This window comes from Papaver somniferum, chromosome 2 (genome assembly GCF_003573695.1).
Source record: "Papaver somniferum cultivar HN1 chromosome 2, ASM357369v1, whole genome shotgun sequence".
NCBI lineage: Eukaryota > Viridiplantae > Streptophyta > Magnoliopsida > Ranunculales > Papaveraceae > Papaver > Papaver somniferum.
The window spans coordinates 146,790,314-146,862,402 of record NC_039359.1 but is presented as its reverse complement, the minus strand read 5'-3'; the positions used below and the strand labels follow the sequence as shown (position 1 = coordinate 146,862,402).

General features: G+C 36.1%; 1 protein-coding gene, 1 long non-coding RNA gene and 1 pseudogene across 2 annotated transcripts; all 3 read right to left on the bottom strand.

The window, feature by feature from the left end:
• Positions 1-26,770: 26,770 nt before the first annotated feature.
• LOC113352164 lies at positions 26,771-30,097 on the bottom strand (annotated as a pseudogene).
• Positions 30,098-40,202: 10,105 nt separating this feature from the next.
• Positions 40,203-41,084, bottom strand: LOC113352163. The gene has a single exon (XM_026596020.1). It carries the CDS (start codon positions 41,082-41,084, stop codon positions 40,203-40,205), a length of 882 nt encoding a protein of 293 aa, XP_026451805.1.
• A 20,947-nt stretch (positions 41,085-62,031) lies between these two features.
• On the bottom strand, positions 62,032-62,774 carry LOC113354085. The gene is made up of 3 exons (XR_003361669.1): positions 62,686-62,774; positions 62,307-62,392; positions 62,032-62,147 (listed from the first exon to the last, which is right to left on the bottom strand). It is a non-coding gene; the product is annotated as an uncharacterized LOC113354085 (long non-coding RNA).
• Between the last annotated feature and the right edge of the window lie 9,315 nt (positions 62,775-72,089).

Here is a 72,089-nt window from a genome sequence, read left to right as displayed (position 1 = left end):
TGGGCTTGTTTAAATTCTTTCATTGGACTTGTATTTTGGACTCTGGGTTTAGACCCAGCTGAGCTTATAACTGATTGTGGACTTGTAAGTGGACCTCGAAACCAAAGTTTTAAAACAAACGTCGGGCCTTAACCAACTGGGCCAAATTAAACTTTCAAAATTAAAACTTGGATTTTCGTAGGCCGCAGCCTTCATTCCATTTCATTAGAGGCTTGCACAGTGGGCTTGCTCCCGTTTCAAAAACCAAATTTTATTTTCTTAATTTTATTTTCTTAAAAAAAAAAAAAAAAAAAAAAAAAAAAAAAAAATCTGCTTTGCTCCCAATTTTAAAACCAAATTTTTACTTGCTCCCATTTTAAACCAAATTTTTTATTTTTACTCCCATTTTAAACCAAATTTCTTTTATATCCCACCAAAACCAAATTTTTCCCCAAAATCCAAACCCTTTAAAAACCAAATTTTGGGCTTTGTAACATAGTTGCTTAGCTTTTGAGCCAATCATGTCTGGATTTTGGTCTGCTCCTGGAGATGGAAATAAAACTCTTAGAGAACTTGCTTATGGGAATGTGCCACGTTATGAACCATCCACGGACCATGATGTCAATAGTCATAGGAATTATTATGGACATTTTCAAAGTCCCGAGCCGCAATACATGAACCCTAATGACTATTCATACATGCATCATTCGCCACAACGTGAAAATGAACATTTTTCTAGTGCCTCACTCACCCAATCATCACTTATGGATCAAATAGAAGCTCGAATCACAGCTTTAGAAATGCAATCACATGAGGAATCTGTCACATCTAATTTTCTTAGGCAACCTGAAATCTATGCATGTCCCGCATGTGGTAGTTTAGACCACCCTGTTGAGCATTGTCATATTTTGCATAATTTTAGGCCATCTAGAGAAAATCCAATGTATGAAATGCCCATAAATTATGAGAATGATAGTCATTGGGACCATAATCAATCCTTTGAGGGTTGCGATCAATATTTTGTAGACCCTAATGACCATGCACACATGTACCATTCACCACAATTTGAACATGAAGAATTTTGTACTCCCATGAATTTAGACTCCACCACAGAAGCTTTAAGACTCTGTAAGCAAGACTATGATAGATCTACAGCACGAATTCATGCACATTTAGATCAGATTTTGCTTCACCGACAAAAGGAGGAAATTCATGAGGAAATGTATGTTGTCCCTAATGAAGTGTCTAGTCCCATTCATGTAAATAATGTTGAATATGAACCTAATTTAGAGGAACATGAATCGACTAATGACACCACCACTGTTAATGCGGACCAATATGCATGCTACCATGATGATGATTATGATGATTATGATGATATGTTAGAAGAACATGAAAATATTGTGGAACCTGTTGGTTCAATAACATATGGCTTCTCGCCCTCGACCTTCATGAATGTTGTTCTTTCTAATACTCATTGTAATTCATATGATTTTGATATTGACATGGGATTCGTACAATTATTCTGTGAAGATGAGCATGACATAGGAATAGTTGAATCTTCTGTAGACACCAATATGCATGAAAATATATTTGATGTGTCTGGTTCTCTACCTAGGTCACATTGTGATATTTCTCCTGATTTGCCGATGCATGAGAATAAATCAGTTGATGATGTTGATGATTCTGAATGTGAACTTGCTAAATTGATTGATGATTGTGAGCATGATGTGACATGTGTAGATGATTTAGGAGATTTTGATTTGATTAATAATGATATGCCTATTCTCCTACATGAGTCACAGTCTGTTGGCCTTCCACCCAACCTAGATTTGGTTTGTACCAACATTGTAAAACCAATTTTTCTGAAAATGCCTAACCTAGGTTTGGAACTGTGTGCTTCCCAAGTCCTTTTGGACTATTTTGCTTCCAAATATAATACATTTGAAGAACCACAGTTGGAATTAGCATGTTTGCCCGTCCCTAACACAGTTCATTTCGAGCTAGACCTTTTGCATGATGAACCCCCGAAACTGCGCAATTTTGTTTTCAAAACTATATCTTCTGTAAAATCCAGGTTTGGGGGTAGCTCATTTTGTTTCACAGTTTCACTTGCGTTTCTTTCCTGTTATTATTGTGTGAAGCTGTTGAAATGTCTACACTTCGTCTTTTGGGTTGATCCTCAACTCTTTAGATTGTTAGTGTATGGTGAATTTTCTGTATATAATCCAGTAGATAAAATCTTAAAAAACCCTTTTGTTCCTTTTGTATATATTTTTCTAATCCAATATGATCTCGGCTGAAATATGTTGGATTTTTGCCTTGAATAACGGAGTTTTAATTCTGCTTTCGCCGAAATCGGGTATTCTCTCTCCTTTTACTCTACTCAGCATGTCCCTTTCCATATGTTGCATTTTATAATTCTTTCCATATTTTGAAACATTGAGGACAATGTTTAGTTTAGGTTTGGGGGTATAGAGTAGATGCCACGATAATATGCTATAATTAAAAACGAACTCCTTCTTCTTTTTGAAAAAATTGAAAAATTCCAAAAAAAAAAATAAAAAATTTTTGAAAAGTCAAAATTCCAAAAAAAAATTAAAAAATCAAAAATCAAAAAAAATGGAGCTCATTTACCTTGAAATGTTGACTCTTGTGCAAATATGTATTTTTATTAGGAGTCTTAGTCTAGATATTTAGGCACTCTGATTCTAGCACAATTCACATAGTGATAAGAAATTTGCACGCGCACGATCTACCAATACATGTATGGCCTCGATCTTCAAGGTGTTGGATAGGAAGTCACGATTGCCAATCACTTTAGAATACTGAACGAAACTGGACTAGCTTGTTCTTTGGTTGGTTGGGATAGAAGATGGAGGTTACATTAAGAAAAACAACCATCGAATTTAACTGGGTGCATCAAAAAGGGCTACCTCTTGCAAAGTGTCATGTAATCTTTTGTTTCTTTATTGTTATGTATCAAAAGTGTTTCTTTGTTCAAAAAAAAAAAATAAAAAAAAAATCAAGTATTTATCAATTCCATCATCTCTTGTTCCAAAAATAAAAAGAGATTTGTCAGTGTAAATAAGAGTCATGTAAAGAGTTATTTTTGTTTTGTTGTAATAAGCAAGGAGGGTGTATGCCATTGATGTACAACGCGAGTAATTGTGAAATACCTCCAACTCATTCACAATTCTCGTAAAGTCCGGACAGCTAGCTAGATTTCGACCTCAGTTCTTAGCCTGAGAAACTATCTCTTGGTGATTAGTAGTCATGACTTCAGATCTTTCTTTACACATGTGTAGATACACTTTACACTCTTATCACATGTCCTTATTTGTTATCAGTGCTAGGATTGTGCCTTCGATAGCTAGATTGACATCTCCATTTTGCTGTGAGCTTAACTGTTTTGCACATGTCACGTTTGATGGAATCTGAGCTTATATTTTGTCCTTAGGTTTTGTAGGCACACCTCTGGTAAACCTTCACGAGACTTCAACTCGTCCACTAGGGACACTTAGTGGTTTAAAAGGCTTAGTGCATACGCTAAATGCATTCGAGAGACCAGCGACAGTGGTATAGTTAGGATTTCCTAAGTTTTGTTTTACTTGAGGACAAGTAAAATTCAGGTTTGGGGGTATTTGATGAGTGCCAAATATTGTATATATTTATCCCTTTTTGTTGGCAATTTAACTCATCTTTTATGCATTAATTCTACATTTTATCCCATATTCTGTATTTTCATTGTTTTCAAGAATAAATATTTTTATTAATTAATTTTGCATTTTTAGGTAGTAAATAAAGTTCGGATGAGTCGCGGAGCGAAAAGAGCAGAAAAGTAGTGAAAAGCCGGGAGAAATTACGCAAGGAAGCCGCGAAGAATGGTGCGCACAACCTCATTTTCTACACACAAAAGCGCCTCCGTTCTCAGCCATCAGATCATTTCTCAGAAGCATCCGACGGTCGCTCCTTGCTGATCATCAAAATCTGATGTCTCTGCCAAGCACCACAGCTCTGAAATTCCAAGCCTTCAGATTAGATGGTAGTTGAATCCAACGGTCGCTCCCTTGCTGTGCATCAAAGTTTGATATCTCCGTCTAACACTACAACACCTAACTCCATCTGGCATCGTTGATTTTGTTGTATCATATAATCCAACGGTCGCTCATCGCTTGCCCCCGCATCACCGTCCGATCTACCAACCATCTTCGCATCTCGCAGCTCAGAGTCACAGAACATCGAAACTAGATACACCTGCCTTACACCCTAGTGACCGAGCACCACCCACCTAACCAGACACACCCCCCTTCTCTCCCAAACCATCGAGCCATACCCTCTCCACCATCTTCTCCACAGCAGAACCACCGTACACCACCACCAGAACACCACCTCTGCCACTGCCGCTTCACCACCACACCTCCACCATCATCACACCTATCCTCCACCATCATTACCCCCTTTGTTCTAGCCTCCTATTGTATAGATTTCTCCCCTAATTTCTCTCTAAAAACCTAGGGAAGAAATCAATAAAATAGGACGAGTTAGAAATACGTAATTGAAGCATGGGATTGGAGCAGGAGACTGAGGAGAAGAATGGGTCGAAGCTATTGAGTGCTATCAGTGATTAGGTACACCCAATTTCAATTTTTACCAAACCCTAGTTCACTGTTTTGGGGAAAAAGATATTGTGTATAAATTAGGTTGATGGTTTTGTTAGAAAGTTATGTTTGGACTAGCCTACATCCAGGACTCTCATGTCCTGTTAAATGTTAAATTTAAGTTGCAATTCAGTTTCGTTCACTTTTCATTCAATTTGCTGCTAATTTTCATATCCATGTTTCAGTTAAATTCAGTCATGTTCATTGTTAATTGTTCATTGTTAGTTTCAGTATTGTCATTGTTAGTTTCAGTTTGCTCCTGTTAGTTATAATTAATGTTCATGTTCTGTTAATATTTGTCAATGTGTTCTGTGTATTAATGTGCATGTTCTGTCCTGTCTTGTAAGTGTTCTCATGTTGTTCATGTCATTCTTAGATGTGTGAAATGTTCTAGGATAGAATTGAATCAAGGTAAACCACATTTTACTCTCACAGTGCATATCATGTATGCTTTTAGTTAGGACAAAACTATGTGATATTACCACAACTCATAACCTATTTGATATTGTCAAATTCTCTGACTAATTGTTGCTTTAGTCAGACATTAGTGCTTGGATTGACACTTTAGTTGTGATTCAACTATCCATTGTGAACACCCTAGGTAAAAGGCAGGCTTGAACCTTACCTTACCTGCTTTAGGGAAAAATTGGCATGATCAGTTGAGTCATCCTCTTGTCTTCACTGTTCTGTTTTTATTTTGTTCTTTTTAATGTTTAGACTCATTCCATTGTGTTTATTGTTTTCTTTCTTTCATTTGCTATTTTCACACCACAACCCTACCTGCCCTTGGCCTTAGGCTTGGTTCAATCTTGCCTGTATTGCTTGTGTTTTGCTGTTTTTCTTGCCATTCCTTGTGCATTCTGCCTCTGCTTGTTGCTTTTCTCTGCTTTTCTCTTGCCCCCTGCTTGTGCAGCTGCTGCTGCGCTGCCTTCTGCAGTTCCTGCTGCATCACTATCTGCCCTGCTGCCACTTCCACTGCTGCCAAGATGCTGCTGCTCTTGTTGCTGCCAAGGTTGCTGTCAGGCTGCTGCTTTCCTTCTCCTGCAGCTGCTGCTCTGCCTCCCCTCTTGCTTCTGTTGCTGCTAGGCCTGCTACCTGGTGCTGCTTCCTTTCTCCTTCAGCTGCCCTTCTGTTGTGCAGTCCTGTTAGCTCCTGCTGCCTGCCAAAGCCAGCTGAGCCCAATCTGGTTCACTGTCAAAGCCCAAAGCTCAACTCAAACTGAAGCCCTATTCAGCCAACCTGTGGGCTTAACCAAAGCCCATTTGTTTAAAACCAAAAGCCCAATGTCTAGTTCACTGAGGCCCATTTCACTAAGGCTCAAAGCCCAGTTTAGGTTAGAGCTAAAGCCCAATTCAATTAATTGTGGGCTTAACCCAAAAACCTGAACTCACTTTAAGGCCTAAGCCCATTTGCACTTCAAAGAACAAACTGAGCCCAAGCTCAGTTCCTTTTATTGAGAACAAACCCAATAGTACATTAAGCCCAACAATTCCAAAGGGCTTCTAAGCCCAAAGCAAATTTAGGAACCCAATTAGCTAAGACACATTTCCGAAACACACCCGATCTCTGTGGATCGACCCGTACTTGCACGAGCTACAACCGACGACCGTGCACTTGCGGTATTACTGTAGGCCCGTCATCATCGCATCAATTTACACACCTTTCCGGACCTGCCATCACTCTCTCTCTCCTAGATTTCTAGTTTTGACTACGAATGAATCGTTTAAGATATACAAAACCCTAATTTTAAAACAACTCGCCAAAATCTCTAACTGCTACAATTTTATTGCAATTTCAATCTTTCTCAAACTCTTAGATGAGGATGAATCCCTGATCTAAGTCCCTGTTTCTGGACGCCAAAATATGACTACTGGAAACCCGGTAGCACACCCAAGTAAGAGAAGAAACAGATCTAAGACATGATAAAGGTTTTGGATAAGAAATTCCTTATTTATTAACCATTGAAAGTAGTGAAAATACAAGTTTTTGAGTACAAGGAAACCCTAGTCTCTCACTCTAATCAAAGCTTTCTCTCACCAAAGAATCCCCCCTATACATTTCCCAAAGGCCCCTATTTATAAACCAATCAACCATAATGGTGTACAACTCATTTTTCTTCGCCTGGGTATCGTGGAGATGCTTCATACTTCGCCCAGATCATTTTTCATGAAGTTTTCCCCTTTCTTTCGCTGACAACTTTGGGTGTTTGTCGGGACAGCTGTCTCTTTTCTTGCTCCATAATTTACTTACTTCGCAAGTTATCTTTCTAACCAAGTAACCTTACTTCGTCAATCTTTATTTCGTGGCCGGTGTCTTGCCGGGTACTCCAACTGATTCTTCGCAGTCTAGATTCCTTATATGAGGTACTTCGTTTTAGGATGCTTCGTGTTTTATCTTATTAGTTAGTGGCGAGGTAATTCTTACATTTGATTTGACAATTCACTGACTGAGATCTTTAAGTGAGATTCTTCAGTCCTATTTCGTGCCTTCCTGTGCGGCCACGTGGCGAGCCTATTTTGTGTACCTACAGTTGTTTTAATGGGTTCTTTGAATTTTTTAAATACCTCTTTTGTAATACAAAATCTCACTCAGAGCATTTATTCATAAAGGGTAGGAGGACAAGATTAGGGGCATGCCTTACCTCCAGGAAGACATGGAAGAAAACATAATTATAAAAGAAATTGTAAGTAGACATAATCCCAACCCTAGCCATTGAAGCTCTGATGATGTATGGCATTGATCCCACCATTGAACTCCATTGCCCCCCATTTTCAAGCAAGAATGTCTATTATTGAGTTTTCTTCTCTTCACACATGCCAACAAGGGAAAGCCAAGCAGTTCTTCCGATGACTAGTAACCTTCATAGAACCAATTTTTCCTTCTCCAAAACTTGAACTGTAAGCATCGAGTCATATTCACTACGAAATTCATGAACGACCCCTAAAACTCTAAGATCACCAGTGTGACATTGTTTGTAGAAGCCCTAAAGTGCGCCAAAACGCAACACCAACCCGTTATTGTTTCTAGCCATAACCCCAGAACCAGCTCATCCAAAGAGCAGCATGAGCCATAACTGATGTAGTCTTCTGAATATTCTTCGGAAAGAGCTTGATTAACTTGAAAGGAAATTTATGATGTTATTGGCAAGAACTTTTAATGTAGCACCATAAACTACTTGCTCGTAGTATATATATGCATTTGGTGATACTGGGTACCCATCCAACTTCATAATGAGTGACACTATTTGTAGGCCCAGTCTTCAAATTTCTTATGCGAAATTTGGACTTTCTTGATTTCCTCGCGTGTTATCATTCTCGAATTTCTGTCAACTAATACATCACTGCATCAGCACACCTAGAATATCTTCTCTTATTTGGCAAAGAGAAATATGCGTTGTGGAGGAAGATCATAGTTGAAAAATTTGGCGAAATATTTACCAGTTGGGAAGCTCTCCAACCCAAAGGCTCGAAAGGTGGTAGCTTGTGGTTTAATATGTATAAAGAACTTGAAGATTTCAACAAAAACATTAGATTAAATATTAGAGAGGGTAAGAAAACTAGATTTTTGGAAGATTCATGGCTTGGTGAAGGAAGATTATGTATATGTTTCCTTTGGCTTATGAAGCTTCAAGGACCAAGGAGTTTTTGGTGGCTAGTATGTATGAAGTTAGGGAAGTTGGTCTTAGGTGGGCGTTTATGTCTAGGCAAAGATACTCTCAAACCATTACAAGTGAAGTATTATCCATATCAAATCTTCTTTCTTCCATCTCTATTCGAGAAGGGTTTATGGATACCCGAATTTGGGTTAGTAGTGATCATGGTCAATATACGTTTAAGGATGGAATTAAAGTCAACGATGATCAAGGTGAGCCTGAGTATCCAATCAATGTTGTTTGGAGTAATGAGTACCCTCACAATATCAATTTTTTTCTTTTGCTTCTCTCTCATGACCGAGTAATGATGGCGGATAAATTTTTAAAAAGAGGTATGGATGTCTCTAGTGTATGTCGTTTTTGTGAGGAAGACGATGAATCGAGTTCGCACTTGTTTTATGGTTGTTGGAGAATCTGGAGAATATGTGACTACTTTGTTGAAGGGTGCCACTTTGGATGGTCATATGATCCTAATGTCATTACATCTATGAAGGCTTGGAAGTTTAACTGAGGAGATGAAAGACTTAGTCGGATATGGAACAACATTCCGGTTGCTATATGGTGGTGTATGAAAAAGCGTGGGTCTAACAACACCACCCAATATTTCGCTTAGGAATCTGTATGGACAAACTCGAATATACTTTTAAGAGAATCAAAAAGACTCAATCAATTAAAAGTATATCAACGAGTGAATATCTCTCTCTTGTTTTGATTTACTCAAGCTAATAGAAATCAGCGATTCCTAATCAAACACAAGGAATAACTTGGACGGTACCAAAGACCAATGTCCAAGGATCAATCAATATCAATCAACAACCAAAGGTCGGATTTCCAACTGATTGATTCAAACGCACAACCTGTATTATTTCAATTATATAAACAAATATAATGCGGAAATATAAATAACACAGACACCAGAATTTTGTTAACGAGGAAACCGCATATGCAAAAAAAACCCGGGACCTAGTCCAGATTGAATACACATTGTATTAAGCCGCTATAAACACTAGCCTACTCCAAGCTAACTTCGGACTAGACTATAGTTGAACCCCAATCAGTCTCCCACTGATCTAAGGTACAGTTGTACTCCCTACGCCTCTGATCCCAGCAGGATACTGCGCACTTGATTCCCTTAGCTGATCTCACCCAAAAATAAGAGTTGCTACGACCCAAAATCGCAGGATTTAACAATACACAAATCTATCTCACACAGACAAGTCTATCAAAGGATCAATCTATCTCCCACAGAAAAATCCTAAAAGTTTTTGTTCCGTCTTTTGATAATAATCAAGGTGAACAGGAACCAATTGATAATCCGGTATTATATACCTGAAGAACATCCTAGATTAATCAATCACCTCACAACAATCTTAATCGTATGGTAGCGAAACAAAATGTCGTGGAATCACAAACGATGAGACGAAGGTGTTTGTGATTATTTTTTTATATCTTGCCTATCGGAGAATTCTCACGATCTCAATCCAATCAATATGATTATACTGTTACGACATAAGATGCAAGATCAGATCACACAACTACGATAAAAGTAGTATCAGTCTGGCTTCACAATCCCAATGAAGTCTTTAAATCGTTAACCTGGTTTTAGAAGAAGAAAACCAAAGGTTAAAAGAAAAACGACTCTAGCATGCAAACTAGTATCACAAGTAAGGTGTGGGTATTAGTTTTGCACAATACTAGATGTCTCCTTTATATAGCCTTCAAATCAGGGTTTTTCCTTAGTCATAAAGCGATCAATATTCACCGTTAGATGAAAACATGATTTAGATTCAAGCTAATATTTCTCAACCGTTAGATCGAAAACTTAGCTTGTCATACACAAATAGCTGTACGCTTCTAGGTTTGTTAACCGCACCCAAACATGTACATTGTTGGTTCAACAATAGTCTACCCAAAGAGGTTAACCATATAAGCGTTTCATACCAACCATGTTCTTATTCACCATAACTAGTTCAATTGACTCAAATGAACTAGTTAAGAGAGTTGTTCAATTGGAAGGAAATATTATGTAACTACACAAGACACAATTGAAGCAAGGATGATTTGATTCACTCGAATTGGTTCATGAACTTTAATAGCCACGGTTTGCAAATGCATTCCTTAGTCTTTTAAGATTAAGTTCAGAAATCATCTTTTGATATATAACCTTCTCAAGTTCGCAGACTAGGTTCGCGGACTTAAGACACCGGATAGAGTTTACAAACTCCAGCAGAAATTCTCGGGTTCGAGAACTACGCCGGTTCGCGGACTGGGTTCGCGGACTTGGCTCACGCAAGTAGTTTGTCAACTCCAGCAGAAATTCTCAGGTTTGAGAACTTCGAAAGTTCGCGGACTGAGTTCGCGGATTTGGCACTTGCCATACTTCCGCTTCTCTTGATCAACAAAGTTCGAAAACTTTTGGTTCAAGGAATCCATTGGTTATGTAATCTAAACTCTCATTCCAATCATTGAAACATTCTTAGAGGACGTTATATAGTTATTACACTATTTCTCGTCAAAGCAATTTTCAAAGTGATTGAAACATTCATGACTTTCTTCACTAGGTAAAGATAAACCTGGTCGAAGCGAAAAGCTTACCAACACATATTTCGAGATATAGATAGGCGAGGTATACTCGGCTCGAAATACCAAGTGTGCATGATCTAGTCTATATGTATAACATACCACTTTTGTCTCAAAGAGTGGGAGATAGAATAGATAGAATTTTGAGCGACAGATGTTCAAGTCTCCACATACCTTTTTGTCGAGAAGTTCCACCGGTTCCTTGAGTAGATCTTCTACTTGTATGATGAATCGCCATGAAGTCCTTGAGCTCAAATGCAATTACTATCCTAGTCCAAGACTTAGCTATAAGAGACTAGAAATCAAGACTTATAGTTTTGATCACTAACATTGACAAACATGCTTGAGATAGCAACGCATGCGAGTTTTACCGAGCAGTGCTCTAACAATCTCCCCCTTTGACAATTTTAGTGACAAAACTATCAATACATATGGAATACAAAAAAGATAATGAAACTTTAGTAGATCCTATTCCACATGTCTAATCTTCAACATTCATCGAAATCTTCATCACTTTCAAGTACTCCAATGATCCCAAAGGTTGTAAGTTTAGCATCACCGTTTTTGAAGATCCGTAGCTATAACAATGAGAAAGCATCGGTCTCGATCATTGTTATACAATGTCATAGTATTATTACATAGTGTCAAAGTCCTATTGTATCACAACTTCAACAATAATACTATGGTGATATGTATCACTCCCCCTTAGTCAATACTCCATCTCACATGAAAACCACTCCCCCTTACACAATGATCCGAAAACGATATGTATTTTTAGTGTGAACTACATATTAATTCTCCCCCTTTTGTCAATAAAATTGGCAAAGGTACAAGAACGATATCATAATGAAATTTTCGTAAGAGACATTTCATGACTGAGAGAAAGAAATACACATCATCTTATTTAGATGCAATCATATAGCCGAAGCTAACAACATTCATCAAGGAGTTTAAAGATACAAGATAACCCCTCTAAAATTCCACAGCCGCACACCCCTCAAGATATGACCATTAAGCACAAGTTCAAAAGAGCTCTCCCCCATTAGATGTCATTCCCAAGGGAACAACAACGAGCGACCTTAATTTCAAGAGAAATGAATGATTTTATTGGACACCAAAACCATGAGAATGATTTTTATATCCAACACTCAATCAAATTAATCATAAGTAAACCCATGATTAATTTAATCGGAATACATAATCAAATTAACCACAAAAGTGATCAATTTAATTCATTGTGCTCAACATAAGTAAACTTACAGAGCAACGACTAAGTTAACCATACAAGAGAGTGATTGGCTTAATCGTTCATATACTCAACACAAGAGAACTTGTGGAGTAATAGCTAAATAACCAAGAAGATGATTAATTTAGTTCAAAATGCTCAACATAACTTACCTCACGGAACAACCAACCAAGCTAATAAAAAATAATCAACTTAGTTGTATCGTTCTCAACATAAGACACATTACGGAGCCTTACAGTAATACAAAAAGATGGATCAATGAAGATCTAAACCGTGGAATAGACAAGGATTCATTCTTTTGCACAAGCATATACAATAGAAATAATCCTTGGATACAAAATATTTTAACCTATCTTCCGTCAAGGGTTGACAATATAGGCTTAACTTTTGTATATGTCAAAAGTCTATTCATTCTTAAACCAATACATGAATACCGATCATGAACGACTTTACTTTTGACAAAGATATGGGACAACAAAGTTCACGGACGTAAACGAAAATATCCCATAACAAGTTGCAATATAACAAAATCAAAAATATTGCAAACCATCATCCTCCAAAATTTTTTAGAATTTTAAACCAAAAAACTTAAAAACAAGATGATGAAAATAACAACTATGTGTAGTCACAATCATCGCTATTCAGAGACTAGTTATTCTTCCAACTAAGCCAAAAAGAAGACATACTAGGAAAAAATAGTAAATCAACGAGCTAAAGGAAAACAGACTCCAGTACACTTTCCGAACACGAACTAAGATCATATGGACGGTTCAGGAACTACACGAGTCATGAGGTCTTTGAGCTTGTGAAAGACAGCATTCATTGCAACATCAGAGTGGTGATTCTCTTTGCGAAGATCATTGATGCATGACTTTATGAGACCAGGGTCAGTAGTAACCTTTTTCAACTCAGTTTTCAAAGCATCAAGATTTTTCAGAGTAGCAATGTGATCTTGTTTTGCTTCTCCAAAGTACTTAAGAAAGTCGTGAACAACTTCAGCAGAAATCATATAACCTTTTCAGCATCGTCATGGACATAGGCAAAGTAACATGAAGCATTGGGATGATCTTTGTCTACAAGAGTTCTTTTCTTCTTAGACTTGACAACAACTTCTTTGTCAAGGAAACCTCTGGCGAAACCACCATAGCAAGATGAAGAAGAAGACATACTTGATAACATAGAAACCAACCTAGAGTATGCGTACGTGACTTTTGAAACTCACAAGTTGGTATATAAGGGTCTCTTAGAGAAGAGATTCTAGGGTTTTCTTAACAGTTGACTCGTGCCAGAACACGGGTATCCGTTCGAGTACAAAATGACCTAGAAAAAGAAGCCCAACAAAAATAAAAAAAACATGGCTTTTAAAAAAAACTTTTGAACCTGGATGTAGCAAGAACCAAGATTCAACGGAAGAATTCCTAAAGAAATGAGAAGTAACTTTAGACCAAAACAATATTCTAAGCACAACAAGTCTGCAATCGTTTCGCTATGGACGATAAGAAGATAGCTCAACTTAACAAATGAGCATGCCAAAAGTATACCTGAATATCAACACATCTTACTCAACAGGGTTTTTATGAGTAAACTCTTTAAACCTTGTGATTAATTAGCGCATGTATGAGCAATATGCTCATCAAGAGATTTGTGTTTGTGGCCAAGTTTCTTTTTCCTTCCGAGACGAGGAAATGATCCCTTGTTATGTGAGAAATTATCATAAAACTTACTGTCATCAAAATACGAGACATAGTTTAAGTTCTTACCAGAAGAATTTTGGTTTGATGAGGAAGACAACTTTTTGACGAATTCTTTATACCCTTAAATTATATTCTTCAGATTATCTCTCAATTCATCAATATTTCTTCTTTCATCCGAACTTTCTTTCTCAACAGGAGCAATGTTATTTTCAAAGATCATCACACGATCTTTCTTTAGACGATGTTTATTCAGATGTCTGTTTTGTTCTCAAGTGTTTGAGGAACTCATTGAACTGACTTTCCTGATAACATACATAGGGTAGGTACGAAAACCAATTGGTTTAGACATACGAATTTCAGTTACATCTTTAAGAATCAAATCTAAGGTGTGTTGAAGTTGAACCAAGGAGTTTTTCTTCAACTTAGAGGTTCCCTTTTGTTTCACCGAACTCTTTTTTCACAGACAAGACATACCTTCTGATCATCAGAATGATTAGATAGTACAACCTTAAAACCATCGTTAGAAGATTTCCTCCCTTCATTCGATGTGCAGTCTTTTTGATTGATGGTGACTCCAGGCACATTCGTTTTACAATAAGGGGTTCCTGTTTTTGCTTCCGACCATGAACCATATTTTGTGTCAGAAGTACTTGGTATATTAGATTGCTTTGATCATCCTTGAATAGAGAGTTTACTGAAGCGATGTTCAATTTCCAAGGCATTTTTCTGAGACTAGCTTCAAGAGACGTACACTATGACTGAACAACAAAGTTTCCTTTGGATTTGCAATCTCTTATAACACCAAGTAGAACATCGACATGATGTTTTAACCGATTAAATCTATCAGCTTCGATTCTAGCAAGGTTTAGAATCAATTGACTCTCTTCAGCTGTTTCCCGTTCAATTGAAGGGTTATCGGAAGAACACATGTCGGTGTTAGTCTGTCTCATCAGTATGGAAGGTTTATCTAAGTACAAGATAGTAGAACCCTTCTTTTTAGAATTAGACGAGATAGAACTCTTATTTCTGGTATTGCATTTCAAAAAGCGGGGGTCTAACAACACCACCCAATATTTCGATTAGCAATCTGTATGGACTAACTCCGAAATACTTTGCTAGAGAATCAACTAGACAGTCAGACTCAATCTAGATAAAAGTATCTCAAGGTGTTAATATCTCTCTCTTGATTTGATTTTTACTCAAGCTAAAATCAATAATGAATCTTTATCAAATACAAGGAATAACTTGGACGGTACCAAAGACCAATGTCCAAGTATCAATCAATATCAATCAACAACCAAAGGTTGGATTTCCAATTGATGATCACGAACACACAACCTGTATTATTTCAATTATATAAAATATAATGCGGAAAATAAATAACACAGACACCAGAAATTTTGTTAACGAGAAAACCGCAAATTCATAAAAACCTAGGGACCTAGTCCAGATTGAATACACACTGTATTAAGCCTCTACAGACACTATCCTACTCCAAGCTAACTTCGGACTGGACTATAGTTGAAACCCTATCAGTCTCCCACCGATCTAAGATACATTTGTACTCTTACCCTCTGATCCCAGCAGGATACTACGCACTTGATTCCCTTAACTGATCTCAGCCATAACCAAGAGCTACTGCATCCCGAAATCGCAGACTTGATAATAAAAATATCTCTCTCACACAGGTTTGCATAACGACATACAAGGATCTATTATATTTTCCATCACTATTTGCATAACGACATAATAGACTTTATCCTTGTCAAAAAAAAAGCTTTTATCCTATTTTCCATCAAATAAATGACTGCATAGGCATAACTTTTGTATTTGTCAAAAGTCCATTCGTCCTTTCGTCAATACGAATACCAATTTATGAACGACTTTACTTTTGACAACATGTGGGACCTTCAAGTTCATGGATGCAAACAATACATATCCCATAAACAATTGCAATATCACAAAATCATAAAGATTAATACTGCAATAACAATCTTTGCCCTTAGAAGGTAGAATCAATCTTTTTCGCACGGATTTATAACAAGAGTGGTTACCAAAAGCGTATAAAAAGCTTTCCTTAACAAAGAAGAACATACAAAGTCACTGACGACTATGCACCATAGTTCACATGAGATGATTGTGAACACTCAAGAATATATAACAATGTGAACTACTACCCATTCTCGAACTTCCTTCTTTGTGATTCACCAACATCACTCTTTTAACAGCCAAAAAATAGCTTAGAATAACATTTCTTTAAGAATCTCAGTGCCCAAGTCCAAGAGAATAGAACAAGTGCAACGAAACGGAGCAAACACTAAAAAACAAGAGACAGGACAAAGACCAATATTAACTCATCCAAATTCAACAATTCTCGTCACTATTTTGAAGGGAATTCAATAAGGAAGAGAATGCAAAAAGAATGAGGTAAATTCGAGTTCGGACGAAGAAGTTACTGCCAAAACAAATTTACCGAATATCGACATCAAGTATGCATACGGGTTTGCGAACTTAAACCACTGGATTTTGATTTTGAATGATGTTATGCATACTTGGTATGTGTACCATGTAGTTCAAACATCCCGAACTATTATTTTCAAACCTAAATATTTAAGAACATTAAACACAGATCAAGTTAGGTAGAAATGAACGATAAGCAAGATTATTATAAGTATTGTAAGCAAATAAAATTACAAATCTTGCTCAAGTTTATAGACATACCGTTTTATATGAATCCAATCGAATTCTACCGCCTTACCGAATATAATCTGTGTGCCCCAATTCTTGTGCTTCCCTCATCGTATACAAAGCAGGGCATTCCTTTGTGAGGATGTACTTCCAACACATTCAAGTTGTGTTGGGGTGAACAAAGTCTTTCTCACCACAAGTGACCCTTGGATTATCATGTAAGAGATCACTTTTATAACCTTTCACATCCAATTTCATTTTTCTAAAAAACTTGTTAAGTTCCAACATCATGGATACTGCCTTTTCCATAGTCATGGAGTTTTCTGGAAGATCATTCCTTTTCACACTCAAAACATCATTGTCTTTCTTCGGTATCCACTTCTCAGTGCGTTTAGAAACAGTCGGAACCTTCTTCCCATCACTCTCTCCTAGAATTCTTGGAAGAGAATTGGATTGACTATTCTTTTGCAAGTTAGTTTTTCTCCAATTGGGAGCATCAGATCTTGTCTTCGTCTTTACGATGTTATCCTTTTAATAACCATTACGATTATGAAAGGATTCGTACGACGTTTATAGGAAAATCTAGGTGTATCATAACACTGATTCCTTTGCCTAAAGGTTGGACGATTACAACCTGTAACATTAAGAGGATCAGTCTTAACGTATGATCTTGGTTTCACAACTTCTTGTGATGACCAAACAAGAACATCATGAAGTTTCTCATTCCTTATACAGAAACGACATCTCCTTTCCAGGTGACCTTTATTTCCTCAATATTGGTAAACATAAGGAATTTTCTTACCTCGATCCGTGTGTGCTAACTTTGGAGGTTGATAAACTTTGCTCTTCTGAAACTTAACTGCTGGAGAAGGTATTTCACTTTTTCCATCAGTGGAAACCTTTTGTTGAGAAGAATCACTAGCCTTGACAAATTTTACCTCTTTGCTAGTACTTGGAGCATCTATTCCCTTATAGCCCAATCCTCGTGTATCACGATGATTTTTACTTGCTCCGCATAGTGGTTAATTTGCTTGAACTAGTATTGAACTTTTTCAAGTCATCTTCCAACATCTTGATTTTATCAAGAGCAGCAGCTAAATCAGCCTTAAGGCGTTTTTCTCGAGTGAGATAAGATCTTTCTCTGTCGTCAAAACTTGTTTGCTGGGAGTTAAACCTTGGTTCAGATTCTGCAAATTTCTCTTCCAACAAAAAGTACTTTTAATAAAGATTACCACATTCAAGTGACTTCATACGTAGGTTTTCCTCAGAATCCTTGAGGATCGATTCGCAAGAACGATTCGAAAAATAAACACCTGCGTAACATCTTCTCAATTTCTTATTTTCTCGACAGAGAGGAATCAGAAGAGGTGAGACATGAGAAGCTGTAATCTTCTTCATTTTCCATGAATCCAAAAACTTAACATACTCTGAGACTTCCTCATCAACATCTCTATCAATATCTGAATCACCTTCATCAGAAAGTTCATCCAACTGTTCTTCTAGGAGAGTTTCCCAATCAACAGTTTTTACATAAAGAGAATGTTTAGATATTGACTTAGATGTGACAGTTCTCTCTGGTGAATCCAAGCTTTTAGAATCATCTGGTAATTTCTGAACTGGTACGTTATTAGAGATAGACTCGTCCATAATCAGATCGCTTACAAACACAAGCTTATAAGGTCTTTAATGTGTTTGCCTGCTCTGATACCAATTGAAAAAGCGGGGGTCTAACAACACCACCCAATATTCCGATTAGCAATCTGTATGGACTAACTCCAAAATACTTTTCTAGAGAATCAACTAGACATTCAGACTCAATCTAGATAAAAGTATCTCAAGGAGTTAATATCTCTCTCTTGATTTGATTTTTACTCAAGCTAAAATCAATAGAGAGTCTTTATCAAATACAAGGAATAACTTGGACGGTACCAAAGACCAATGTCCAAGGATCAATCAATATCAATCAACAACCAAAGGTTGGATTTCCAATTGATGATCACGAACGCACAACCTATATTATTTCAATTATATAAAATATAATGCGGAAAAGAAATAACATAGACACCAGAAATTTTGTTAACGAGGAAACCGCAAATGCAGAAAAACCCCGGGACCTAGTACAGATTGAATACACACTGTATTAAGCCGCTACAGACACTAGCCTACTCCAAGATAACTTCGTACTGGACTATAGTTGAACCCCAATCAGTCTCCCACCGATCCAAGGTACAGTTGTACTCCTACGCCTCTGATCCCAGCAGGATACTACGCACTTGATTCCCTTAGCTTATCTCACCCACAACCAAGAGTTGCTGCAACCCAAAATCGCAGACTTGATAATAAATAGATCTGTCTCACACAGAAAATTCTATCAAAGGATAAATCTGTCTCCCACAAATAAACCCTAGGTTTTGTTCCGTCTTAAGATATAAAATCAAGGTGAACAGGAACCAATTGATAATCCGGTCTTATATTCCCAAAGAACATCCTAGATTAATCAATCACCTCTCTACAATCCTTCCTGACTACACAGGCGGTTTTTCGAGGAATCACAAACAGTGAGATGAAGATGTTTGTGACTTCTTTATCTTGCCTATCGGGGAACTCTCACGATCTCAAGCCAATCTAAGATTGTATTCGTACGATAGAAGATGCAAGATCATATCACATAACTATGATAAAAGTAGTATCGGTATGCCTTCACAATCCCAATGAAGTCTTTAAATCGTTAACCTGGTTTTAGAGAAGAAAACCAGAGGTTAAAGGAGAATCGACTCTAGCGAGCGCACTAATATCACACAGACGTGTGGGTATTAGTTTTGCACAATATTAGATGTCTCCTTTATATAGCCTTCAAATCAGGGTTTTGCCTTAGTTACAAAGCAATCCTTATTCACCGTTAGATGAAAACCTGATTTAGATTCAAGCTAATATTTCTCAACCGTTACATCGAAAACTTAGGTTGTCACACACACTTGAGATATACGTTTACTGGGTTTTTGTAAACTATGCCCAAACGTGTATGTGTATGTTTTTTCAACATGGTAACCAAAAAGGTTAACCATATGAGCATTTCATATTAACCTTGTTCTTCTTCACCATAACTATTTCAATTGACTCAAATGAACTAGTTAAAGTGTTGTTCAATAGCTATGAGATCTTATATAACTACACAAGACACAATTGAAACAAAGATGATTCGATTCTATTGAATCGGCTCATGAACATTATAGCCACGGTTCGCATAAATCATTCTTTAGTAATTTCATGTTTCATGTTCAGAGCACATCTTTAGATCATAACCTCTTAAGTTCACAAATAAGTTCGCGGACTTAAGTTAATCAGTTGAGTTTTCCAAACTCAGCAGAAATTATCGGAAAGAGAACTTCCGCCAGTTGGCGGACTGGGTTCGCGGACTGAGTTCACGGACTTAGCACACAAACGAGTTTTGGAAAATCCAGCAGAAATTCTCGGTCGAGAACTTCCGACAGTTTGCGAACTGAGTCTGCGGACTGGGTTTGTGGACTTGGCAAGACGATTCCACAATCCTCCCGATTTCTCTTGATCAACAAAGTTCGAAAAATTCGGTTCAAGGAATACATGGTCATGTAATCTAAACTCTCATTTCAATCATTGAGACATTCTCAAAGGACGTTATGTAGCCTTTATTCACAGACCGATTCACGTCAGAGTAATTCTCAAAGTGATTGAAACTTTTCATGACTTTCGTCACTAGGTGAAGATAAACTTGATCAAAGAGAAACGCTTTACCACCACATGATTTCGATATATACTCGGCTCGAAATATCCAATGTGTATGATCTAAGTCTATATAGCATACGACTTTTGTCTCATAAGAAGTAGGAGATAGAAGAGACAAACTTTTGAGTGATAGATAAGTACAAGTCTCCACATACCTTTTTGTTGATGAATTTCCATGGTTCCTTGTATAGATCTTCGTCGTTGTATGATGAATCGCCATGAATTCCTTGAGATCAACTACATTTTTCTATCCTAGTCTAAGACTTAGCTATGTAGGCTAGAAATCAAGACTTATAGTTTTGATCACTAACATTGACAAACATGCTTGAGATAGAAACGCATGCGAGGTTGACCGAGCTATGCTCTAACAACGTTTATCAAAGATAGTACTCTTATCCATAGAGTCAGATCGCTACAAACACAGACTTGTGAGGTCTTAACGTGTTTGCCTTCTTTGATACCAATTGAAAAAGCGGGGGTCTAACAATACCACCCAATATTTCGCTTAGCAATCTGTATGGACAAACTCGAATATACTTTTAAGAGAATCAACAAGACTCAATCAATTAAAAGTATATCAACGAGTGAATATCTCTCTCTTGTTTTGATTTACTCAAGCCAATAGAAATCAGCGAGTCTTAATCAAACACAAGGAATAACTTGGACGGTACCAAAGACCAATGTCCAAGGATCAATCAATATCAATTAACAACCAAAGGTCGGATTTCCAATTGATTGATTCAAACGCACAACCTGTATTATTTCAATTATATAAACAAATATAATGCGAAAATAGAAATAATACAGACACCATAATTTTGTTAACGAGAAAAACCGCAAATGCAGAAAAACCCCGGGACCTAGTCCATATTGAATACACACTGTATTAAGATGCTACAAACACTAGCCAATTCCAAGCTAACTTCGGACTGGACTATAGTTGAACTCCAATCAGTCTCCCACTGATCAAGGTAAAGTTGTACTCCCTACGCCTCTGATCCCAGCAGGATACTGCGCACTTGATTCCCTTAGCTGATCTCACCCACAACTAAGAGTTTCTACGACCCAAAATGGCAGGATTTAACAATAAACAAATCTATCTCACATAGAAAAGTCTATCAAAGGATCAATCTTTCTCCCACAGAAAAACCCTAAAAGTTTTTGTTCCGTCTTTTGATAATAATCTAGGTAAATAGGAACCAATTGATAATCCGGTCTTATATTCCCGAAGAACAACCTAGATTAATCAATCACCTCACAAAAATCTTAATCGTATGGTAGCAAAACAAGATGTCGTGGAATCACAAACGATGAGACGAAGGTGTTTGTGATTACTTTTTATATCTTTCCTGTCGGAGAACTCTCACGATCTCAAGCCAATCAATATGATTGTACTGTTATGATAGAAGATGCAAGATCAGATCACACAACTACGATAAAATTAGTATCGGCCTGGTTTCACAATCCCAATGAAGTCTTTAAGTCGTTAACCTTGTTTTAGAAGAAGAAAACCAAAGGTTAAAGGAGAAACGACTCTAGCACACAAACTAGTATCACACGTAAGGTGTGGGGATTAGTTTTGCACAATACTAGATATCTCCTTTATATAGCCTTTCAAATCAGGGTTTTGCCTTAGTTATAAAGCAATCAATATTCACCGTTAGATGAAAACCTGATTTAGATTCAAGCTAATATTTCTCAACCGTTAAATCGAAAACTTAGCTTGTCATACACAAATGACTGTACGCTTCTAGGTTTGTTAACCGCACCCAAACGTGTACATTGTTGGTTCAACTATAGTCTACCCAAAGAGGTTAACCATATGAGCATTTCATACCAACCATGTTCTTCTTCACCATAACTAGTTCAATTGAATCAAATGAACTAGTTAAGAGAGTTGTTCAATTGCAAGGAAATCTTATGTAACTACACAAGACACAATTGAAAAAAATATGATTTGATTCACTCGAATCGGTTCATGAACTTTAATATCCACGGTTTGCAAATTCATTCCTTAGTCTTTTAAGATTAAGTTCAGAAATCATATTTAGATATATAACCTTCTCAAGTTCGCAGACTAGGTTCGCGGACTTAAGACACCGGATAGAGTTTACAAAATCCAACAGAAATTCTCGGGTTCGAGAACTACGCCGGTTCGCGGACTGGGTTCGCGGACTTGGCTCACGCAAGTAGTTTGTCAACTCCAGCAGAAATTCTCGGGTTTGAGAACTTCGACAGTTCGTGGACTGAGTTCGCGGACTTGGCACTTGCCATACTTCCGGTTCTCTTGATCAACAAAGTTCGAAAACTTCAGTTCAAGGAATCCATTGGTTATGTAATATAACCTCTCATTCCAATCATTGAAACATTCTTAGAGGATGTTATACAGTTGTTACACTATTTCTCGTCAAAGAAATTTTCAAAGTGATTGAAACATTCATGACTTTCGTCACTAGGTAAAGATAAACTTTGTCGAAGAGAAAAGCTTACTAAGACATATTTCGAGATATAGATAGGCGAGGTATACTCGGCTCGAAATACCAAGTGTGCATGATCTAGTCTATATGTATAACATACCACTTTTGTCTCAAAGAGTAGGAGATAGAATAGATAGAATTTTGAGCGACAGATGTTCAAGTCTCCGCATACCTTTTTGTCGAGAAGTTCCACCGGTTCCTTGATTAGATCTTCTACTTGTATGAGGAACCGCCATGAAGTCCTTGAGCTCAACTACACTTACTATCCTAGTCCGAGACTTAGCTATAAAAGACTAGAAATCAAGACTTATAGTTTTGATCACTAACATTGACAAACATGATTGAGATAGCAACGCATGCGAGTTTGACCGAGGAGTGCTCTAACAATGTATATATAATGAAAGAGCAAAATGCAAGAACCTTCCATAACAAAAAGAATACTTTGGCAAGCCTCATTAGAGATATAAAGTTACAAGCTTTTTTTTGGGCTGAATCGAATACAAGAATGTTAGGGCTTACGGAAAATATGGTGATTTCTTTGTGGGAATCATTATATCGGCCCCATAGTTATTTTGTGTTTTTACTTGGGTAGTTGAATCCCCTTTCGGTTCCCATTTTTTTGTTCGGTTGTAATCATTGGGTTAAGGCACCCCCCTTAAGTGCCTTTTTCAATGAAAATTCTATTTGATCGATCAAAATAAAATAAAAAATCTTCTCTTATTAATGGAACATCAACATATTTCTTTTCCCCTGCAAGAGGTCTTAAACAAGGTGATTCAATTTCTTCATATCTATTTATCTTATGTATGGAAGGTTTCAGCAGACTTCTAGCAAATGTTTCTAATGGAAAAATCATTGATCCAATTATTCTAGCCAAGACAGGACCTGCAATTTCCCATCAACTATTTGCAGATGATTGTATCTTATTCTCAAAAGATTCGACAAAGTCAATAACTAATCTAAAGGAGATTATCAACAAGTTTATACCACCTTTTCTGGTCAGATGGTCAACATAGAGAAATCAAGTGCGTTCTTCAGCAAGAACTTAAAAAAATAAGCATGTACAGATATTCTTCAGATGCTACAGATGAGAGAAATGAAAGAAGATGAAAAATACTTAGGAACTTTTCTTCAAGTTCCTAGAAGCAAAGATAAATTTTTTGATCCTTCTATAGCCACAATGGAAAGAGGATTTCAAACTTGGCAAGGCAAACTAACTTTTCAGGCAGGAAAAACCACTCAGATTCAAGCTTCTTTAAGCACCACGTCAAACTATCAAATGAGCTTGTTCGAAGTCCCAGAAAAGACCATCAATAGAATGAACAGAATACAAAGAAACAACTTCTCGTGTAAAAAGAATGAAAGAGGAGGCAATCCCATCTCATGGAAAAAGGTTAATATACCAAAAAGATATGGAGGATTGGGTATAAAAAATCTAAATCTGGTAAATCTTTCTTTACTTGCAAAATTATCTTAGAGGATGGTAAATGAAGATCAATCTATGTGGTATCAAATCTAGAGGCTAGATATTTCAGAGGGAAAGATCTTTTGGCTGATGATACTTCAAAGGGGAAAAGTTCTTGGATCTGGCAGAGAATACAAACAGGTCTGCAACTCATAAAGAAGTATTTTATATGAGAAGTTGGGGATGGTACTTCAATCTTGGCTCACAAACACAATTGGTTTCTTTCACATGAATAAAGAATGTCTGATCTCACAGTTTCCTCTCAAACTCAGCTGAATAACACAACAAAAGTTTCAGAATGAAGCCAGCACTTGGAATGTGGAAAGACTAAATGATCATTATAGCAGTACTCAAGTTCAAAAGATCTTAACATCAGAATCCCTGAGTCAGGAAAAGATAAGATAAGATGGCCTCTAACCAAATGTGGAAGATTCACAACAAAATCTCTTTATAGAGAATTGATTAGATCTCAAGGTCTACATCAGCAGAACAATCCAATTTAAGAGCATCAATGGTTAAAGCTTTGGCACATGGAGGTTCCTTATAAAATCCAATAATTCCTTTGTAAATGCTGTCATGAAATTCTGCTTGTCAACAAAAAAATCAGCAGGTATAAATAAGATATCAGTAATTTATGCAATTTCTGCAACAAAGAAGAAGAAACAACTACTCACCTGTTATGTACCTGCAACTAATCTGAAACAATCTGGTTTGGGATCTCAGCTGCTCTCCACCAGTCAAAACAGGCTCATACTTCTCTCAAAGATTGGCATCCCCATGCTCGTGATTTACTTTCACCCCCAAGCAGTTCTAAGGATTTTTATCAAGAGAAAGACAAAATCGATATGAAACCACAAATATTTATGGTTTACTTTATTTGTGCATCTTATTTTTGTACATTTCATTTTCCATTTTTGGAAATACAGTTTATTGCCACTTGAATAAAGTTGTACATTCCTCGCCATGTACATATATTTGTTCCATAAGCTTTACTTTAATTTCCTCAACCATGCTGACTATATGATTCTCTCTCTTTCCACGGATCCAACCATTAAAATTCTCAGCGATGTCCGAACACAAGTCACCGTATCGACGACCACCTACCAGCAACACCACCACCAGAAACTTATCATATCACCAATAATATTGGTTTCAATGACAAAAACTAGGAAAACCAACACAACTTCAACAATGAAACCAAACACGCCAATTTCCAAGTCAGACTAAATAAACTGGGAAAAATAAGTAGAAACCAAACTTGGTTTCAATACAAACTTATTGTTTCACCATTAAAAGATTGGTTTCATTAAAAGATTGGTTTCACAGTAAAAAGTTATCCAAAGTAAGATGAAACCAAATTTGTTTCAACATAAACTTAATTACTATTTTCACCAACAAAAATGCTGGTTTCAACATGTTGGTTAATTCTGTAAAATTTGCTGAAACCAAATTTGGTTTCATCATTTTCTGTCATTTCACCAACACGAAACACTGATTTCAAGGATGATGACATATCAACATTTTCTGATGATGATTTTGACGAAGATGATGTATCATCTAGTGTACAACTTATCTTATTGTTTCGTAGTAAAAATCTCCTTGAGCAATCAATGAAAAATCCCAATCCATATGCAAATCAATATGTTTTCAAACCCCAATCTATAAAAACCTAGAGAATCATTCATTTGAGTGCAACTTGATAAGTTCTTAATCAGTAAGAAATTAATACAAGTCACTAATTTTTTTTCACATATGAGCAAAAAATTTAAACGGTCACTCATAAATTAATACAAATCCCTAATTTCGTTTCACATATAAGGTGGTTAAACTATAAGAGTTGGAGCACCACCACCGCCAGCACCAATGATACAAATCGGTATAACTCATAATGTTAACACATATGTATAACTGAATTGTGATTTATATACCGAATTAATTTGGTGGTGGTGCAGGAGGAGGTACTGGTAGTTGTGGCAAGGGAGGCAGGGATGGTGTTGGCGGATGGTCGATAAATGGTAGTAGTGGATTTGGTTGTGAAGTAGAAGGAGGATGAGGTGGAGGTGGAGGCGAAGGTGGTGTTGATGGAACAATAGAGCATTATAGTGGGTTTGGTAGTTGTGCAAGAGTTTAAAGAGATTGGAAAAACTAGATCTTGAACAAACAAGAAGTATAAAAGGGTAGGACTTGTATTTTAAGAAAATAAAATTGACCTAATTTTGATTTTTTTTAAAATCAGAAGTTTGTGTATCATTTTCGGGGAATATGATGTTTTTACATGTCTAAATATATGGTTGGAGTTTTTGCATACTAAATTTGTTCACCTTGATGTTTTTATCATTTATTATGTTTATTTAAAGTAAACCAAAAACCAGAAATCTAAAATCTAAATATGATGACAATAATTTGTCTTATTAAAATTCAAATCAGCAAATACAGAAACCTAAAATCTCATATAAATCCGAATAAATCTAGATTCGAAGATGAAAAAAATTTAGAAGAGAAGTTTTAGATGATTAAAAAGAAAAAATTGTGTTGCAAAATGAGATATGCCATACACAGGTGAGAATTACTGGTTATAGAAAAATAATAACAATAAATTATAATAAAATATTAAAGCAATCTTAACTGGGAAACCATCTTTCATTTTCGCAGTCGCATACGAAACAAATGTTGGTGCAAAATCATTCCCGTTCGCAGCTGGAACCACTTGAAATCTGCGTAAAAATTCTACTACCACCAACTTCATTTGCAGGAATGCCATCTATTTACCTAAGCAAACCCTTGGACCTGCGTTAAATACCGGGTACGTATAAGAATCCCGGCCCACGAAGCTTAATTTTCCAGTAACAATATCTTTCTCTAGCCATCTCTCTGGCTTAAATTCACTCCAATCCAGACCCCACAAATTTTCCATCCTGCCAATCGCATATGAAGAATAAAAGACCGTCATCCCCTTCTTTATAATCGTCCCGTCAGGTAAAATGCCATCATTTGCTGCTTCTTTACTTTCGACCGGCACCGGTGGGTACAACCTCATGCTCTCACAAAGTGCTGCATGAATGTAAACCATATCCTTGACATCGTCATAACCAGGTTCTTCACCTATTTGGTTTATCTCCTTCAATATTTCTTTCTCTACTTCTGGATTGGAAGAAACCAACCAGAAAAACCATGTCAAGGCCGCTGAAGTGGTATTTTGACCTGCTAAAATGAAAGCTATGGCAACATCAATCATGAAATCTTCATCTAAATTTTCGTCTTTAACCATCCTTGATAAGAGATCATCAGTAGATGTCTCTGGAGAAAAATTCTCCTCCGGTTCGTGCTTCTTTTGCCTTATAATTTTCTTGCAGATTCCCGAATCGTTGTGGTCGCTTGTTTAAGGATCTTTTCTGATCCTATGTTGAGAAATCGCTTAAGTTTCCAAACTAAAGGCATGACATGACCGATACGTTCACCCCTTATCCTGGTAGCCTCTTCGAACGCAACTGCAAATTCTGTTTTTTCTAGTGACGGTGAAAGGTAGCTAGGATCATACCCAAACGAAAGCTTGCAAATAGTATCGAAAGTAAACATTTGGAAGATATCTTGAAGATCAAGCTCAGACTTCTTTTCAGCTGTCATTGAGAGAACGTGAATCAATCTGTGGAATATCTCGATTTTAACGACTTCTTCAACGAACTTACGAAGAGACGTGGATGTGAATTCATGACTTAACATTTGTATCTGGAAATTCCAGGTATCATCTGTATTGACTATCCCATTTCCAAAGAAAAATAGTTGAAGATGTTTTTGAGGACTCTACCTTTTGGGTAGTTAGATAAGTGCGAGCTGGAAATGTATTTAACATTTTCAGGATAAGCGGTGAAAACCATACAGCCACCGAGATATCGAAGCATGTAGGTGTTTGTCCGGCATACAGCAAGAACCTCTGCTGCCCATTGATTATGTCGGTGTCTATTCGCAAGAAGAGCCAAAGAAGAACCAATAAACGGGTAAGATTTTGGCAACATAGAAGCCGAAGATGATGAAGACTTATTAGCGTTACAGAAGAAGAAGAAGAAGAAGAAGAAGAAGAAGAAGAAGAAGAAGAAGAAGAAGAAGAAGAAGAAGAAGAAGAAGATGTAAGGAAACCATGAGAGTAAAAACCCAAGGTCGTCTAACATGATACATAAATGAGCAAAAGAAGTGTAGGAAAAATGATAAACATGAACAACGATATATATATATGCATGCGCCTGAAAAGGTCTACGAAAAGATAAGAAAGAGTAGTTGTGAATTAAAACGAATGGAGGGCTTACTGGTTAAACACACATACTGCAAACCTAACGAAATGGAGGCAACTAGGAGAGACATGAGGCATACATCTTTATTGTTATTAAATGAGTTATTCTTTGTGATGCTGACATATGGATTCATGGCATTCTCGTTTAGCCATATTACATGGGCTGTATTATTTACAGCAATATCCGCTGACGTAGAGCCATTCTTTTTTTTTTTTGATCGTCAAAGGTAAGAATGGAGTTCAATGCCAAAGGAGTTTCCGGAAGAGACTACAAATCCCGGCAGAAAGAAAAAGAATCTCTAGGAACCCTAAACCCAAATAGACGAGAGAGGGAAAAGTACTTCACAAAAAACTGGCTCAATTAACCGTAACAAAGTCTAAATTGACAATGACAGTGCGATTCAACTCCTTATTTTTCAACTCCTTATTTTTCACCTCCTTTTTCATCTTCCTATAATCTAAACTCCACGTCTGGGGAATTGAATAGCATTTCCGTCAATAACCTTAAAAGGGTTGGGTCTTTACTTGATCGAGGACAGATTCACAATATGCTATGCCGTCTTAGAAAATAATGTGATCCCTGCACATCCATATCATCCTTTTTTTTTATTCGGTAACTTCCATATAGTCCAACAAATGGAACTCGTACGCTGGCCATAAAACTTTCCCATAGAGCCATTACCTATAAAAATTTGCCACCGAGTAAAATGTCCCCAAATGTCAAATTTGGAATTTAACACCATTCAGTACGGACTGTGAGTTAAATTTTATATATAATTTGAGTGGAAATTGCTGGCCTCACATTGAAAGTTAGACCAAAAGCTCAAATTCTAGAGCTCCTGGGCCACGACCAATAAGAATCAAGGATTGACGTAGCAAATTATAATGGATAGGTAAATGAGCGCCGAATCATGCTCTTCCTGGGCCACGACCAATAAGAATCAAGGATTGACGTAGCAAAATAGAATGGATAGGTAAATGAGCGCTGAATCATGCTCTTGGCCCCCGAACAATAAGAATCAAGGATTGACGTAGCACAATAGAATGGGTGGGTAAATGAGCGTCGAATCATGCTCTTCATGGGCCACGACCAATAAGAATCAAGGATTGACGTAGCAAAATAGAATGGATAGGTAAATGAGCGCCGAATCATGCTCTTGGCCCCCGACCAATAAGAATCAAGGATTGACGTAGCACAATAGAACGGGTGGATAAATGAGCGTCGAATCATGCTCTTGGCCCCCGATCAATAAGAATCGAGGGATTGACGTAGCAAAATAGAATGAGTAGGTAAATGAGCGCCGGATCACTTTCCGTATACATAACCTATTTTTTACATAAAACCTATACGCTTACATGGATTAATTACCTTTGGGACAACCAATTTGAACACGTGCAACGGACGGGCGCACATCTATTTACCATTGTATTCGGCGATTTTCCTTTCACGCTACATATAAGATGATGATTACTCCCACGGATTGTGAGTGCCATTAACAGATACCTAACTGCTTTTCCTGAAAACCCTATCTTTTTTTCCCGGCCGCTTCGTCTCTTCTCTTCTCTCCTTATCTCTCTTCCTTTTCTCCCTATTTCTTCTTCCTTCATCGTGTTAATTGTTGATTTGTTTTTTGGGTTTATTTTGCAGGTGCGATTTTGTTGCTAATTGGTAACCCTAACCATAAGCCTTTTCCTTTTTTGGTTCTGCTTATCGGTGTTTTTATTTCTCTAAATCAATAAGCCAATTTGTATTGTCAAATGATATTTGTCTTTGGTTGAAACCAGTACTCTTATTCTCTATCTGTTTTTAGATTGATGCACATATTCTTATTTAGCTGTCCATCCCATTTTAGTCATTTACATTCTATGTTTTGCAAACTTATGTATTTACCCATATATAAGCTAGCTACCAGATGAGTGATCACGTACTGAGTCTTAATTTGATAAGCTTTCTGTTGTGTTGTTAATACTCTGAAGCTTATTCTCTTAGGTGCTGTTCATGGAGTGATCACACTTAACGATTCATGTGAGTCTTCGACTCTTTGGTGCCGATATCATTGAGTTTGAGTCAAGTAGTACCTTGCTTTTGGTGCAAATATAACGGTTTTTATGAAACGGGTTTGATTATGCTTATTGTATTTCATACTAATTTTTAATTTGTTTTCTATTTGGGTATTTGAAATTTTTTCTTTCAGTGTTTGTATAGGAAGAGTGGATGAACTCAACGCCCAAGTTCAACAAACAACCCAAGGATACACTAACAGCAACATAAACAAGTTATGGCTTATCTCCACTCAAATATTGTGTCTTTTGATTGTTTAGGTTGTGTTGGTACTTGGTATTTAATTATTTTTTATCACTTTCGTATTAAACCAGATTAGTATTGAGTTGGAAATGTTCTTCCATTTGTCAAATGGAAGCTACTGACACATTTTGAAATGTCTCCGGGGGAGCCATACTGAAAATTACCATCTGGGGAGATTATTCCCAATAGGTCTGTGGCTAATTCTATCAGTTAGTATCATGTACCTGCTTGGCTGCATAAACCAAAAACCATGGTTTTACTAAGATATTTTAATTCTATCAGGGGAGCCATACTGAAAATTACCATTTGAGGAGATTATTCCCAATAGGTCTATGGTTAATTCTATCAGTTAGCTTATCATGTATCTGCTTGGCTGCATAAACCATAAACCATGGTTTTACTAAGATATTTTAATGTCAATCTACTTGAGGTCTAATATGAATTTTACTAATGTGATCTAATTAACACTTTGTAATGGTTTTGTCATATAATAACGTGGTAGGTATGTACTAATTACAAGTAATTTGGCAACTGTTAAACCATTGTACATGACTTCGAAATATTTCATGCAAGTGTTTTAAAGATGTCAGCAGTTGTAATTGTGGTCTGCTTCATCTTTGTGAAGCGGTTCCAATGTACTACTTAATGATTGCTTATTTTTATTTCAAATTTGAATGAAGTTGCCAACAAACACAAAATAATTACCTACCAGCTACTTTGCAGGGAAGTTCTCCTCTCAACAGATGCTACAGAGCTGTACTTCCATCTTAACATACTGATGAAGTTCATGAATTAAGAGTTATGTAGGTCCTATTGATATTGGGAAAGGAAAAAAATTCTCGAAACATCCTATTTAATTTGCCGTACAGATTTCTATTTGTATGCTGTCTGCAGGACAATTGATGTTGCTGCAGAAAATGATAATGGAAGTGCGAAAAATTGTGAAGATCAAGAAATATTTTAATATAAAGATGTGACAGTATATGGATGGCATTAAGAACCTTGGATAGTGGTTTAGTTTATGAATGCTTAGAATTGGGCCATACCGCAACAAGTGAACCATCCCCTGTGATAATGTTGGGTACGCTCTCTCCCCCTCTTATAAAAACGGTTTGTACATCTGAGGTTTTGAGAATAATGTTTTCGTAATTAATCAAGTAGATGATGAAATCCCGACTATATTGTACTAATGTTCGAATTATATTGACGGGGGCCTAAATCTTCGACTCATATCGACAATCTAATGTTCGAATTGCTTTAGTGGTGGAGCATCAGCAGTTGATCTGTTATTGCTCCGCAACATCTTTTTCTTTTTTTGATTAATTTCCCAGAAAAAATGATAATGGTCAAGGCACCGGGCGAAAGATAACCCATTAATTTTCTTTTTTAGTGGTTTGTTTGTAGCTTGCCAGCACATCTCCAATAAAGAAAAATCTCTATGCTCTGTTTCAGTTCACTCAGTTTACCCTTCTTCTGACCTTCAGCTATAAGGTCCCATGTTAACTGTGATGTTGATTGATGGTGGTTAAGGGTAAGCTGAATGAATTGGATGTTGATTGATGGTGATTAAAGGTAAGCTGAATAAATTAGAAGAGGATATGAGTACATATTCACTGACGTCACTTATTCAACATCGACAGTTTGAACAACATTATTCCCACACGTAATTGTATATATATGCACTTAAATTCTAATTCTAATTCTTATTTAGAGAAGTTCATCGCTGCGAACATATTTACAGAAGTACACGTAATCTTCAGTATCGTCCGTAGTAATTTTGCTACAGTACATAGAATGTGAAATGTTAAATGGCATTGGGATTCATACTTTGTTGTTGGCAAATTGTGTGGGTGAGATATATGGTACTGACACTTAATAATGTTGTACGTAATGTATTCTTCCCATTGATCCTTAATTGTAATTTACTTGGAGCTGTTGACCATTCAGGCTAATGAATCTGGGAAGCTTTACATAAATATAGTGCTCGACGTGGTTAGTTTTTTTAGTTGATCTGTATAACGGTTACACTCTCAATTTACCCATTGCAGAACAAAAAATATATGTGATGCAGGGAAAGACACCTGCTGGCAGTCACATGGGAGAGGATCAAAAGAGCAACGAAGAAATGCTAACATTTTTCGACATAAGATAAAACGAAGACGAGGGAGAGGAGACTGATGACAAAACGCCACCGCTGGTTGAAGATAGTGATGGCGAAATTCCGATATTTATCGACCATAGCAATGGTAAAAACGAAGGTGATGAGAGTGATGACGATTTAACTATTTTATAACTTTTATGATAGCAACTTTTAATTTGTTACTGTTGCATTTTTTCCTTGGATTAGAACTCGATAGAAACATTAATTAGATTCCAAACTGATAATCTCTCCAAACCAAGTTGAATCTGTAAAAAAAAATAATAATTTTCTTTTTTTCTATTACGAAAATCTAATCATATCTTGATGAAACTGATAGAAGAGAAAATATTTGTCAATTGGTAACTGAAGATGATTAGTAAAATTTCAGAACTGGGAAAAAATTACAAAATTTAAGCAAAATCCCCGAATATAAAAACATTGAATTACTTAACTTATGCATTTATATCATAGTAACAAATTCGGTATGACAGATTTAAACTCGTGCAACGCACGGGCTCAACACTAGTACTCATTAATATAAATGGGCATGGACAATTTAATACATAGCATTATTATAGCGCTGCATGAATTCTCTAATAAATTCGTGAAATCGCCCTCAGTTCTTTTATGCATCACCCCGTGATGCCTAAGCGCACCTCACCGCAATATAAATACAAATCCTGCCTAGTTCGGCCTAGGCATTTTATTTGGGGCCTGTCACTACAAGATAAAAACAGATATTTAGAAACAAAAAATGAATACCTCTTATTTAACTATTTTAGTTAATGGCTAATTCACTCTTGATTTTTTATTTTTTCAATCAATCAAATAATTCTAATTTGTTTATATCAAAATCATGATTATATTTTCAAAATACAAGATAATCAAAGCTTTTCATTTTAGCCTAAAAATAGACCAAAATGAAAAACACAAAATTGGTTAAAAGGACCAAAATCAACAATTCCTAGGTGAAATGGACAGTTAGATTTTGATACTGTTTAAATGAACAAAAATGTAAAAATAGTCAGGATGTAACCATTTCATCGTGCCCATTTTCAAATATTTTTTCTTATTTTTAATTTACACAGGATGTATCCAGTTTCATCCTTGCTATTTTTAAAATTTAAGCTAGGATGAATCCAGTTTCATCCTTGCTATTTTTTTTTGCCCATTTCACCCAAACTATTTTTTACTCGTCCATTTGAACCGTGATTTAAAAATATTTGGACAAATGACCCATTTTCCGAATGAAAAAGTGATAATAACTCTTTTCCCGAAACAAATGAAGTATTATTAAATTCAGTATTATTAGCGGCCAGTTAATCAAAATCTTCTTGCTAATCAAAATTTTCATTTTCAATTCAGAAATGCTAGGTAAATTAAGCAATTTATCTCGAGAAAACAACCATCATACGATATATATAATGGGATTCACGGAAAACCTTTACTCTCTCGAGTCCCGATATTAGAACCATTCTCCCTACCCACCTGGATCTCTCTCGAGACTTGTTTTGTAGGACATGCTGACTAGAGGTGTAAAACGTGCCGGCCCAACACAATATAGCCCACGAAATCACGTGCTTAGCTTGTTGTATGTTGTGCTGTGCTGTGCCGGAGATTATGACGTGTTGTGCCATGCTAGAAGGCGTGTTGTGCTGGGTTGTGCCAGAAGAATAAACGTGTTGTGCCGTGCTGTGCAGTGTCATGCACATTTATTTTATATTTTTCAATATAAATATTTTCTAAATATTCAGGTATTATATGTGTTATTATAAAAATAAGTCAGCAAAACGGTATTAAAATGTCAATAATTGGTTAGAATAAAGGTTTTTTTGTGAAATATACACAAAATGTGATGTATTGTGCCTTGTTTTGTAGTATTTTATACATGTGTTGTGTCGTGCCACGTGCTAATCCATGCCGCGTGTTGTGCTGGGCTATTGCGCCAAATAGTCAAACACAACACGTCCCATTTAACTAACATGCTGTGCCGTGCTGGGCTAAGTCACATGATGGGCTAGGCTAGGCTCAAATTTTAGCGTGCTGGGATTGGCTGTGCTCGTGTTGGCACAACCAATTTACACCTCTAATGCTGACGTTCATCTATCGTCATTTTTCGAATTTTTTCATTTTTATTTTATTTTGGAGAGAATTTTTTCAAATTTATCAAAAGAGAAAGAGAATGCTAGAAAGAGAGAGATTCATATAGGAACCGAGAAGACACTAGGAAATAGACAAATTAACCTTAATGAAAATGGGTCATTTGTCAAAATATTTTTAAATCACGGTTCAAATGAACGAGTAAAAAATAGTTTGGGTGAAATGGCCAAAAAAAAGTAGCAAGGATGAAACTGAATTCATCCTAGCTTAAATTTAAAAAATAGCAAGGATGAAACTGGATACATCCTATGTAAATTAAAAATAGGAAAAAATATTTGAAAATAGGCACGATGAAACTGGTTACATCCTGGCTATTTTTACATTTTTGTCCATTTAAACAATTTCAAAATCTAACTGTCCATTTTACCCAGGAAGCCAATTTTGTGTTAACCTTACATTCAATCCCACAGTCAGTCCTTCCGCTTACAAAAGAAGTGCCTTCCCCCCTCAACTCAAGGATTAATAACGAATGAATTTTGGGTTATGGGAGCTATTCTTTTGTGGGATATACGGTTGGATTGAGTACGCAGTCAGTTATCATTTTTGGTGAAAAGATGGCCATTACTAACTATTTCATTTTGACTTCCAATGCATTGAATTTGGTCATCATCACTTCCTGAATTTCCATGTCGTTGCTTTGGAAAGAAAAGTGGATGTAATTTTGATTTCATGTATGAGTAAAACTTGACTGAAAAAGAAAGACAGCTCTGTCATGTGGTAATAAAATCTGCTTCAAATATTTCGGACAAGATGATATCCTGAAACAAGTATACTCATCAGTGGAGTTAGAGTAGCTACCTCGTATATTTCGCTACTCAGAAGTCATTTAAACGCCCAGAAGTCTTCAAAGTTTTGTGTTAGTATGTAGTGAAAGAGCGCTGCGAAAAGCTTCGTTCAGCCAGAGTAAGACCACCTAATTAAGCATAGCTAGCTGCATAGTGGTTTATCCACTAAAGCATCACAAAGATTGTTATGTTATTGGTATTAACTTTTATGCTTGAAAGTTGAAAATAGACTCGAAAGAACTCAAATGTACTAAAATATCGCAATAGCTGAATTGGAACAGAAGCAAAATATAAATCTTGTTGCCAAAACTGCCTGCCAACATTAAACAAGTCGGGCACAATACGGATTCTTCAATGAGGCCTGATCGTTCAACGACATGAAAAGATGGCCATTACTAACTATTTCATTTTTACTTCCAATGCATATGTAACCAAATTCCTAAGTGGAGTTGTCCCAGACCAATTTGATTTGGTGGCCAAATAAAAATGAAACTTTTTGCTTCATTTATAGTTGTGACTGCCTCCCTCCCTCCACCTATTGCGTGCCATTGTCGACTTTCTATGGTTTTTACCCTGCACCACCCAGCAAATAGCAAATAACACCACACTCCACAGAGACCATAGTGTTTCTCTTTTGCCCCTGGCTTCTTTTAAATTTCCAACTGTAAACTCGTGCCTGTTTCATTCTCCTTTAACTGAACCTGTTTTCCTATTTGGAAAACGGTTCCAAAGCTTTGTGCTATGCATACGTTGTTGTAAAATATCCATGCATGGTACTTCTTCTGCACGATGAGATTTTTGCTTCCCCAATATATTACAGAGCATCTTCTCTTTAAATGGTAAATTTTCATTAATCGATATGAGTTTCTTTTTCTTTTATTTTTTTATATCTTCCCCTTAAAGGCCTAGACAAATAAAGCTCTCACGTTAAACGGTGATGAAATCCTCGTTTTCTATTGGTCTAGAAAGGCCTTTTCTAATGCAGAAATTATGGTGAGGACACTTGGCATAACTCTATTGGTTGTAATAATTAGAATTTGGTTACAATTTGGATATATTAATATACTTAACTGTCCGTTAGTAACGGTGTTAAAAAAAAGTAGGTAAACAATACTTAGGTTAGGATTTAAGCTTGAATTATTTAGTTACACAGTATTTACACCTATACTTAACTGTACTTTAGTAAGGGTGGACAAAACTCACTTCCAAACCATTAAATAAATTAGAAAAAAAACGTGAATTCTTAATATAGGTGAAACTCTTAAAAACCAAATCCTGTTAAAAAAGGAAATTGTTGAAACAAAAAAAGAAATCGTTTCAAATAAAAAAAGTAGGAATTACCTATAGATCCTATTATAGTGTTCTTAGTTAGTGGAAGGTCCACCCACTAAAGCCCAGTAATCGGAGGTCCATAATTAAAAGAAAAGAGAAAAATGGACCCAATTTTTTAAGCCCAGGTCCTGCACACGTGTGTAACCTATTACGTGCATTTTAAGAATTCCCAAAATAGCCTTCACTATATATAACAGAAATAAAAGCAGCTTTCCTCAATTTTCTTTTTCTTCTCAGATGCGTTCTCTCTCTCTCTCTCCCTCTCCTCTTCTCTGCTGCTGCCGCTTATGAAGTTTAGACCTAGGGTTTGTGAAGATGTTTAGTGGTTTTACAGGTATGTTATTTAATTTTTCTCCAGTTCTTCTTTGTTTTTGTTTTGTTTCTCAACTGAATCATGAAAATTCGATCGATTTCATGATGTTTTCACTTTCTTTTTGCGGTTTTGGTAGTTCGATCTCATGATGCGTCTCTTGTTTTTCACGTGCTGCTGATTTTTAGACTATGAATCAACAGTACATATTTGGTATACTGAAATATACTGCTCTAATCTTGTTGTTTTTTATAGTTTTGGAGATTTTTCTTGTTTGATCCAGAAGTACATATATGGAATACTCAAATAAAAGTGTTTTGATTCTATTTTTTCATAGATTCGTTACTTGTTTTTCACATGCAGCTAAATTTTAGATTATGAATCAGCAGTGCATATATGATGTACTGAAAAATTATGCTTTAATTTTGTTATTTTTGTAGTTTTGGATATTTTTCTTCTTCGATCTAGAAGTATATATATGGAATACTGGAAAAAAAGTGTTTCGATTCTGTTTTTTATGGATTCATTACTTGGTTTTCACATGCAGCTGATTTTAGTTTCATTTTGGTTGTTTTTTATATGCTTTTGAGTTTCTTTTGTGTATCAATCATCGGTACGTATATGATATACTGGTGGATTTTGATGAAACAAGTTCATATCTAAATAAAAAATCATGTTTTATGTTTATTTCATTAGTAGATCTGATATTTTTATGGTTTTTGGTTTGTTTTTCAGTTTTCTTTTGTGTATTAACCATCAGTACATATATGACGTACTGTTTATTTTTGTGTTTACTATGAATTTATAGATTTTTTCTTATTTTTATGGTTTGATCCAGGAGTACATATATGGAATACTGAAATATGTGCTTTGATTCAGTTAGATTTTACGGATTCATCACTTCTTCTTGACATTCAGTTAAGTTTTTCTCTACCTGATCAGGTGCGTATTAACTTTGATTCTTCGTTTTTATTTACTTCTTTAAAAAAATGAGTTCGATAGACTTACAAAATGAGTCTTTACAGGGATACCAGGTAACCCTAGATTTGTTAATTTTCAAAGCACCAAATTTGAAATTTTGAAGTTTCGTTCAAAACCCTAATTTTGATTTCCTTGGATGAGCAAATTAGTTCTGAGCTACTAGAGGCATTATATGAGAAATTTCAGTCTGAATGTGTAAAGTTCTCGCAATATCAGGTCAGTTAAGGAATGCGGGACAATTTTCAGGTCTTAACATTACTTTGTTTTCATTTACTTGATTTCCTCTTGGAATCCACTTTGAATAACGATATTTTACCTTGATTTGTTCTTATGGGTATTTTATTTTGCAGTTTGATTTTCTTGCTTCTAGCTAATTTAGGATATCGATCCCGATGCAATAGGATTTCTCGGAATGTACTGCCTTTCTATTGGAGCTTAACAATAATTTTTCTGTTTGACTAGATATTTCCCGGCATATGTTTAAGAATTACACATCATATACCAACTTGAACGAGTTCTCCAAGTTGCATTATGCTAGGTCATGTTTGAGATGATTCACACTAAGGAAAATGTGGTTTGGGTTCTGATTTAGATGCGATTATTTTCGACTTAGCAGACCATCATTCTCAGATGTGAATGATGAATACAAATACAAATGGTAATATCCGCCATCAGACGACATTCCATGTACAAAAAACTTTGCTCGCATTTAGAAAAATTTGTAATATTGTAGGTTTAGAAATCATATTCTATTGTGTTCATAATAATAGGCATAAATTTGGTGCATATCAAAGAACTTAAATGAATCTTAATTAGAGATTGCATAGGACGGACACAGAAATGACATGAGTTATTGCAAGATAAATTAATCATCTTTTAGATGCCTATATGATAACGATGTTTTACTTGCATTTGATAGTCTGTGTTGCAGCAGAATTGAAATGACAATGGTGTTTATGTAGCTGTTGCAGTTGTGGTTTAAGCTAAGAATATTGTGATGCAGCAAGATAGAAGATTACTGAGAAGATGGAGCTGAAGGCAGTGGTGAATGGTTGACTGCAGAGGTGCTGGTGCTGCAATAAAGTAAAGTGAATTGAGGAGTACTCAGATTCCTAAGTAGTATAGCAGATGTGTACTCATATTTGTAAGCAGTGTGGCAGATATGTACTCAAATTTGTAAACAGTGTAGCAGATATGTACTCAAATTTGTAAACAGTGTATCAGTTATGTACTCAAATCTATGGTAGTATGTTATTTCACACGTACTTAAACAGTGGGGTATATTAGTCATTTCCATGTTTTCAAATAACTTTGGACCTTAGAATAAGAGTAAAATCTAGTTGGACTCTGCTATAAATAACCTTATGGGCTTAGGACCAAACAAGAAATTTTCCATAAAAAAATTGTATTTATTCTTAATTGTAGAAGTACACGTTCTCTTTCTTTTACTGTACCACAAGATATGGATGTGCTAGAGGTTTTTTATACTCATAGGTTATGAATTTGTTGTTGATTAATTGCTGAAGAATAAAACAGACGTGAAGGTTGAATTTGTACGTGATTTAGGCTTTATTTCTTTTCTTTCTTTTTTTTTTTGATGAGAAGTGAAAGATTTATTAAAAAGAGGAGAATATACAAAAGTCTACAAAAGGTAGGCAAAACAAAGAAAGGAAGCAAAACAAACAAGAAGAACTAGAGACTCAGTCGAATACTGTCTCCCAGTTATAAACAGAGTTTGAAAAATTCATATGAACCCTGTTTCCAGCAGCACTAGCCCAGGACAACACAAGAGCCTTGACATCCACTACAATTTCAGAATCAGTCTTGAAACTATACTTGTCCTCAAAGATGCGACAATTTCTTTCTCTCCACAGGATCCAGACTATTGCAGAGGGAATAAGATCCCAGACTACCTTACCGTTACTTGATAGAGAACTATGAGACCAAGAATGAGCCAGCGAATACATTGTCTCTGGGAACACCCACGCCCAATGCGTTTTAGGCATAACAGCCATCCAAGTTTTATATGCCACTTTACAGTGTAGTAAGAGATGTTCCTGAGACTCATTACAATTACCACAAAGAATGCAAGAGCTATAAACTTCCATCCCTTTTCGATTTAACATATCTAAGGAGTTTAATATACCATGAACAGCACACCATAAGAGTAAAGAGACTTTTGGTGGAACTCCATTCTTATTTACGAAATGATGTGGAAAATTATCAACACCAGCAACAACAGTGAGAGTATGATAAAGAGATTTAACTGAAAAAACGCCTGAGTTGTGAAGCTGCCAACGCCCAGTATCGGGAAGAGTGTCTATAACAGGAGGATCACTACCAATAACGTTGAGTAACCCTGCTAACTGAGTCACTTCCAAGTTATTATGAATTCTCTTGAAATCAAATCTCCATGCACCGTCAGGAGTAATGTGATCAGCCAGACTACCGAATTGATGTCTATCCAACTTGCAAAGATGGTAAAAACAAATTTCCAGGGAAGAAGTACCTATCCACTTATCATACCAGAAGGACACTCTAGTACCAGAATGAATGCACAAAGAGGAGTTATTAGTAATCATATCTCTTGTTTCAGAGATCGTATTCCAGCAGGAGACTCCATGAGAAGAAAAAACTGGACCTGGAACCCAATTTGAGTAGTCGCAACCATATTTCTCTACTATGAGCTTATACCATAAACTGGTTTTCTCTACACCAAACCTCTAACTCCACTTCGCTAAAAGAGCCATATTCATAAGCTTCAAGTTAAGAACTCCTAACCCTCCTCTATCTTTATCACCATAAATCATTTTCCATTTTATCAAGTGAGAACAACTATTATTTCCCCAAAGAAAATTCCTCATTTTATTTTCTAAAATTTTGATCACAGAAATTGGAGCCTTGAACAGGGAGAAGTGGTACATTGGAAGAGAAGTTAGAATACATTTTAAGAGAGCTAACCTACCTTCTTTGGATAGAGAGATGTGTTTCCAGGTAGAAAGACGTGCATCAAACTTCTCCAGAATAGGCACCCAAATTTCTTTAGACTTAGACTTAGCTCCCAGAGGCATGCCTAATTATAAGAAGGGCAAAATATCAGCTGCGCATCCCAGCTCTGCAGCCCAAATATTCATTAGAGGAACATCTCCAATTGCAATCAGTCGAGGTTTAGATTTATTAACTTTCAAACCTGAGATATACTCAAAACAGTGCAAAATTGAGAACAAGTTTGTGAGCTCTTCTTACTGTTGTCGACGAAAAAGATAGTATCATCCGCATAATGCAAATGATTTACCACAGAGCCATTTTCCACCATAGAAAAACCATTGAATAAACCAGCATTAGCTTCCCTATCAATATATTTAGAGAAACCTTCCATAGCAATGTTAAATAAAAGAGGTGACATGGGACAACCTTGTCTAACTCCCCTTGAACTTTTGAAAAAACCAAAAGGAGAACCATTAATGAGGACAGAAAATGTAGCTGTAGAATAACAAAACTTTGTCCAGTTAATCCATTTACTACTAAACCCCATTTTTCTCAACATAAACTCCAAATAACTCCAGTTGATTCTATCAAAGGCCTTCTCCAAATCGATTTTACATATTACTCCTGGCTTTTCAGCTTTTAATCTTGAATCAACCAACTCGTTTGCAATCAGAATACCATCTGTAATTTTTCTACCCTCTATATAAGCACATTGAACCTGGGAAATGAGTTTTGGCAGAACTAATTTCATCCTAGTAGCAAGTACCTTGGATAGGATTTTGTAGACACTAGTAAGAAGGCAAATAGGCCTGCAGTCTTTAATAGTTTCTATATGATCTTTCTTAGGAACTAAAGTAATAAAAGTGGAGTTGTGTTTGGTATCTATACAACCTGTATTGCAGAATTCCTGCATAGTTCCCGTGATGTCAGATTTAATGAAACTCCAGCATTTGTGGAAGAACATAATGGGAAAGCTATCTGGACCAGGAGCCTTATCATGTCCTAACTCCTGAATTGCCTGTAACACTTCAGCTTCAGAAAAGTCAGCATCCAAAATAGCAGATTCAATAGAACTTATGCTCTCAAAATCAATACCTTCCAGAACCGGCCTAATAATCTCCTCTTCTTTAAAAAGATCCTCATAAAAACTTACAATATGCTCTGTAAGCTGTAGCCTGTCATCAATCAAGACCCCATCAATGTATAATTGTTTGATTTTATTATATCTTCTCCTTGCACTAGCCTTCCTGATAAAAAAAAGCAGTATTCTTGTCTCCTTCTTGCATCCACTTAATATTTGATTTAATCCTCCAGGAAACCTCCTCCATTCTTGTAACTTTTTCAAAGTCCTTTTTGCACTCTACTAACTCTTGTATCTGAGAATCATTTAACATCGTATCTTCAGCTAAACTATCAAGAACATGAATATCTGACAGCAGCAGTTTCAATCTTGTGTTTGTATTGCCAAAGGTGAGCTTATTCCACTCCTTAAGCTTTTCCTTCAGTGCTTTAAGTTTGTACCAAAGCTTTAGACTTGAAGTACCTGCAAAACAAAAAAGAATTCCACCAGTTTTCTAGTAGATCATAAAAACCAGTCTCCAGAAACCACATAATCTCAAACCTAAAAGGACTAGGACCCCAGGATGGGTCTGAAATGTCTAAGAGGATAGGTATGTGATCAGAGGTAGGTCTAGATTTGGCTAATTGAGAGACAAGAGGAAAATGGGACTCAAAAGCTGGAGAGATGAGAAATCGATCAAGTCTACACATAACAGGATTAGACTGACCATTTGACCAGGTATATCTTGCCCCTTTAAGTGGAAGATCAATAAGGTCATGTTGAGATATGAAGTCGCAGAAGTTTTTCATGCTCTTAGTGATTCTACAACAACCCTTTGTTTCACTATATTTGGTGATCACATTGAAATCACCTCCCAAACACCATGGCTGCTCCCAAAGTCTGTAAATATTATCCATTTCTACCCAAAACTCAGCTCTATCTTGAGGATTGTTTGGCCCATAAACATTTGTAAGAACCCACTGAAAATCATCTTGTTTGTTAATGCATTGGACTGATAGAGTATATTCTCCCACTAAAGAGTCTGCGACTTCTATCAAAATTCGGCTTTATTTCTTTTCTCTTTTTATTTTGATTTAGGTTACTTATCTTTTAATCATCTTGCTGTCTTTTGGTTTTGGTTTTGTAGGCGAGGAGTTTTTCAATTGACCGAGAAGCAGTTGTAATAGCGCATAAAGAAACAATTACAAAAGGAGATGTTCGGGTATATGATTCCAGGTAAAATCAATCTTTTTTTTCTCAGGTTTCTACTTTTTATTATTATTTTTATAATATTTTATTTGATTTTATAGATACTTTTACAAGTTCATATTTTTACATGATGAGCGAAGGAATTTCCAAGTTCTTAAAGTTACATGTTGAGTTCAAAATATGTGTTTCGCTAAGGCAACTTTTGGAGCAACGTGTGTAGAGCTATAGTTGTTCTCACGATGCAGAATAACTACAATGCGTTGCTCAAAGTGTATGTCGCTCAAGCGTACACATAGGATGATGAGGTAATCAAAAAGGCAGAAGCTATGGGAAATCCAGGGCTTGTGAAAATTACAGCGAGAGAAGATAGCTTTATTTTTACGATTGAATCTACAGATGTTGGAAAGCTTCTCGAAGATGCAGCTGAAAGTGGAAGCTACAACCAACAGATTGAAGGTTTGAGCTGTGTCTTTTGCAGTTTATGGAAGTGATACATTGCAGGTGGTTTTGAGGTTGTGAATTCGGTCTTGAACCTGAGATGGAGATGGGTTGTTTGCTGCTTCAAGGAACTGTATTGAGTTCAAGGTGTTGGAAATTGAAATTGAGTTGATTTGTTGGTGGTATTGCAGTCTTGAATGGAGATGCTAGGAGAGACTGATTGAAGCTTTTCTGGTGGTTTAAGGCTAGAAGTTAAGTTTACAGGGGATTGTGACTAATGGTAAATGCAGTAGAGAACAAGGAATTGATGTTGGTGGTTTGTGATTGTTGTTGCTGCCAGAGATGGCTGCATAGAGCAGTAGAAGAGAGTATAAAGCTCAGGGTGCTATGGCTAGGACTCAAATGTGTAGTCAATGCAATTGAGGTCCTTAAGCAGAAGCTCGACGATGTTCGTCTCTCTGAAGACACTGTAGAAGCTTATGATCAATTTGGGGAACTAGGAGCACACATGCGGGGAGGGTGAAGAAAGTCTTTGGCGTTAATACTTTCGACGGGGAAGGTATCTTAGCTTTTTTCTATAGAATAACATTGTTGATGGGGTAAAACGTCTAGCTTTTCAGTGTCCGTCCTGTAGGCTTCAGTATTTTTTTGCATAGGAAACTTCTCCTGTTGAATCTAAGTAAATATGATATTACTATAAATATTAGAACATATCTAACATTAGTGGTTTAAACTTACAACCTTTTAAGTTCAGAAATATCTAGAGTTCTGACAGTAAGGAGGTGAAGGATAGATAATCCTACAATAAGTGATAATTTTGGTGGTCTCTTTCATGTAAAAATCGTAGTTAATTGAAAGATCACGTTGCAGTTATATTTGGTTCACAAGTATTTTGTTGATAGCATCTCAATTTGGAAGATATCGTATTTGTTGGTTGTATTAGTGTTCAGTTATCGGTTGCTTTGATGTTCTTCTTCCATGGAACATGCAAAGTGGTTTAGATTGTTCATGAAATTCAGTATATTCTGCATTATGCATTTGAATGAATGTTGTGAGTTTAGCATTAATTCCAATCTTTAACAATTAGAGTTGTGAGTTGTAATTATGATGTAAGCACGGTGCCTCTCATCTTAAGAAAATATGTTTACTTTTAATGTTTTGTTGATATATATCACTGTTGGAGATGAGTTACCTTTCCGGTGCTAGGATACTATTACTTTAAAGATCCTTTGACCCCTCCCTAGGAGTATCTGTTAGGGTTCTGCACTACATACCAGTCAGATGTTATAGGCTCATCTCTTTTGTTATTATCTTCAGGTTGTGGCTGGCTTTTCAACATATGTACTGCCATTCATCTTATAAACTTTGAAACCAGTCCTCCTTAAAAGTTTTGTAGCGAGTCATTTGACAAGTATGAGTCATCTTTTTCAAGAATGTTATTAAAGACTTATTCTTCCATTCAATATGGGACACAAACAAGGTTCCTAGATGTTGACCGTGGTGTTGCTAGCTTTGCTGGGTACTTGCTGGATCAAAATGTTATTATTGTATCATTTGTCCCAAAGGGTGAACATGAAATCCAAGTACAAGCATTTTTGTGAGGAATTCTAGCTACTTGGTCGATCATTAGGATACAAATGAATCCTTTCGATCTTCATTGTGCACAACGAGGGGTCCATTGAAACACATGGTAGGATGTTGGTTTAAACATGGTTTCCATAATTAATTACATCTCATAAATGCTGCAAATTTTTAAAAAGAAAATGCTGCAATATTTTTATATTAGTCGATCATGAAGATCCTTGGAGCTTATTCGTTTAATATTCTTTTTGTGTCTAAATATGCAGTTGGGAAACCATTAATGGAGCGGAGCTTAATAATGTTCTAATTCGTAATTGTCTTTTTAATATTACCTTACTATTTATATATGACCACCCTATGTTGTAAAAGGAGCCCAAGGCACCAAAGTAAGAGTTATGTTGGAGAGTATATACAAATGTGTGGAGGTTCCCTGGAATTGGAATTTTCCAAAAATATGACAGGGTATATATAAATGTTTCGTCAGGTGACAGTGTGTTGTAACGCAGAGCATGTATCCTGTTTTTATTTGTAGGTTTTTGTGCTTCAGTGGAGTCAGAGAACAAGATAACCTAGTTACAACCTTATGAAGGCTCACCATTAATCTTGGCTCACCATTAATCTTTAACCGTGGGTTTCAGCATATGGAATCTGGTCGATGTTAAAATCTTAGTCACTCAAATTTGTTGTCGACAGAGAGGTCTACCGAAAATTCTAATCAAAACGGTAATCCATCGCGACGGGGAAGGGAAAATTCCGTCACACCAAATAAAAATTCTCATCGGACCGGTTAGTATCATGGGTTACGTGCCAGTTTTCTCATGATGGGGTAATTGTTATGAGAAGTAAAATATGCCTAGTGCGTAGCACGGGAACAAATCTAGTATAGTGAAAACCAATTACATTAACGTCTGAAGATGCACAACTCTTCAACCAACAAAGATGTAAAGTTGGGAAGCTACAGATAATTCAAACTCTTTATAATTTTTGAAATTCTAGCATGCCTAGCTAATCAATATAATATCAGTGGTTCTTAACAGACGACGGAATAAACCACACGAAAATAAAATTCTAAAAAACTCTCACAGATTTTTTGGGTGGGTCCCGATGGACCCCGCTGGAGGACAGCAGGGGCACTTATGGTGGAGCCCGCTGAATATTTTGTTAGAAGCGGTTTTCGTGTGGTTTTCTTAGCTCGGTTTGTCAAGAATTTTTGATATAAAATACGCCTCCACCGACAAACTTAGAATTAAGAAACTCTCAAGCTATACTCTCACATCTGATAAAATTGGCTCATTTTCCAAATATACTACTAGAATTTTCTTCTAATCTAGTAATGATCATTTTTGCACAATTGGGAAAGAGGGTGAAAGCTCGACTCTAAGAGCTCCATGAATCGGGCGACATTGAGTCAACCCAATTTTTCACCGATTCTTAATTTTTGTCAACCTGATAATTCTCATGGTTTTGATTCCTTCTTAACCTCGTAAATCAACCCCTTCCCCTTTAAATCAAAGATCTTATTCTAATTTTTCTATCTCCGTGAGCGGCTAATCTGCCATTCATGGACTCTGATGGTATATAGTACATAAAATCAATTTTCACTTCTTATTTTGAGATTTGGTATCGATGAAATTGAAGATGGTTTTTTATTGGAAGATTTGCTTTTGAAAATTAACAGATAAATGGGGTTTAGGTTATCAATGATTTTTTCGGCGGATTCGGAGAAAATAGATTAGTTTATGAATCGATTAATTACCTAAGAACTTCTTGATAGAGGTGGTTTCTGTTCTCTGCCATCTCAATCAAGTAATGTTTCTTCTTCACTTTCCAAGATTGGATTATATATTCAAGGTGTGCAAAGGCCTGGTTTTGATTTAGCTAGGTTTGGGTTATTTTAATTAGGGTTTGCAGAAGTTCGATTATTTTAGGAAAATTTGGTGCCTTAATTTAATCCTTATTGACATTTGTAAGATTTGTTGGTAGAATTCTTGATCCTGGTTATTCATTTCCCTGATTCCAATTTGTTTTTTCTGATTAGCCTCTATTATACGTGGGTAGAACTCATAACTCTCTTCACATCTTTTGATTATCCTTTGTAATAAGCTGGTGTTTTGTTACTTTCTCACCTTTCAATCCCACTTTCTTTGATTATTTTTCAATTCAATTCCATATCAATCCCTATAAATACCTTGATAGATGAAGTTCTTGTTCATCCTTGTGTTGTGCTTGCTTATATCAGTTCTTAAACTATTTCTTTCAAAACTCAAACCCAATTTTCAATACCTGGTAGCATATTTGTTGTTTTTGTGTATCACCATGTATGCAGTCTGGCATGGTGATGTCTTTCAGTTAACCCAACAATTCAACAGTCCCTGAATCTGAGTAATTCTTACGTTGCCATTGCTTATGTGCGACGAAATTGCATGCAATTTTTACACCATAGTGTATTAACCCATTGATATCGTCTTATCATTTCCTCTTTGTATTATTTCAACTTCAGGTTAATTGGTTCCTCAACTCCTACAACCAAGATGTTCCCATCCACTTATATTGGTTAGTGCCGACCTTAATAAGCATAAATTTCTAGTCTCTGGAGTTTATTTTTTTGTACTGCAACTAAAAAGTTTCTCCCATACCCCTAAACTTAAATCTAACATTGTCCTCATTTTTCTAAAGATAAAATTAAAAACATGAACAAGGAGAAACTGTTACCACTTGAAGCAAAATAGTTAAGGAAAGATATTACCGTGTTGCATGAGCATGGGTTACCTCCTAAGAAGTGCTAAGATTAAAGTCTTCAGCCAGACATTGGAAGAATTAGTCACCTCGTAGAATCATATAGCAGTAGCCGGAATAATTGTGGGTCACCTGGATCAAAAAGTATTACCCACGAGAAGAGGAAACTGCAGCATACCGAGAAAATAGCGAACATACCCTTGCTTAAGACAACTACATCTAGTTGTGGTTCAGGTTCAGGCTCTATAAAAGGGTCTAAATAAAAAGCTTTCATTGGTTGGATTTCCTCAAAGGCATTCTGAATATCAGGCTGAAGAGTCTGGAAACACTCAAGTAAGAACTTAGAAGCGCATAACAAAAGCCTGAATAACTTGGGATCCTCTAAGTCAATCAGATTTGACTCACACAACTGACCACAATGAAAGAGGTGGTCTTCCTTAAGAAAATGTGTCGACCCTATTCTCCTAAATTACTTAGGTTCAGTCTCAAAACTTAATAACCGACACATATGAAAATCATAAGTTCCCACAATTGGAAGAAAAGTTTTTGGTGGGAAAAAAAATTCAATCTTGATATCATAGCCTGGGTTAACCACATCAACCAGTGGATGGGTTTCTAACAACTGAGCTCTCTTATGGACACAACTAGGTTCAGGAAAAAGTGTATGAAGATAATCTTGTAAGATGGTTGAGGCACAAATGTCAAGTCCTACACGAGGGAACTTTCTAAGAGTTAAAGGTAAGGCCCCAGGAAAGTGATAATCACCCCCAAACTTAGAGTTTTTATTGTCTTTAGATAGACTAGTCACAATCTCCCTAATTTCTAAATCATCAGATTCCTGAAAATGGTCAATTGATTCTTCTTAGTCTGGTTCATCCTCACTCATCTCTACGAGTTTATGGTCTTCTAAGATTAGTGTTTCTAAATCGCTAGACTCTAAAACATTATTCTCAGGGTAAACTCTTTCCTCTAAACCATCATCATAATCATATAAAGGATTATCAGCGAAAGTTTCTAGTAAAGGCTCATTAACTAAGGTGTTAATCATAGTTACCTCCTCTGATTCGCTGATAGGCACATCAAATAACGGATTATCCAACATACTGCAGGCTAAAGGATCATGAACTACATCGTCTAAAATGTTGGTATCTCTAGTCAAATCCTCATCTTTTTGAATAGGTGAATAATTATTAAAATTATTTGGATTTGTACTAGAAACAACACTATCATTATAAATCTCAATCGGAGTAGCAAATTCCTGATCACTATGCCTACATATTTCATGTTCTTCATCAATACTATCCTCATCATAATTATCTTTATAATGACATGAAAAAGATCGAACCTCGTCAAAACAAGTAGTGTTACCAATTCTAACCTCATCATCTTGATTATGCAAATAAAAACTATCCTTATTTTCAAGGGTGGTATTGGGAACACTATACTAGAAATTAAGACTATCCTGAGCAAGTTTTTCCACACCACAAGGAAGTTAATACCACCTAGTCGCTTTGTCACCCTGAATTTAAGGTTACCAGTCGATGATCCATCTTTTCTGATAGACTTATTGGGCAAAGGTATTTTACTAGCTGGGTTTCTACTTTAACTTGATATCCCAACATTTTCCAATCACATGGCTTTCTTCATTGTTCATATCAAATTTTCTCCAGTTTATGTTCGGATAAACTCTTAATGCACAACAAGTAGGCGTGTAGCAAAATCATTTGATCTTAATGAAGTTATCACAAATAGATTCCAAAACACCAATTTGTTATGGACAAGCTGTCTGATAGGAGTTTTCACAGAACCAATTGAGAGAAACTGTTGGGATGTGAAAAATGCTTTGTTATTCCAGTGGAAGATTCAAGGGGGAATTTCAGTTAGGAAAGCTAGTGAGTGGGTGTTTATTATAAGGTTTCAACATGGTCATGAGATGCATAGGGTCTTAAGTTTAGATACTAGAAAAGTATTTGGGGATCTATTGAGCATCAAAAAATGGGATTTTATTGATAATTTTAGAACTTGGTATGAGTTGTTCTTTATAACAATAAAGAACCTTAGCCCATCCCAAGTTTCCAGTGATAATATTAGAAGATATCTTGCATGCATGGGAGAAATAATCTCATTCTCCTACCCAGTTAGACATGCTAATGGAAGTGTTTCTATCATAGTGAGGGCCGGCATCAGATTTAGACAAAGGATTAAACTTAGTTTCAAGGCAGAAAATGAAATGGGGTTTGTTAATACTGTTTACTTTGAATTTCATAACCTTCCCTTCAATTTCTGTGATTTTTGTGAACCTATTGGCCACAAGATACAAGACTGCATGCACTACCACATGGCTCAACACCAAGATGAGGTTCAACAGGCGCTAGCTAATGCAGCTTTGATAGTTATGCAACAAGAAGTGGTAATTCAGCAAGAGCAGATGCACCAAATAATGGTGCAAGAGGGCATGGAATTTTCTGAGGACAACCATCCAGACACGGAAGCAGATCAAGTTGCTTCTGATGTAACCTGCAATGACTACCTTATTCAACTTGATAAAAAAAATTATTGTCCACCTGATATTATGCACCAACATCTTTTTGATTCTGCGGAAACATTTGATACTCCTTGGATTAATGGTTATGGGAATCATAGTTTGGGTTCTGATAATGTACTAAAGGACACTTATATGAGGAAAATCATCTAGAAAAGAGATAGACCTGGTATCCTGTTAGAGCACTGCACGGTCGAACTCGCATACGTTGCTATCTCAAGCATGTTTGTCAATGTTAGTGATCAAAACTATAAGTCTTGATTTCTAGCCTATTTATAGGTATCTCGGACTAGGACATAGATTGTGTAGTTGAGCTTAGTTTTCACGACGTTCATCATTTGAATACGAAAAACTACTAAGGGGAGCTTGTGGAACTTCATCGACAAAAGGTACGTAGAGACTTGAACTCATCTATCACTTGGAAAATCTATTTCTACTCTATATTTTATATTGAGACATAAGTCGTATTACGATATAGTTTTCTATATACACATTTGAGATTTCGAGCTGAGTTTAACTCGCTTACATATTTCTCGAAATATGTGTTGGCAAGCTTTCGCTTCGACCAAGTTCATCTTATATCATGTGAAAATTGTCGAGTAACATCTTACATGGTTTGTGTGATACAATCATTTGGTGTTGTCTTGGAATGTTTCGATAATTATTATTTCAATAACTTGAAAATTTCTTTGATGTTAATAGTTTGTGAAAACGGTTATTGTCATCCTCTAAGAATGTTTCAATGATTGAAATAAAAGCTTAGAATCATGTAACTATCTTTGGATATAAGCAGATAGTGTATTCGCACATTTGTGTATAAGTCCAAAACTGGGAACCAAATGTATACATACTTGTGTGTGTACTAAATGGTTGATGGAGACTGGATAAGTATGTGTACGGGTACGCATACTGGCGGAAGTTCACGACCGTGAATATCTGCTGAGTTTGGAAATCAAAACAAACTCAAACCAGTTACCAAAGTATGCGTACCCGTACGCATACTAGCGGAAAGTTCACGTCTATGAATTGCTGTTGAGTTTGAAAACCAAAACAAATTCAAATTCGGTTACTTAAGTACGCATACCCGTACGCATACTTAAGTGGTTACTTTCTAAAATCGGTTGTGTACATGAACCTAAACGTTTATAAAATAAGGAATGCAATCTTTGCAAACCGTGGTTATAATGTTCATGCATTGATTCGAGTGAATCAAACCGATTTTTCTTCAATTGTGTTCTTGTATAATTCTATGAGAATATAACAACTGAACAACTCTTTAACTAGTTTCATTTGAGTCAATTGAACTAGTTATGGTTAAGATCATAAAGGTTGATATGAATGTAATCATATGGCTAACCTCGGTTAACTATTTGTGAACCAACATGGTATAAACGTTTAGGTACGGTTACATAAACCTAAATGAGGGTGCATTTAATTTATGTGTAACAATCTAAGTTCTATCTAACAATTGAAAGATATTATCTTGGTTGAATCAGGTTTTTCATCGAACAGTGAATATTGAATGCTTTGTTACCAAAGTAACTTGGATTGCAAACCCTGATTTGAAAACTATATAAACGAGAACTCTGGCAACTGGGAAACATAATCCCCACACCTCTTGTGTGTTACTATTTGCATAAAATAGAATCAATTCTTCTTTAACCTTAGGTTTCTATCGAGACCCTATAGGTTAACGACTTCAAAGACTTTATTGGGATTGTGAAGCCAGACCCAACTATTTTATTTGTAGTTGTATTTTCTGTTCTTACCCGATTCTATCGTATTGAGTACAATTGAAATAATTGACTCGAGTTTAACTTTTCTGATAGGCAAGATAAAAGTAATCACAAAAATCTTCGTCTCATCGTTTGTGATTTTACAATATCTTGTTTCGCTAGTCGATTAAGATTATTGTGAGGTGATTGATAATACTAGGATGTTCTTCGGGAATATAAGTCTGGTTTATCAATTGGTTCATGTTCACCTTGATTTATCAAAATACAGAACAAAAACTATTGGGTATTTCTGTGGGAGACATATTTATTCAATCCATAGATTTTTCTGTGTGAGACAGATTTGTTTATCAAGTCTCCGACTTTGGGTTGTAGCAACTATTGGTTGTGGGTGAGATCAACTAAGGGAATCAAGTGCGTAGTATCCTGCTGGGATCAGAGACGTAAGGAACGCAATTGTACCGAGAATAAGATTGATTAGGGTTCAACTACACAGTCCAGTCCGAAGTTAATTGGTAGTAGGCTAGAGTCTGTAGAGGCTTAATACAGTATGGTGTTTAAATATGAACTAGGTCCCGGGGTTTTTCTGCATTTGCGGTTTCCTCGTTAACAAAATTCTGGTGTCTTTGTTATTTCTTTTCCGCATTATATTTTGTTATATAATTGAAATATCACATGTTGTGCGTTAAGATCAATCAATTAGAATATCCAACCTTTGATTGTTGATTTACATTGATTGACACTTGATCATTGGTCTTTGGTACCGTTCAAGTAACTCCTCTTATATTCAATCTGGCTCGCAGATTTCTATTTGCTGATTGTGGATTGAATTAAGAGTTAGAGATATTAAGCTCTTTGATATACTTTACTCTTGATTGAGTTTGACTGTCTAGTTGATTCTCTAGAAATTATATTGGAGTAAGTCCTTTCAGATTGCCAAACAAATTGTTGGGTGTGGTTGTTAGACCCCCGCATTTTCAATTGGTATCAGAGCATCCATACAGTATAAACGTAATAAGTTTGTGTTTGACTGATCCTTAAAAACTTGCCCTATGGGAAATTTCTTTGGAAAACTTTCTCTTGGCATCTGTAACGCACGCCAGAACTCCTTAAAGATTGTTCGATGAGTATTATGGATAGGACCCCTGGTTTCTCATGATAATCTCATTTCATCTAAGAATTTGGAAAACTTAGATGATGAGAAACAATCTAAAGGAAAAGTTAAAAAGAAAGGAAGGTTGAGAAAACGTTCTTTACGCTCAAAGATATGGATTCTCACTAGATTAACTCTTAATCTTTTTGAGAAATACTATCGTGATGGATCAATTGACAAAGATCTATTTAGAGCTTTTGAAAGCGTTTTTAGATTCTTGGAAAAACTTAATTCTGTTAAATTTAAGAATCGATCCGATAAAAGTTAGGTACATGCAAAACCATGCAATCATGATGTACGAACTAAACACGCTGTCAACACAAGTAGATCCAATAAAACGGGTTCTCATGTTGTTGACACTGTTTCAAGTTATCGGAAAAATCTTCTTTCTGGTCATTTGAAAAGGAAGTTAGAAAGCTCTAGTAACCCTGATTATCATCATTACTATGATTATATCACTGGCATTGCTCACAAATATCAACCAGAAATGGTGCATGAGGATCTCTATGCACATCGTTCCACTTTGTAACAAGCCTGGCACTACCCCATTTGTATGTATCTTGAGATGGGGCAAGAAATGGTTTGATTTGTGTATAGTTGGGTTAAAATGTTCTTCTGTCCTTCTAGGATATTCGAATAATCTTTCTACTACATCCGTCTTTTCACAGAATTGTGTTTTCACGGGTTGCACAACCTTGGTGTGTGAACATCAAAGAAAATCCTACATTCCTTTTGTGGGTCGCGGTTCAGAAACGGGTCCAAGCCCATTAGTGGGTATATAAATAAGGAGTACGCGTACCTTATTTTCCTCCCATCCTGTCCGCGTACGTGAAGTTTCTAGGGTTCGCGAAATTCCTCCTGTTAAATCTTCCTTGGAGAAAAAAAAAAAGGGTGTTCAAGGTTCATTCCAAGTAAGTGATTTCCTCTTGTTTTCCCTTCCAATTTCTAGATCTCATGATGAATTTCAAGGTTTCAAAAAGAACTTCAAAAACTTTGGGATTTTTATCTTCTTCTAGCATGAACTTACCTATCGATCAAAATTCCATTAGAATTAGATTTGTCAATGATTCTTGTGAAAAGGTTTTTGAAAGGATTTCATCCAATGGGTTTATTCTAGAAAAGAATTTGGATTTTACTTGTGGGCATAAAGAGGATTTGATATGTTTTGAAAAATTCAAACTTGGAAACATCTTTAATGGTCTTGGTGAAGGTTTTGACACTCTTACAAGAATTTTTTATACTAACATCTATGATGTTAATATTGAAGACATGGAATTCAAGACCATGATAAATAGACAAATAATTCTTGTCAATATAGAGTTGATTTCAAAGATTATCAAAATTTCTCTGGGTAATTTTCATCTTCCTAGGCCAAATGATGAAAGACCATCATATGAAAACATTTCGATTGGTCTTTGTGGTAAGAGTGTTGCTTGGAATGAAGGGAAACTACCTACTAATAATCTTAGTCTTGCTTTGATGTCCCTTGGTAAACTGGAATATCTAATCTTTGTCCCTCCACGATTGAGAATTCAAGTTGGAGTCGTGAGTTTGCGGAATTAGTCTGTTTCCTTAAGATGGGAACTCAAAGTCTTGACATTTGTGGGTTTATCATTTATCAAATGTTGTCAATGACATCTCCCAATAAGAAGTTAGGCTATCCATGCTTGATTGATCAAATTTGTCAAACCTTTTCTATTGCTCTGATTGGGAACTCCATTGGAACTCCCAAGCTTGTTCGTCCATGTACTTTCAAACGTATGAAGGAGAATGCTTGCAAGAGAAAAAGATATGACACACTTAATGGCACATGTGACTCCACTTCCATGAATCTTCTCCATCAGATTCTCAAAGGTGTTGATAAGATTAGTTCCAAGGTAAAGTGCGTTCAAGAACAATTACTTGCGATTGCTACCAAGTTTCCGTAAATCAAGGATGATATGGATAAGATTCAAGCCTCTCTTATGGTCTCCGATGATGAAGATAATGATTAATTTTTTCATGGTTTATTAATTTTATTTGGATTATGTCTAGTAAATCTTCTTATGAGAATTTATCTCTTGTGTTTTTAGAAGAATAACTAGGGTTTGGAATAGCCTTTATTGTGAGTACACATAGCTATGTCCAACGTTTTCATCTTCATGTTTTTAGATTTATTTATTTAAATTCTAAGTTTATTGGAAGATGATTTTTACAATTTTAATCTTTATGATTTTATATATTGAAAATTGTTATGGGATATGTTGTTTACTTCTGTGAACCTTTGACTGTCCCATAGTTGTTCAAAAGTTATCTCTATTATGTCGGTATGAAAGTATTGATAACAGATAGAATGAACTTTTGACTTACAAAAGTTAAAGCCTTTTATGTCATTATTTGATGGAAGAAAGGATAAAACTTTTGTTTACAAGGATTATGTCAAATGTATGTCATTGTGCAAATATTGATGGAAATTAGGATGAATCCTTTGCATTCCGCAGTATTGGTCGATCTCCGATCCACAATTTTTGTGCATATACTGTGTTGCTCAGTAAGTTCTCTTATGTCGAGCATGGCCAATTGAATGGATCAGTTTTTTTGGTTAATTTAGTTGTGTCTTCCGATTGAACTAACGATGGGTTCTCTTGTGGTTATTTCAATTGAATTTTTTGGATACAAATTCATGTTTTCATGTGATTTGGTTTTATCCAAAGAAATCCTTCTTTTCTTGTAAAAGCAAGGTCGCCTTTGTTGTTCTTTCGGGAATGATATTTTATGGGGTTGAGAACTTGTGCTTAATTGCCAAATCTTTGTGTGGAGTGCGGCTGTGGAATATTATAGGGGTTATCTTGTATCTTTATAAACTCCTTGATGAATGCATTTAGCTTCGGCTTTATGATTGCATCTAAATTAGTTGGTACGCTATTCTATTTTGGTCATGAAGTATCTCTATGAAAATTTCATGAGGATACCACTAGTTTTCGTACCTTTGCCAATTTATATTGACAAAAAGGGGGAGAACTAATGTGTAGTTTCATACTACAAATACATATGGTTTACTGATCATTATGCAAGGGGGAGTGGTTTTCATGTTGAGATGAAGTATTAACTAAGGGGGAGTGATACATATCACCATAGTATTGTTATCAAAGTTATGATACAATTGAAGTTTGATGTTGTGTAATAATAATATGACACTGTATAACGATGATTAAGAGCATTTGTTTTCTCATTGTTATCGCTACGGATCTTCAACAACTATGATGCTGAGTTGAACACTTTTAGGATCATGGAGTACTTGGAAGTGACTAAGTTTTCGGGTCGTGTTGAAGATGCCAAGGAGATCAATCATTTGGATGAGAAGCTACAAATTTTTATTTATTTTGTAATCCGTATGTATTGATAGTTTTGTCACTAAAATTGACAAAGGGGGAGATTGTTAGAGCACTGCTCGGTCGAACTCGCATGCGTTGCTATCTCAAGCATGTTTGTCAATGTTAGTGATCAAAACTATAAGTCTTGATTACTAGCTTATTTATAGATGTCTCGGACTAGGACATAGTGTTTGTGGGTGAAAATTGTTTCTGCTGGTTTTGGTAAATTTGGGTGTGTGTGGATGAGAAACAAATCTAAACCCTAAACAAATACACTGCACGAGAGTGCTTTTGATTCGAGAGATCAATCTATACAATTCTGGCCTTAACCAAGAAATGGTCGTTCCAGAATTGTTTCGGTCACGAAGTGAAGGAGATGGGGTTGATCTTAGGGAGGGAAGCGAAGAAGGTGTTGAGATTGTGAAGGTGTTGGATGTTTATGACTTGTATCAGAATGATGAACTGGCTTGCACAAATGTAAGCTATCAGTTCTGGGTGTTTTCTGAATACTATGACAACACTTGGTTTTTTTTCGTCTGTCCTGTTTGGAAATAGGTGAAGGACCTATTTATACAAGTCATTGAGCGCAAACCTTCATCTCGTAGGAAGTGGAGGAAGTTGAGTGATGGAGTAGTGGGGTCGTGTAGGTGATTACATGATCACGTCTTGTCCCACTTCTCTCATCACCTTAATCGTCCATGCCTCCTGACACGTTCTTATAAATGGGCGTGTTGCACGCCGCACGCTGTAAACCTCCAGGACAATACCCCAATAAGTACCCCCAGTTTGTGACATGCTTGATATCTCGAATGAGTGGATCGTGGGACCCATAGGAAATAGCATACAATACTAAGTTAAAGAACTAAGTTATTTAAGAAATTGATATTCATGAAATATCGTGTATGATCGATGCATGTAATGCATTGAAAATAATCAATATGTATGAAGCATCGCTGTTTTAATGCTTAATGGAGTAAGTCGCGGATTAAGCGTCTTAAAATAGCAGCATGTTCAAATATCTTCAAAGGACCGTTCAAAGGCCGCATGGACGGGCCATCCTGTAGGATAAGAATCTCGCAGCAATAATGCCTCAGCGAAATTATCAACAACACAACACAACAGTGTCGCAGAACAATTTCAGAAATGACATAATAAACGACGTCAGCTAACTCATGAGAAAAATGTGATGATCCTGCGAAAATTAGAGAGTTTGCGAGATTAACATTTGTAAGGTTGCGAGAATGTCGCAAGCCATATCCTAAAATAAAGGACAGATTAGCTGTCATCCACTATGTAATTCTCTATAAATAGCCGCTCAATTGTAAAGAAAAGGAGAGAGATCTTTTCTGAGGGAGAAGCAAGTAAATAGGAGAGAGAAAATCTAGAGCAGTGGTTCTTCTTGATTCCTTTATCATTTCTTGTAAGATTGTTCAAAGATTCATCAATAAAATTAAGATTGTTAATCTAAAATGAGTTGAATGTTCATGAAATCTTATGAGGGGTGTAGTGTAGGATTTCCTGCAACTACATAATGGCGCTAGAAACAGGGAGAGATTGAAAATTATTCTAGAAAAAATTGAAGATTAATATTGAGATTTGTGAAGATTTGGAGTAATTGGTTAAGAATTTTACGTAATCTCTTGCAATTTGTTAACATTGAAGAAATGGCTAGAAGAAGAAATACATCAGAACAACCAACTACTGTTAGAAGAAGCAAGAGAATTGTTGGAAGGGAAAGAAGTGAAATAGGAGAATCTACTAGAATGAGAAATAATGGAGAAAATCAAATTCAACCACCAGTTCAGCAAACACTAGTACAAGGAAGGAATGCAGATTATGTTAGGGTGAGTATACACACTTGGCAATCAAATTCAGCAGAAGAAGTAGAAGAAGAGCAGCAAACCAGAAACCATAGACAAGTAGAGAGAAATCAAGAAGCAGATGAAGGAATAATTCATGGAGATGAGGAAATTGGAGCGTTAGAAATGTTGAGACGAAGAATACATGAAGAAAGAAGAGCAGAGGCAGAAGAACGTGCAAATCTAACAAGGAAAAATCACGAATTGAGGATAGAAAATATGATACTACAGAGTAGAAGATCGAGAAGTGCTACAAAATCATATTCAAGATCGACTAGAAGAGAGATGACGCGAAATTCACCCATAATTAATGCTGGAAATAATATTCAAGAAGAAATATCAAATCCTAATGAAGAACATCGCGAAAATAGAGAAAGGACTGATGATCGTTACGTTCCACAAAATGAATTTTTTGATGATAGGAAGAATGATAGAAATCAAGAGAATGGACAACGTCAGGGACGAAATAATCAAGATGGCGAAGGGAATCGAGAGGAAGGAAGGAGAATTTTACATGAGAGAGAAGCTCAAAGAAATTAACAAACGATTGAAGAAGAAATTGAAAGACATTATGCTGAAAAAGCACGTTTAATTTGCAAACGTGAAAGATTGAGAGCGGAAATGGAAGAACAAGAGCTTCAGGAGACAATTCGTCAGAACAATCACGAAAATCGAGAAAAAAAGCGTACGCAAAACCGGAATAACTGTAATATCAATGAAGAGTATGATAGAGTACAGAGGATGGCTGAAAGACAACGAATGGAATTGATGAGAAATGAACAAAATCATGGAGGGGAAAATGAGAGACATCATCATATGCGAATTCAAGATAGAGATGAGGAAGAGAATCGTAGAAGAAGACGAGATGAGGATGATGAAGAAGAAATACAAAATTTCGCCAGAGAAGAAATACATGAACGCAGAAGAAGGGAGGCGAAATTAAAAAGACCAATGGATCAAAATTCAGGTGTAAATAAAAAAATCTTAAAATAATTAGAATAAATGAGAGGAATGCTAAATAATAGAGGAGAAGTAGGCAGAAGACAATTAGATGAAGTTATAGAAGAAGCTGCGAAAACTCCATTTACAAGGGAAGTACAACTAGGAGGAATACCTTCGAAATGCAATTTGCCCGCATTAACCAGTTTTGAAGGAACAACTTGTGCAATTCAACACATTAAAGCCTACGTGAGGTGCATGTTGCAATGGAAAAATCATGATGTCGTATTATGTAAGTATTTTGCATCCATCTTAACAAGGGAGGCGTTAAAATGGTTCGAAGGTCTACCAAAGAATACAATAACATCCTTCAATAATTTGCAGACTACATTCCTGGGGGCATATATAAGTAATTATTCTTCGCGACCTGGTATTGAAGACGTGTTTGGATTAAAACAAAGAATTGGCGAAAGTTTGAAGCACCTAACTAAAAGATGGAGGAATATGTGTAGCGAAATGGCTGGCCGTGTGGATGAGAGATATCTTATCTTATCATTTATCAATTATATGTTTGCAACCAACCTATCGTATATCCAAATGTTCAGAGTCAAGAATACGATCACAATGACTGAATTGCGAGAACTTCAGGAAGAATATATTTCTCTAGAGGAAAGGCAAAATGAAATGGAATCATACCCAGTTGCGAACACCAGTTCACAAACAACGAGTGCAAGCTTATTACCCAAACTAATAAACACAGTGGCGATCACTTCGCAAGTACAACAAGAGAAGGTGACGGGCGACAATCAACAGAAACTGGTGGCTATGGGAAGCCGAGATCAAGAGGAGTATGAAATAGAAAGAAATTTCTACAATCGTGGTGGAAATAACAAGATTCAAAGACTCGAGCAGCCGCAAGAAACTTATGGAGGTCAAAGACAAAACTATAATAGAGGACAAGGAGGTCACAAGGTAGTATGGGAAGAAATCAAGATGCCACCTCTAAATGCAAGTGTGGAGAAAATATGGGAAGCTATAATTTTGATGGAGAATATACCAACACCATGAAACATGGGAACGGAACCACCTCCAAACCACAGAAATCATGAGTTTTGTTCTTATCATCACTTCATGGACATAACACTAGTACATAAATCCCTTTTCATCACGGTTTTTTACCGTGACCAAAGGTCTACGGTCACGGTATTTCAATTTTCAGAAACCGTGTCCAAAGCCTGCGAGGCCAAAAGTGTTGCCCATTTGGTCACGGTAATTTTCGTGACCAATTTGTACATTTCACCGTGACCACAATTTCTTTGGGCACGCACTTTTGTTAGACACCGTGACCAATACACACAATTAGACACAGATATCGTTCTATACCGAGACAAGTTCATGGTTTTAAACACGGAAAACTAACATGCACCGTGTCCGAATTTGATCATTGGTCACGGACCGCATCTCATACCGTGACCAATCTGTGTAATGGTCACGGATCAGGAATACTCACCGTGTCTAGTCCAAGTATCCCCCAATGTTGGCCACATATTTTTAGATCAATATTGTACCCAGAAAAGTCTTAAAAGCCATAACTAACAATAGATTGACTTTTTATTGAAGATCAAATATTATATCCATGACATACATATATAGCTTACTGTTAACAAGAATGAACAAGAAAGAATAATGAAATCCCTATTTACAATGCTGGTACCACTTGTAATGTCCAACTTAGACCACCAAATATCTAATCACGGAGATGGAGACAATTGTGCACACATTCACTCCCAACCTAGGCAATTCAATGTCAGTATTACTGGAAAGCATGCACTGCATTGATCACAGCTTCACAGGCGAGGTTTCTTTATCCAAAGAGAATCTCATTGAGATCATAGCAATGAAATACCTTTCCGCGAATATAATTAGTGCGTTTAAGTCTCATAGAGCATTTAAGTCTCTGACACCGCATGTGTGGCATCTCCATTAGCAGCTTGGTGTGCGTGAAATTGAATGCATATTGCCTCTTGCATATCTTTATACTTTTCCAGAAGTTCCTGAAACGTAGCCAAATTAGTGTGGTTCACTGTTTTATCAGATTTTTAGATCAAACGCTAAAGCTAAAATTATGGGTCTGATATATCAACGATAAAATGAAGGAAACAATTTGTTTGTCGTATGTTCAGCAGCTTCAGCTATAAACGTAATGCTCAGACCTGTGCCAGTAGTTTTCCATTGCGGATAACCGTTGTAGGTCTAAATCAGATACCCAGCTGTTCACAAGTACTGCAGCTCCAACCACCTGAGGAAACACCAAAATTTATTTTAACTCTAATTTGTTTAAGTTCTACCGAACACACCTCACTTAAGCACCCAAGTTGACTGTTTTATCCATTCTCTGGTCAAGGGTTGGTAGCTACAATCAATTCAACTAACGAGAACTACAGCCGTCAATAGGAAGTTGATCCATACAATATATATTATGAGGACAGTATTTGATGCATTACATTGAACAAAGACGAAAAGACACACAATTCAAAAGCTCTTCCGAAATACTGAAGTAGTTTTACAGAAGCATTTAGAAAACAGGTTTACCTTTATCGGAGGGTACTTCGAGAAGGGAGCATGACCATGGGCCAACTCTAAAGCAGTTTATCCCAAATGACCATATATCAGCTCTGCAATGTGTATAAACAAAGAAACTTCACAAGAGTAGATAGTGGTTCTTATAGACATATGAGATAAGGGTTTTCTGTGTATCAGTAGTTTTCATGGAAAAAACCGAGACCTGCCGAGTAAAAAGTGTTATACAGTACAGTAAGAGGTAAAAAACAGCCTCTCACTTGAAATCGTATCCACTTCCCGGCTGCAAAGCTTCTAAGCCATCCTGTAAAATATGGGAATGTTTCTAAATTCAATTGTGTACAGCAATGAAGAATGAAGAAAGAAAGAAAAGGAAGAAATAAAAGATTTTCATTCAGAAAAAACTTGTTACAAGGAAAAGAAAACTGACGAGCATGCAGTTCCTACAAAAGTATCCTTTGAGCGTTGCATGTCATCCTTGTCAAATACATAAGCTTTAACACCGAAATCCCCAAGCTTCACTATTCCATCGCTGTCAAGCAGTATGTTTGAAGCCTGCATAGATGCATTCCTTCAATTCAATCAATCTCTCCAAATAAATCACAAAGGGAGCACATATGTATTAGTTTCGCTTCTAGTAAAAAGCAATATGCCTGAACGTGATAAAAAACCTTGATGTCACAATGTATATGCCATATTAATAGTGACAATCCAGCATAATGTACTTACAACATTTAAAGCCATACTATACACGTAACCTCCAGTCTAGCTTAGCTGTGCCTCGCTGAAGCAATCGCAATAAAGTCTCCAGTGTACCTGAAGGATGAAACTCAAATCAGTAATGCAGGTGGAATATCAATTCAGCCAAATTAATTAGAATTATAACTGATCTGAATTGATAAAAATAAGTAGAGTCGATATTTATAATACAGAACAAGTTACACATCTAAGAGATAAAGGGTGCATTTGAATTGATTTGACTTCCCAAAGATATTCTACATTCACATTGAGAAATAATATAATAGCTAGCATGATATAATCAATGACCAAGACTCCAAACTTCTCATCTTACTGGCAAGATATTCACCTAATGATCCGGGATTAGAAAAACAAACGAACAACATATAAAAATCAAAATAGTACATTATAATAAAAATTACCTGATCAAGAACCTCAGTGATGAAATCCCCAGCTACCTCCCTAGACTCGGCAACTCCTCAGCGATCCATTTCCTATTAGTTTCCATAGTAGTAATGAAAACTAGCATGTGTGAAAGTCCTACATTCTGAGGTGCAAAATTCAAAATCACGAGACATGAGTACTTCTCCACATTTTGGTAAGTTTTCAGAAGTAAAAAATAAACCGACTTTGGACGGTGGTTAATATTAACCGAAGAAGCATCCAACATGTTAAGCATAATATTTTCCAAGCCACTTAAAACAGTACTTGCCGTTAACTGAAAAAATATTCATTGCTTTTCTTTACCTCGCACAAAGTAATTTTGGTTTGTTTCCACGGGTTTTAAGAATTTAATGGTACAGCCATACATGAATATATTCGACATAGATAATGGAAAGGTAAATGAAAAGAAAAAAAGACTTACCATGGGTTGCTATACCCCCAGCTGGCTACTAGCACATGAACTTCATTGCCCTTCATTCTTGATGCTTATGTACCTTGCAGAAAGTAGAGTAAAGGTCAACATCGTAAGTCTATGATGTCCATTATATAGACAGAGTGTTACTGCCATAATACACTAAACAAGAAGCGAAGATTGAACTTCAATCATAGTCTTAACCGTAGAATCAAAAAATCAATAAGAAAACACTGAAAAAACTGGAACATCAACGGGAGATGACAGAATATAGATGAACACTTTCTATTCATTTCAAGCAAACCCTTATCTAGCATCAAAATTCTGCTGGTGATTCGAGCTAGTAAGATATTCTTGCCAAGGCAGTACAACGGATTACAGAACATAATTAACAAGTAAAACAAGATAAGAACTTAATTATATGTGCAAATTGAATGCAGAAATGGAAGTAAACGATTTTGAATCTGCCGTAGCACGACTACACACAAAATCCACCCTCGAGGAGTTACCTGCAATAATAAAGCATGGATGAAAGGTAATCAGATTTATGGGCACATTACCAGCTTGTGAAATTACAAACTGAAAAAAAATCTAGCTTTATCGAAACTGTACGGTTAACATACTGAAACTGGTGGGTCTCTTACAGCTGTCACTACCATCTTATTGTTCAAAGCTGGGATCAACGTATATCCCCTGACCATCATCGCGAAAATAAGGAGTGTCAGAATCTTCGTCCACATAAAGTGAGCTCATATCTACCGCCATATTATCTTCTGGACGACAATTCTCAAACATTAGGTCATCCTCAGCATTTTCATCGACATCACCGTCATCAATATAGTCATTTAAAGGGCACGATATAACAACAGACCACCTTGGATCTCCTTGATCTTCTACATAAAAAACTTGATTAGCTTGGGCAGCTAAAATGAAAGGATCCTTTTTATGCCCTAATCTGTTGAGGTCGACTAGTGTGTAACCAAATTCATCAGTTTTGACACCATAACCACTGTGTACCCAATCACACAAGAACACGGGTATCTTTACGCAGTGGTAATCAAGAACCCAAATCTCTTTTATCAGTCCATAATAGCGCGATGTAGCAATCTTTGGGTCACTGTCCTTCGCACTAGCAATGTGCATTCCTGACGCCTCTAGGCTAACCCCACAGTTTTGGCTTACGCCTACTACATCATGACTTTTAGTGTGATACCGGCATCCATTTATGTCCTATCCATTGTACTTTACAACTATATGACACGTCCCTGTGATATCCACCTAAGATATTTAGAGATTTTTTTCTCCTCTGCCATGATTTCATCTTCGTTCTCCAACTCTTTCTGGACCTACATAGTTAATGCTTTAGATTGGAAGTCGTGGAACACAGTTATGATGCAAATAGCTGTACGTACTACTCAGGGACGTTCTCCAACTCTTTCTGGACCTACATAGTTAATGCTTTAGATTGGAAGTCGTGGAACACAGTTATGATGCAAATAGCTGTACGTACTACTCAGGGATAGAAAGAGATGCACAATTAATTAGAACATGGTTAGACTGCACAAATATGCTACCTAAATGGAATATTTGTAAAACCACTGCAAATTAACTGAAATGATTACCTTTTTGTTCAACCACCGACAAAACGTTTTATTGTGTTCATTTTGCAGCCATACTTCAGTTCTAGCTTTCTTGCCATACTGTTGCTTTAATTCGGACATGTGTTGGCTGGCAGTGAGAAAGAAGTTATTAGTTCCACTGACTTGAGTTAATAAACTTGTATGAAATGAAAAAGAGGAGGACATACTCTATGTAGGGTTTTACTTCTTCAGTATTGTGTAACACAACGAGGTGGGATCGGGACAATAATACGCCATCTACCACATCCTCGTGAGCACCTTGTAATGGTTTTCCATCTGATATTATACTTGAACCCTCCGAAGAACTAGTTCCAGTATACTTTAAAGGAGGAATACCGATTGTTTCCACGCCAGACAACCAATGGGCAGCAAACTCAACAAATTCCTCTAACTCGTTACAATTTAAAATACAACCTTCATCTCGAATTTTATTTCGAATTTATCCCTTCAAAATCTTTACAAGGGCTTCTGTATTACCTTCACAGACAATTGTAAGCTCTTCGATCTGTTTTGAGCAGTCACCTGTCACAAAACCAAAATTTTGCACACATTACAAATTAGGATAACTACTTACTTTTTACAAATAGAACCTGTGTATAATTAAATTGAGGTTGCGCGTCTTACAATTTGAACAACAACTTCACCAATCTCGTCTGTTTTGTATTCCCAATTTCCATTTTCACGGGCAAGAATCCCAATTTTAATTCTCGTGGAGGGGGTGCATCACCTGTCTTCTTTCTTTCTCTTTTCTGTACAGCAAATACATTAATATCAGTATGATGTTTATGTTGAATAATACTATGTTTCATCTAAAAGCTTATGTCGACAGAAATAAAACAAAACTGAAGTTGGAAACTTTTGAAGCAGATACCAAACTCAAGTAAAAAACAGAAAAAAAAAATGAGAATCAAGCTCTCTCAGCAATTAATTTCAACATTTAACTAGAAAAAAAAACAAGTTATGAAGGAAGACCTAAAAAAAATGATGAGTTAGGGGAATGATTAAGAGCTTATGCCTCTTCTTCTCGAGAGCACATTTAAGGAGATTCACGAAAACCCTAACAATGAGTAAACAAAAACACAGAATTAGATAAGCAAATCTAATAAAAGGTTGGAAATAAGTCAGATCTAAAAGAAAAGGTGAGTTAGATTGAAGATTTAGAGCTTACCTTGTTGACGGAAGTTACAATGGAGACGATTTCACTGTAAATCAAAACAAATTAAAAAAAACCCCAATATTATCACCATACGAATTCGAGTAATTCGAGTACTCGAAACAAGGATGTTTCTAAGCTGAAGAATTAGGAAACGAATATTAAGTTAAAGAGGATGAAATTTGGGGGGAAAAAAGAAGAAAGAAGGAAAAAAATGGGGGAAACGGGAAAAAAACTAAAATTGGTGGGGAAACTGGGGGAGGTGCCTTCTAGATTCTTCGATCCCGCCATTACAGGGTATAACGGGAAGGATTGAGAATAGATTAATCACCACGATGTATTCTCTCCTACACGAGTAGGAAAAAAAGAAAAAAAAATGGCAATAAAATAAATACTTTGTAGTTCACATTAGATCGAGCACGTGTATAAGTATTTTAGAGTTAAAGAAAAAAAAAGTTATATGAGAAGGTCAATCTCAATTAATTGAAGAAATTAACTAATAAAATGAAGAATCAGACCAGAAAATTACCGGGTATACTTCTAAATTAGTCCCGACTAGTTTTTTGTTGCTCAAAGTTATCTAAAGTACGTAAAAAAATCAATTTTTTTTTACATTTTCAGAGTTAATTACGTTTAGAATTTTGCTCATAACCAACCGTAAATCGAAGTTACGGTTTGTAAAAGATGAAGTACCAACCGTAACTGATTAAATTTGAAGAAAACTCAATCGTAAAACCAGTTGCGGTTGGTAACTAAATGCTCGATACGAACCGTAACTCAGTTACGGTTGGTAACCAAATGCTCGATACCAACCGTAATTGAATTACGGTTCGTATACTAAAATGGTTACCAACCGTAACTGAAGAAAATTCTCAAATATAAGAACATACAGTTGGTAATTGAACTATTACCAACCGTAACAACATCAAAATCTCCAGTTACAGTTCGTAATTGAGTTAAAATCAACCGTAACTCACATAAACCCAGAAATTTCAATTTCAATTTTCATCTAAAACCCTAATTTTTGATAGAAATTAACCTTATATCGAACAAAATAAACCAAATTGTAACTGGGTTTTCAAAACATACCTCGTATAAGTCATTACACTACACTCGATTAATTTTCGAATCGTCGATTAATCGAAGACGATGAAATTTTGAGTTTTAATGGAGGTTACAATTGATGGGAGGAGGAGAAAAGAAGAAGAAAGAAAACAAAATTTCAATTTAGCTTTGATTTAGGTTAAAAAATGGGGAGGGTAATCTAGTCAATTTACACCCCCAATAGGGCATCCCTTAATCAATTAGAGGGACATTACTATCACATTGCCGCCCCTCTAATAAACCATGCTGCCCTATAATAGGCTTGTAAATTTAACTTTAGTGAAGTCTTGACTTCAAAAGAAGTTATAAGAATTAGGTCAATTAGGGTGAATCTTAGTCAAAGAGATAAAATAATGTGGGCTCATATTAAAAATGGTGATTTTATTAAAATCGTAGAATCGTGGCCTCTTTTGAAAAATTAGTATTGATGACATATTTGTGATGAAAGCATTCAATGGAAACGCCATTACGACTGATATAATCTTCTAATTGGCATATAGGAGCCATTAGATATAAAATCAATTGATAACAAAATACAAATATCATAATCATATTTACACCATAAAATCGTTTGAGAAAATGATGATTTATTTAATAATACTAGTAACTAATGGTTGCACCTAAACCAATCAGAAAGATCTGAAAAAATCAGATCAAATCCGATAGATTTGGATCAAAGTTGAAAGAAATCAGGAAGTTTGTAATCAAGAAGAGAAAAATGAGATTAAATCAGCTTACATAATTTATATGAATGAGACTAGTACTTTGGAAGATGCTTGTTTTTGGAGGAAAGTTTGGTCAATTGATTGTCTGACGAAAACAAAAGTTCTTCATGTGAAAAATCTTTGCTCAGATGAGGCCTGTTAATTCCTTACTTAAGTTCTATAATCCTTACGTGGATGATAAATGTCATTTATGCTATAATAAGGAAGAGTCTGTTATGCATTTGTTTATTTGTTAAGTGTCCCGCTGCAGCTCATATTTGTTTGGGGCTTGTCTGCAACATCTAGTTACTACTAATCTGGATTGGATTGATAAGTTATTTCTTTACTGGCGTGATCATACACTTGGCCTATCCCCTTTTGTTATTATGTGTCCAAGTCTAGGTGTTATCGTTATGCGGTTCATTTTGAAGTTAAAGTATGATGTTATCATCAAGAGTATTACTATACATTTGAATAAAATTATATTATGGATGCTAGAAGAATGATTAACACGTATATTGCTCCCCCTTTATCGATTAGAAAAGTGAATGGAGATGTTAAAATTCTTAGAGCAGATATGGAACACTTTATATTCATACATGGTTCCTTCTAAAATTTTAATATGGGATTGGGTATTATTTGGTGTGATATTGCAGGTAGAATAAGAAGAACTTGGACTTTGGGTTGATTCCAGATGCAGTTGGTGCTGAATTGTCTGCTCTAATTTTGGAAATCTCTTGGTCTAAAGAGATGAATCTTTATAAAGTCATCTTTGTTTGTGATTTTCTTCAGTTGGTGGATTTTGTGAATGGAGACAATACAAATGTTGCGTGGAGAAGCAGTGATCTTCTTGAAGACTGTCAGAATTTACTTTCTAGTTGTCGTTCTTTTAATATTGTGTATATAAAGCGTGTTAAAAACAATCTAGCAGTCCGGCTTGCACGTCGGGCTAGAAAATACTGTGTCAAGGATATCTGGGTCTCCTTTCCTTCTTTTTTGGATAGTCTTGTTAGGAAGGAACCCTTAACTGATGTTTGTAATTCTCTGCTTCGTTAAATCTAAGGTGTCTTTCTCACAAAAAAAAAGGAAAAAGTTCTTCGAAACCTATCACAGATTCGAAATTTGTGACCCAAAATCATCCATGCGTTAGAAAATTTGAGCAATGTGAAGCATTTCCTCATAACCCGAAACCTATGTTCGAAATACGACATTGTGACATGAAACCTCTCACTTGACCAAAGGTATGGTTATTCACCCAAAGTCATCAAGTGATCCAAAAACTGGGCAACAAAACCCAAAATATAAACTTAGTTAGAGAATCTTCAATGCAATGGGTCAAGGTTTTAAAAAAGCATGACATATAGGATTTAATATCTTTTTCGCCAAATTTTCAAAGCCAATGCAAGGGTCAAGGTCATATAGAAAGATGACATGACTAAGTGGGGGTAAAGAAGAAAGTCTAATCTAGACTGTCTTCATGATTCTGGGTCTTCAGTCTAAATCATCTTTTGTCTCTAAATTTAAATAAAAGATGTTAATAAGACCTTGGAAATTTTTCTCTTTTCTCTCTTTCTCTTCCCTTTCTAAAAAAAACAACCCTAGAGACGTCTTGCACAAATTTGGTTCTTTTGAACCAGATCTGAGCAAAGATTCTTTTTCTTTTAAAGTTTTTGGTAGTAGTAGGTAATTGAATAAGATGTGTTTGCATCATTTTTCGTGTCTTTTGACATATTTCTTCGCCTTTTTGGGGCGATTTTCTTCATCGTTGTGGGGAGAGTTTTTCAAATTTTAATGGCTGGTTCATGGCTTGCTATTCTCGAATCAAAAACATCGACGTTCATAACGACGTTGTTTTTTATCGGCATTCGTGTTCTTGCGGATTGACAAGTTTATGGGAAAACTACTCCTTTATTTTAGGAGCATCTCTTATCGAAGAAGAATATAATCAGATTAAATGGTCGGAATTTACTTCCGGATATACCATCATCTCTCCCTTATACATAATTTTTTTTTGAATATCTTTAAATTATTGTTCTTTCTCTTTGCGATATACTTGTAGATGTCCTTATTTGTATTAGGGTCTTGATTATCTTGTATTTTGATGTTTTTGTTATTCTTGATCAATATTTTGATTTGGATGAACTCAAATATGTTGATTGTCTAAAAAAAAAAAACTTGGGGATTTAAGAAGAACTCTAGTTAGAAAGTCTTATCTTTATTTTCTTTTCTCATTTAGCAATAACCCACCCTCGGTTCCATGGTCCCAAAATTGAGCACTTTGACCAAAAATATTCCCACTCAATCCAAAATTTGGGCATTACCACCCAAAAAAGTACATGTTGTCACATAAAATCTTAAGGTGTTCAAAAAAGATCAAACCAGATTAACCCAATTCATCTGGGGTTCAAGATACCATAATTAACTTCATCGTAACAAACATTAACTTGTATTTACTTCTTCATAACTTTCTATGTTCAGCATACTATCTATATTTCTATCTAATTAGAAATATAAACTAAAAAAACAACTCACTGAGGCAGGGACATTTTCTGAGGACATCATAGGTGGCTGAACCATATCATCAGATTGGAATTTGCCCAATAATTCTTTGAACTGAAGGAATTGTTGCTGCAATTTTCTCTCTGTGTCTAGTGACTGTTCCTTCAATTGTTGTTGGAATTATTTTCTCAAGTTCTCTTCACTTATTCTTTCTTGCACATCTCTCGCTCTTAGCTGCTCTTCCAGTTCTCTGATTTTATTCAGATTATCTTTATTTGATGATCCACGCTGTCGAGGAGTGTGAAAATACTGACTATGGGTCACTCTTGTACCTGCATCCCTTACTGTTCCACCATGTTCTTCACCCAAAATCTTTACAAGGGCATCTTTCTTACCTTCACAGACAATTGTACCCTCTTTGATCTGTTTTGAGCAGTCATCCTGTTATAAAACAAAAAATTTGCACACATAAAGAGTTAAACTGGATAGCTACTTATCTTAAAATAGAACCTGTGTAAGATTAAATTGAATTTGTGTATCTTACAATTCGAGCAGCAACTTCACCAATCTCATCGGTCTTACACTCCCCATTTTCATTTTGGCGTGCAAGTATCCATAATAATTCTCGTGGAGGGAGTGCATCACTTGTCCACTTTCCTTCTCTTTTCTGTACAGAAAATACATTAATATCAGTATGATGCTTATGTTGTATAACACTCTAT

Coding starts and splice junctions, on each gene's coding strand:
- LOC113352163 (XM_026596020.1), bottom strand. CDS start 41,084: ATGATTACTAATAACTCCTCTTTGTGCATTCATTCTGGTACTAGAGTG.